The sequence below is a fragment of the Barbus barbus genome (genome assembly GCF_936440315.1).
Source record: "Barbus barbus genome assembly, chromosome: 5".
NCBI classification, from domain to species: Eukaryota; Metazoa; Chordata; class Actinopteri; order Cypriniformes; family Cyprinidae; genus Barbus; species Barbus barbus.
The window spans coordinates 28,215,196-28,285,803 of record NC_136733.1 but is presented as its reverse complement, the minus strand read 5'-3'; the positions used below and the strand labels follow the sequence as shown (position 1 = coordinate 28,285,803).

Below are 70,608 nucleotides of genomic sequence, written 5' to 3'. Positions count from 1 at the left end.
TTAAATAAAAATAAAACTGTTTAATCCGGACCACCTCATTTTTACTGATGACAATTTTATAGTTACAGTGTCACAGAAACTTGATTAAAACTATATATATATATTTTTTTTAAGATTTATTGCTCACACTTTCTGTGCTGCATTGCTTGAGTGGCTTCACATTTACAGTTGTTCAAAATAAATATTTATATATCTGACTGAAAACTCTTTTGTAAATTGCGGTCGCAAAGCAGACTGAATTTTTTTTTTGGATGATTTATCGTCTATGTTGGCAGTTGTTCTACTCGGTTTAAAGGATTGTGAAAGATACACTCCTCAGATTACAGGTTAGGACAGGAACAACCAGAGAAATATTTCACACCACACACACAAAGTTCTTCAGATTTAAGTTAAAGGTGTTTCCCATTTTTAATTACTGAGACTAGACTATGCTCCGGGGCTTTATGTGTGTGTGTGTGTGTGTGTGTGGTGGGGGGATGTGTGTTAGTTACAGAAGTAAAAGAAAATGTCCTCTGGGCTGAAATACTGATGAGAACTTAAGTTTTTTTTGTAAGCGCACAGAAGCAAACTTTTAATCCATACTTTGCTAATGAGCAGCTAAGCGTTACGCTCTTTAGATGTTTTGAAAAATCACCTCTGAATGTCCTACTGTATATTTAGTTCAGGACTGATGCTTTAAGCTGCTATGAGTTCAGAGTTTTTCCATTTGTATACAAGATGGTGACCTAAAACTGTACGTTTGAATTAATGTAATATCTGGGGGGCTCACATGAGGTTTTGTTAGTGTCTTTGTTATGCACGGAACCGCAGTCGAACTGTTTCAACTGGAAACTCACATTTCACAAGTGTGTCAGCTTAAAAATAACATCAATAATTCTGACACATGATTACTTAAAAAATTAACAGTTGTTTTTACACATTGTTTTTAATTATTTAGATCTTCATGAAATTTCTCTTGTTTGTTTGATTGATTTTCTTTTCTTTTTTTTTCAACTGAGCAGATCCTTCAGGCTCAGAACATTTTTGATGTTTAATGTTTTCATGTTTTGTCTTCGTGTCTTTTGTCTGTGTACAGTGTTGATGAACAGCTCTGTTTATCTTTAATTGTGTTTAGTCGAGTGTTAACAAGGTTTCTGGCATATGGTTTGTGAGTGTGTGTACGGCTGCATGCACATGGGCTGGATGAAATTGCATGTCCCCAGAAGAGTAGCAAAACCTGTGTGTTTATGTGTGCGCATGCACATGGGCAGGTTTTTTGTCCTTGGGGACCAAATTTCTGAAAATATATACCCAGAAGAACAGCCAAACCTGACCAAACCACCTTGTGAGGCTGGCCCTGAGAGGGAAAAGAGTAAATCATGTCTTAATTAATAATTAAAAATGCTAAAAATTACTGTTAGGGTTAGTCTGTAATGACTATAATTAGATTATGATTAACGACAGTAGATGTAATAGGAAGTCCACACAAGGATATACAGTAGAAGGGTGTGTTTGCTGGTATTTGTGTGTGCAAATATGTTTACGTATCCCAAATAATAATGATGTAATGAGTTATGTTTGCACTGTGATGTCCAACTTCCATCTGTTACAAATATAGTCCTTTAATTAAACATGCGTATGTACACAGGCATTCATACACATAAACAAACACATTGTGCACACACACAGTCAAGATTTCTGTTTCTGTTTCCTCCACATGTACTTGCAAACTATTCATTTGAATTGTAGGAAATCTTGAGTGAATTACACTGAAAATTGGATAGCATGAGTATCTTTCTGCATTGATTGGCTGGGAAAATCCCTGTACCATATTCCTCAGTGTGTGTGTGAGAGATATCTGTAGTGTCATGCCTGCTACTAATGTGAGTTCTGGTAAAGCCATCACTGCTGATACATGATATCACTTAATCTTAGCCACATGTGTGTGTGTGTGTGTGTGTGTCACCCTCCATAAACTCGAGTTTAACGTGTGTGTGTGTGTATGTGTGTTTGAATGGACCACAGAGATTTATGAAAGTGTTCTTCCTTCTGTCTGAGCCTTAGATGCTCTTCTCTGGCGTTTGTGCTTTAGATTGTCCTGCAGAGAGGAACTATATCTAATGAGGACACTCTGCCAGTGGGAGACAAATATGGGATGGACCTGTTGTGCACATCTGAGACGGTTCAAGGTTATGACTGAGGACTGAAAAAAAGAAAAAATTATATATATATATATATATATATATATATATATATATATATATATAAAATTCAAAACGACTTCACTGATCTGCTGCCATTGTAACAATTAGTGATTTCTTAAGTACTATAAATTAAAAAAAGATCTGTTAAATTTTGATTATTTTAAATGGTTTATTTTAAATAGTTCATCTCATATTTTATAATAGAGATTTCTATCTTATGGAAAGCCACATGCATAAAATCCCAAACTAATGACAACACCACACTTATCACGTGAACTCTCATGAGAAAAATATATGTAAAATACATTATAATGTCACACACACAACCTTGATACATGATAGCCTACTATCAGCTGATCATTTGACTTAGTCACACCACTGACTTTCATTGAATTGACAAAAGCAATTGAAATGTTCTTCAAATTATAATTTTTTAATGTTCCACTGCAGAAAGTAAGTCACAGATTTGGAATGACATGAGAGTGTTTAAATGACTACATAATTTTAATGTAAACGAAAAAGAAAATAGAGTTATCAGTTAAATCTTTGGTTATATTTTCAGTTTTAAAAAATTCCAGTGTATAGAAATATATTATTTTCTTTTAAAACTGAAAATTTACATTAATTTAAATGAATCAACTTTAATTGCAACAAGTCCTACCTCAGGGTCCTTTGCCAATCATGTGACCCTCTCTTTGCTCTGTGTTTTCCTTCATATTAGATTAGATTAGATTAGATTCAACTTTATTGTCATTGCACATGTAAGGTACAGGGCAACGAAATGCAGTTAGCATCTAACCAGAAGTGCAATAAGCAGAGGTACAGGATATACAGTGCCTACAATATGTTACATATGTACAGAAATATACAGATAAGGCAGTAGTACTATGGACATAATTTACAAGTTTTTAAATACTATCAGTATGATATACAGATGGGTGATATGAACATACTATACAGATGGGTTGTGCAGTAAATGTATGTACACTATGAGCAAAAACTATGAAAATAATTACAGATGGATATGAATAAGCTATAAATTAAGATATATAAACACTAGTGCAATGAACATTGAAAGTGCATAGAAATAAAAATTTACAGTACATAGTACTCAGTGTAGATTGGTTGTTTTTTTGTTTTGTTTTTTTAATCGATTTAATGATGGGGAGGGGTGAAGAGTTTGTAGTGGTGTGTGAGGGGGGTATCATTGGGCAGAGTTTAGTAGGGAAACAGCTGTAGGGAAAAAGCTGTTCCTGAGTCTGCTTGTCCTTGTTCGGAGGCTCCTGAAGCGCCTCCCAGAGGGCAGTAAGTTAAACAGTCTATGGTCAGGGTGAGAGGAGTCCTTAAGAATGCCGCGAGCTCGACGTAAACAGCGTTTTCTCTGGACGTCCTCAATGGCAGGGAGTGGTGTCCCTGTGATGCGTTGGGCGGTTTTCACCACCCTCTGTAGTGCCTTGCGGTCAGCAGCTGAGCAGTTCCCATACCAGACTGTGATGCAGTTGGTCAGGATGCTTTCAATTGCACACCGGTAGAAGTTCCGCTGGATGATTGGAGACAGGTGGTTCTTCTTCAGTGTCCTAAGGAAGAAGAGGCGTTGGTGAGCCTTCTTGACTAGGCTGGATGTGTTGGTGGTCCAGGTCAGGTCCTCCGAGATGTGGGTTCCCAGGAACTTGAAGCTGGAGACACGTTCAACAACCATCCCGTTAATGTGGATGGGGTCATGCGTTCCACTTTTCTTCTTCCTGAAGTCCACAATGAGTTCCTTTGTCTTGCTGGTGTTGAGGAACAGGCTATTGTCAGCACACCATGCAGCCAGGTGCTGTACCTCCTCCCTGTAGGCAGTCACTGTGGTGTCGTCAGCAAACTTGATGATGGAGTTGGATCCATGCACAGGCCTGCAGTCATGGGTGTAGAGGGAGTAGAGAAATGGGCTCAGCACACAGCCCTGTGGTACGCCGGTGTTGAGTGTGATGGTGGTGGAGCAGGTGAGGCCTGACCTAACATGCTGAGGTCTGTTGGTCAGAAAGTCCATAATCCAGCTGCAAAGGGAGGTGTTAACACCCAAGTCTCCAAGTTTAGTGGTCAGCTTGGAGGGAATGACGGTGTTGAATGCTGAGCTGAAATCAACAAATAATATCCGTGCATATGTGTTGTTGTTTTCCAGGTGTGTGAGTACCGAGTGCAGTACTGTGCCTACTGCATCCTCAGTGCTTCTATTGCTTCTATAGGCAAATTGGTGTGGGTCCAGTGTGGGTGGGAGGCAGTTCTTGAGGTGTGCCAGGACCAGTCGCTCAAAGCACTTCATAACAATGGGTGTGAGTGCTACGGGGCGGTAGTCATTCAGGCACGTTGGGGAGGAGTGTTTCGGCACTGGCACAATGGATGTCGACTTAAAGCATGTTGGCACCGTTGCTTGGGTGAGTGACAGGTTGAAAATGTCTGTGAAGACCCCTGCGAGCTGCTCTGCACATTTCCTGAGCGCACGTCCAGGAATGCCGTCGGGGCCAGCAGCCTTGTATGCGTTGATCCGGCTCAATGCTGTGCAGACATCTGTGGAGGTGAGTTTGAGGGTCTGATGGTCTCCTGAGAGTGTGATCTTGGTGGCTGTCTCCTTGTTGTTGTTGTCAAAGCGAGCATAAAAGTCATTTAGCTCGTTAAGGAAGGAGACGTCTGTGACCGTTGGAGTGGAGTTGCATGGCTTGTAGTCACTGATGACCTGGATGCCCTGCCACATGTGCCGGGGGTCAGAGTTGGAAAAATGCTCCTCTACCTTTAGCTTGTAGCAGTGCTTGGCCTTCTTGATGCCCCTCTTCAGGTTAGCCCTGGATATGCTGTAGGCCTGAGCGTCATCTGATCTGAAAGCAGTGTTGCGGGCTTTCAGCAAGAGCCGCACTTCCTTGTTCATCCATGGCTTCTGATTAGGGTACGTTGTGATCTGTTTCTGTGTTGTGACACTGTCAATGGAGGTATTGATGTAGTCCAGTACAGAGGTGGTATAGATGTCAATGTCCGTGTGAGAGCCACTGGCAACCTGAGAAGCAAACATACTCCAGTCTGTGTGTTGAAACTTGTCCTGAAGTACAGACTCTGCTCCCATTGGCCACACTTTGATGGGCTTCACTGATGGCTTCACACGGTTGATGAGGGATGAATACTTGGGGGTGAGAAACAAAGAAAGGTGATCAGACTGTCTGAGGTGGGGGAGGGGAGTCGCGATGTAAGCTCCTGCGATGTTTGTGTAAACATGATCCAAAGTTTTTTCTCCTCTAGTGTGGCAGGAGACATGCTGATGGAATTTGGGGAGCACTGTCTTTAAGTTGGAGTGATTAAAATCACCCGCAACAATAAATGCAGCTTCCGGGTGTACAGTCTGTTGTTTACTAATGGCCGCATGCAGTTCGTTCATAGCAAGCTTGGCATTAGCATCCGGGGGAATATAGGCTGCAGTTCTGATGGTGGAAGTGAACTCCCGCGGCAGATAGAAAGGTCTACACTTAACCATGAGAAACTCTAGGTTAGGTGAGCAGTGTTTTCCAACAATGTCAGAGTTCGTACACCAAGCTTTGTTTACATAAATGCACAATCCTCCGCCTCTGGTCTTGCCGGAGTCATCTGCCGTTCTATCTGCTCGGAGCGTGTAGGAAATATCTTTACTGTCCTATCCAATAAAGGCAAAAATTTTACTTTAAAATACATTAGAATGTACCTAAATGAACCCATTTAATAGATCGATAAGGTAGAAATGTCTCCTTGAGGTAATAATTGCAAATTATCACTTTCGGTATAGAAATATTGTGTGAGTTTGTAGCTACTGTAGCACAAAGTCAGCGCTAAACGAAGAATGTGATGAAGTCAGTAAAGATGAAAATGTGGCTGGAAAAACCTTTACATTTATGCATTTAGCAGACGCTTTTATCCAAAGCGACTTACATTCAAGTTACAGATTTTACATTTTATCAGGTCTTGCTTTCCCTGGGAATCGAACCCATGGTCTTGGCGTTGCTAGCACCGTGCTCTACTATTTGAGCTACAGGAAGGTCAAAAAGAGGAAAAAATGAAATGGGTTAAGCTAGGGGTGTGCGATATGACGATTTTTGATCGTGGACGATAAAAATGTCTCCACGATCTGCTTTTGAAGAAATATCGTAGTATCGTGCTACAGCACACATTATGTCACAGTTCTGGCCTCCGTCTCTATGTACTGTACAACACGACATATAGCAGTAGAGTTACTCTGACAGGACACTGCACTTATTCGCGATCGCAAAAGTACATTATTTGCACACTTTAACACTTTAACACTTGCTGGTTAAATGTTTCATTCGCGCGCTGGTCTGACGTGCGCTTTTTCTGAGCGCATACACCTGAAGCACGCGCACTAAAAAGCCTGTCTAACAGCGCCTGATTACTCAACTAACTTATTTTTTGCGCTAATACTGTCAAAACACACAAGGTTTACATACAGACTCAGTTGGTTACCTCTAAAATGAAAGTAAATAGTTAAGAGAGAAACGGATGGGTGCCTGTATATTAGATGCGTGCAGCTCTTAAAGGGACAGGACACTAAACGTGCTGTCGACTGTCATTAAAGGGATAGTTCACCCTAACATTTAATTTCTGTCATTATTTACTCACTCACATGTTGTCCCAAACTACTATTAATTTCTTGTGCTGAACCCAAAATAAGATATTTTGAAGAATGAGGGTAACCAAACAGTTGCTGGTCTACATTGACTTTGATAGCAGGAAAGAAAAATCCTATGGAAGTCGACCAGCAACTGTTTGGTTTTCCACCTTCTTCAAAATAGCATTTATGTTCAGCAGAAGAAAGAAACTCATTCAGGTTTAAAAACAACTTTTGAGTAAATGATGGTATAAAAATAAAACATTATGACAGAATTGACAGATGACAGAATATTTATTTTTGGGGGAACTATTCATTTAACGTTAACAAAACAACAAAACGCAAAGAGAAAAATCACTCACTATTCTTGACTGAAAAACTTTAATACAGTTGCTTTAGGAATCAGTCTATCTAGCGTTTTATTTTTATATTTGTTCATTCAATTTCATTGAATGCTCTGCTAAATACACCTATTGTACCTGAAAATAAAGCACTGTTTGTTTTATTTGTATATTATGTGTATTTGTAATGTGTATCTTTGTTCTTATTTTTTAATAAGAAAGATAGAATGATGACAAAGATTTTTATCTTCGCCCACTTTGGCCTAAATATCTGCCATGTCTTTTTTTTTGTTTTTTGTTACCTTGAAAGGCTTTGTCTTTCTAGTTTGGCTGTAATGCTCAGACAACGTGTAAAACCAACATGACAAAGAATCATGATAAAATCGTGAATTGTGATATTTCAAAAAAAAAAAATTGTGATATGATATTTTTCCCATATCTGTCAGGGTTCTGTCGTGTCTGTCATGTGTTCCCGCCTAATGTTTCCTTATTTGGTTTGTTTCCTGGCCTTGTCTGATGTAATCATTAGTTAATTCTTGTCTAGCCGTGTTTGTCTCGTTAGCTATGATTTACCTGTGTATTTATAGTCCTGTCTGTTCAGTTAGATTTGGTCTGGTCTACTCGTTACTCCCCGGTGTGCCTGTTGATGGCTGCCTTGCCTTGCCTTGCCTTGCCCTGCCCTGCCCTGCCCTGCCCTGCCCTGCCCTGCCCTGATGTCATGATTAAAGTATGTTATTTGAGTTTATATCCTCGTCTGCGTGTTCCTGGTGCCTCCCTCGTGTCTGCACCGTGACAATATCGCCCACCCCTAGGTTAAGCTATAAATCAGACCCTACGTTTCATATCTCCACGTCTCTCTGTCTTGCTTTCCATTCACAAACTTAATCTTGTTCTTTCTCTTTTGAAGCCTGTGAAGTTTGGACATCATCCATGCACCCATTCCCTCTCGCTGCCTACACATGTTCCCTTTTGGTTCTGATCTCTTGTATATGTGCGTGTTTGTGTGTGCATGTGTTTGTAATTCAAAAGGTCAGAGGGTAGCCCATAAATTCGCAGTGTGACTTTGAAAGTGGTTTAAGGCAGACTAGTTAAACCACTGTGAACTTTAAAACAGGACGACTGATTCATTTTAAAATTCCACACGTTCAGCTGCTGCAGATAAAAGATAAAGTCATAATGATCAACTTCTAACAATCCAAACTCTCGTAAAACTGTTGCTGTGTATAAATAACACCTGTTTATTACCAATTAGTTGTTGCATTGATGTGTTGATCTCGGCTACTCAGTTCTTCCTAATTTTATTATTACTATTCAAGTTCAAGTACAATTTATTTGTATAGCGCTTTTTACGATACAAATCGTTGCAAAGCAGCTCTACAGGAAATTAAGTTTCCACAATATATTTATATATTGCATAACCTTAATATATTTCACTTATGGCAAAATTTGGTAATTCTGTATGTTGTCTGAGCTTTGGCATCCTCTGAGGTCCTCTGAGGGGTTGGCATTATCTTTTCTCAGGTGTTCGGTCATCTCAGATCATTTAAGGGTTGGATCCAGACTGAAGCTTCTGTAATTCCTAGTTACATGGAAGAAACAGAGAAACAAATAGAGACATAATTAGCGTAGCTGCTGTTCCATCTAAGCAAAAATGATTTGTTCAACCCAAGCTAAAGAATAATAATAATGTACGTTTGATCAGATATAACTGCAGTACAAGATTATAAGATGCATTATGTGAATGCTTGGATAAAGAGATGTGTCTTTAATCTAGATTTAAACAGAGAAAGTGTATCTGAACACCGAACGTTATCAGGAAGGCTATTCCAGAGTTTGGGAGCCAAATGTGAAAAAGCTCTACCTCCTTTAGTGGACTTTGCTATCCTAGGTACTACCAAAAGTCCAGAGTTTTGCGACCTTTGGGAGCGCGTTGGATTGTAGCGTGGTAGAAGACAAGTTAGGTACGCAGGAGCTAAACCATTTAGGGCCTTATAGGCAAGTAATAATATTTTGTAAATGATACGGAACTTAATAGGTAGCCAGTGCAGAGACTGTAAAATTGGAGTAATATGATCATATTTTCTTGACCTGGTAAGAACTCTAGCCGCTGCATTTTGGACTATCTGTAGCATGTTTATTGAAGATGCAGGACAACCACCTAGCAGTGCATTACAATAGTCCAGTCTAGAGCTCATGAATGCATGAACTAGCTTTTTTGCATCAGAAACAGGTAGCATTTTTCGAAGCTTGGCAATGTTTCTAAGATGGAAGAATGCTGTTTTTGTAACATGGGAAATATGATTTTGAAAGGACAAGTTGCTGTCTAATATAACACCCAGATTTTTTTACTTTAGAGGACGTAACAGTACATCCGTCTAGTTGCAAATTGTAATCCAAGAGATTTTGTGTACTGTTTTTTGGTCCAATAAGTAATATCTCTGTCTTATCTGAATTTAATAGGAGGAATTTATTGGTCTTCCAATCTTTTATATTTTTTACACAATCTATTATCTTAGTTTAGAAGTTTCATTTGGTCGTGTTGAGATATAGAGTTGAGTATCATCAGCATAACAATGAAAACTAATCCCATATTTTCTAATAATATTACCAAGAGGCAACATGTATATTGAAAATAGCAGAGGACCTAGGACAGATCCTTGTGGTACGCCATACTTTACTGGTGATAATTGAGATGACTCCCCATTTAAATGAACAAAGCTTATTGTTCATTGAACAACATCAACGACTGGTTAAAAAAATTATTGATTGGTTCTTGCGTGTCATTTCATGTTTCCAGACATTTTACATTCTTTAATTTCAATTTATTAGTTCGCTTGAGCTTGGAGTTGAAGGTTTAGTTCATTTAAAATCAGACATGATTCAAATATATATACAGTATATTTGATTTAGTAAGTTAACTCAAGAACTGCTCTGGCAAAATCAGCCTGATACTCATTTAAAAGATCCTGGAAAGAACTGAAAAAGGAGCCATAGGGATGTTTTGATTTAATGAACTAATGCACCACACCAATGCTTAATGGGAAAGTTTGGTGGAAAGTATAGTCTGTGTAGCAGTGGTACTCATTCTTAGTTCAGGAATCAAGTTGACAAACTTCTTTTGTTTGCCATTTTCAAAATGCCCTCTGAACCTGATCTGAATGTTAAGTTCTTTGTTTCAAGGTGTTGCTTTGAATTTGATATTTTAAGTTGTGACATTACACCGCCACAAAGCAGACATAGATACCTTCCCACACAAGTTTCTAATCCTTTCTGAATGCTCGGCATTCATCCTCATATATTCACTTAATTTTCTTTTCTGCATTTTGACAAGCATTACATAAAGTTAGTGGACTGGTGTGTCAAATTGAAGTGATTTTCACTGAAAGGCGATATTAAAAACAAAAAAACAAACATTTCTTGTGGAAAAAATGAAACTCTGAGCTACTGTCACTGAACACTGTCATTAAACCGCCATTAGTGTTACTGTATATTGTCTAGTTCTTTTGACAGTTTCATATTTTATAGAGAAATAACTGAATTATTGAATGAAACTAATTAATCATAATATCCACTAAAGACACACACATACACACATAACTCAGTTTTAAGAGATAAAATCAAAGCTCAGGAACAGTTTATTCTAGTTTTAAAAACTGCAGCAGCAGTGGTTTTTCTCTCCCATGGTGTTTGTGGACAGTTTAATTAAAGATGTCATTGTGATAAAATGCTCTGATGTCACATTTTCATGCCTGTTTGTCAACAAAATATTTATGCCTCTCTGCTCTCGGCAGGATTTTGGTTCCTCAAAGAGCATTTATCTTACCAGTGTTCCAGTGTTTATATTCTGCAATACTTTTCCTCACTGACTCATTTTTGAAGTTTATACATCATTATTTCCAGATCATTTTTGTTGGCAAAATAAATATATAAGAGAGTTCAGACAAACCAGGCAGATGTTTATTTACACCAGCAGTAGTTTAGGGTCAGTGATTTTAGGACACGGATAAACCTCGACTGTCTCAGCTACAGGCAGAAAATAAACCCTGCTCTTTAGACAGCAGCTGCCCATAGGAAAGGACAGATGGAGGGGAAATAGAAGGTGTTTGTGATTGATGCAAAAGGATGAGACACAAGTGACATTTCAGTCTCACAGTCATTCATGTCCTAGCCTGCGTGTGTCTGAATACACAAGGGTAAGGTATAATATAAAGGACAAAGCATACTGTACTGTAGGGTTCAAAAGTCCACATAGAAAATATGGAATTTAAAATCGAATTAAAACTGTAAATAAATAAGGTTTTCGAATTATTTAGGAATGAGAAACATTCAAGCTTCTGCACTATTTCTAGGTCACTAATCAAACAAATATATTTGTGACATGAACCATGTGACTAGAGACCTTTGAAGCACTATATGCTCATTCTCAAAACATGCTGGAAAACATGGACTCAAGGTTTAAGTTCATGCATTAAAGCAAAGGAGAAACAAATAAAATATGAATTCATGAACATTTAAAAAAAAAATACTCTCAGAATTGTTATACTGACAGTATAATTTGTAATTAAATGAGACGAAATGCAAAATAAAATCATTTTCTTAAGTAGACTGTAGATGAAGAGTCTACTTAAGTCTACTTATGCACTTTTTGTCTTTTTCTGTATTTGTTTTGAGGGCCAATTTGTCCTTTGTCGGGGCTATTTGGTTCTCATCAATAGCTTTAGTAGTATCAGAACTGACAACTCCAAATTTAACACCATATTCATGAGCAGGATATTTATTTGTATGTGTGTGGGGTGAGAAAGAGTCGTCTCTAGCTGTCATTGATATTATGTGACTGAGAGTGCTTAACAGAATAGAAAACAGGCTTTATCAGACCTCTCTGTGACCGTTTCGCGTATAAGCAGCTAGCTCGCTAAAAGGCACGACATCCATTCCAGTTCATTGCATGTGTCCTGGAAAGAAAAGTGGCAGAAGCAAGCAAGTGTAAAGTCATCTACTATTTCCTGTTTCTAACACTAAAAAAACTATCTTCTTTCTTTCCAAATAACTATAAATTAAGGATGTCTATAATACGTTAGCATTCCCATTCATCTCAATGCTGAAATATGTCATGGACACAATTGTTGGACAATTACCTCAGCCATAAAAGCCATGTGACTGATCACCATAACTGCAGGAAAATGACGTCCCAGATCCATCACCAGAGCTTATTACAGAAATGTTCTCTCTTAATTCGTCTTAAGATTTGAAAAAGTTTTCCTCGATGAAATTACCATTCTGGGTTAGAATGTACAGCCCCAGATTACTATCCTGAGCTGTGGAAAAATGCAAGACCATTTATACGCTCTTAAGAGTCCTAAAAAAACAACTTTACTATAATGAAGTATTGGCAATAAACAAGTAAAAGACATTACTATAAGTCTCTCTGTCTCCTTTTGTTCCCAGCAATCTCTCGCTCAGGTTTTGCAGCCTTAAGGGCTATGGTTGTTCCTAGATGCTGCTTCATAATTAGATCTTCTGTGTTCCTTACAGTCAGACTATTTTATAGCTTTAAAGGCTTTATTTGTGATGCTCAGATTATTCCATGACATATAACAGACTTATACTACTCTTTTTCTCTTGCAGTCTTATGTGATTTTATCCCTGGAGTTCATCAGGTCACGGTACTGTTAGTCACTAGTAGGCGTTTCTGCTGCTTGATGCCCTAACGTTATTAGTGAGCCACACCACTGGCCATAGCATCTGAAATACTGATCATTAATGAGAAGTAATGCTGGGAAAAATAATATGTCATACTAATTAGACGAGTAAACAGTTTTCTTGCTGCTAAAAATGAACTGAGGACAGTAAAAAATTGCAGCAGTGCATAATACTTCATATCATGAACAACATGAATCAATGCATGACTCAAACTAACTCAGAATGCTGACAATTTATGACAGATTTCCAGGCGTAATTTTTTATATATTTATTTTTTCCTCAAAGAATTCTTTCTTTCTTTCTTTCTTTCTTTCTTTCTTTCTTTCTTTCTAAATGGCAAATCACTCTGTGATACACAAATAAGAATTCAGGGCAAATGTCCTCTCAGAAACCAGTTTTCTAATGTAAGTGATATTGATATACTATTATAGTTTTTGCTTATATTTTGACTTACATTTTATTTTTAAATGAACTTTTTTCATTTCAAAGTTTTGTTAATTTTGTTGTTTTTGTCATTTTCATAAATTTGTAAAGCTTATTTAGTATTTGTTTTACTAGTTTAACTTAGCAATTAGTGAAATACGTTTTTTATATTTTATTTTATTCCTGTTAATGTTTATTTTTATTTTATTTCACATAATTTGTATAGATTTAGTTAAGGATAACCCTAGATTATCTTTGTGTCTTGCGTGTTGATTGTATGTTGGGTTGAAATGCCACGTGTTTCCCGTAGCGTAACTGTAAGGTTGAGCAGCCATGAGTACTCTGTGCTGTCTGAGGACACGGTAAAGATTAAATGTTAACGGTCAGATCAAAGTGGGTGAGCTGTAGTGGAACATGTACCAAGCCTAAATTACATGAAACAAAAGGATAAAAGGATCAGTCCAGGGTTTCTAAATAAACGCTCATAATATGTGAACAGCATTACGAGAGAGAAAGCATCATCTTTCTCGTGAGCAGGGTTTGTTTAAATTGCAGCGCATCAGATCTCATGTTGTTTTCACAATAGAGATGATTATAATGAGCAGAACTGCTTCAGTGTAGCAGGTGACTATAGACTGAATTTCCGTCAAACCCATCAAGGAGACTATCATTACTTAAAGGTGACCTATTATGCCCCTTTTCACAAGATGTCAAATAAGTCTCTGATGTACCCAGAGCATATATGTGAAGTTTTAGCTCAGTAGACCCCACAAATAAATTTTTATAGATTGTTAAAATTGCCACTTGTAGGGTATGAGCTAAAACGCGCTGATTTTGAGTATGTTGCTTTAAATGCAAATGAGCTGTTGCTCCCGGCGAAGAGGGCAGAGCTTCAAGAGCTAAAGCTCTGGCATTAACAGTGCTAGCCTTTGCAAATAAACATTCCACTACACTGTAAAAAAAAAAAAAAAAAAAGTTGAGCCAACTTAAAATTTTAACGCAACCAGCTTCAGCAGATTTTTGAGTTTTCTCAACTTGTTATTTTAAGTTTATACAACAAAAAGTTGAGAATCTCCTACAAAAATAAGTTGAAAGAACTCAAAAATCTGCTGAAGCTGGTTGCTTTAAAATTTTAAATTGGCTCAACTTTTTTATTTTTATTTTACAATGTATTAGTACAAGCCTGTTATCTTTACAGAAAACATGCTCTGTTTCAAATTCTGTCATCTGATTGAAATACTGTTTGAAAGTTGAATACTGTTTATGAATTACATAGACGGGAAGCACGGCGGGATAAAAAAAACAACAAAAAAACATAGCTGGTCTCATGCTATCACAAACTTTATAAGTCCCACTTCTGATTATGAGCTCGACAACTTCAAACGATCGACTCACATTGCTTTCATGTGCTACTTTTAACTACCACATTCCTATTTAAGATCATTCTTATAGCACATGAAGGCAGCATCAGTGAAAACAGGCAGAGACAATGATAGCTTTAGCAATTAGCAATTAGTCTCCTCGTCCACTGGTGGTGGACGAGGAGACACCACCCCTCACAATGTAGAGCGCTTTGAGTGCTTAGAAAAGCAGAAAAGCGCTATATAAATGTAATGAATTATTATTATAATTATTATTACAGAGTGCCAAGCAGCTCTTTCAGAAAGGCAATTTGGAAAACAAACGCATGATACTTAGTTGGCCTGGAACTGACGTTCGTTAATGAAGCATTGGTATTGATTCCTAAACATTTAGTGAACGTTATTTTTTCCGGGATATTTCCTTCGAAAATGAAATTTAACCACAGTGTGCTCGGCTCAGATGGGGGAGATTATGGCGACTCCTGTGTTCATTAGTGCATCCCAAAACACAACACTTATAAAGCCTCTTTGGGTCTAACATTGTATATATCTCCAGTAATGGTGGACTGCAGCTTCTCACTCAGGGCTGTGTTCATGCTAATAGGGCAGAGAGCGTCACAAATGGGCAGGACTTTTTCCCCTCGGTGACGTGAACAGAGGGGGAATCTGAAACAGCTCGTTCATGATTTATTGGTTTTATAAAAAAATGAGTTGGTCTATTTTTAACATTATAGGCTGGTTGTTTTCAAACACTGCTGCCACACAACTGTGTTCAAACACCTTATAAAAGTGATTTTTGCATAATAGGTCCCCTTTAAAAAAATCCTCATTCATTTCCTCATTCAGTCTCAGATCAGACATCTCGAGTTAGGGATTATGTTTTCAAATAACATGTGACACATCATTAGATGACCTTTTCCAGCAACAAAGTAAACTGACACTGTACTTGTTAAATTTACACTGCAATATAGTTTTTTTTTTATTATTATTATAAATAACTTGTAACTTTTTCTTCTTTTTTTTTTAGAGAAAGTGTTTTTTTTGTTTTGTTTTTTTTTAATCCTCACTGAGATTTTTTTTTTATTTTTTTTTTTATTATTGTATTATGTCTTACAAGAGTATGCTGCATTAAAAATATTTGGTAACACTCCAGTATAGAGACCAATTCTCACTATTAACTAGTTGCTTATTAACATGCATATTAATATTAGCTGTTTATTTGTACTTATAAAGCACATATTCTGCATGGCCATATTCTATTATTCATATTCCTAATCCTACCCAATACCCAAATTTAACAAATACCTTACTAACTGTTAATAAGCAGCAAATTAGTAGTTTATTGATGCAAAAGTTGTATTAATGGTTTGTTAATAACGAGAATCGGGCCTTAAAATAAAGTGTGACCAAATATTTACACATTTAAAACGCCAAAAACCTGTGTTCGCATTGCTTGCTTGAAGATGGCATGAAATGAAAATTCACCTTATATTTTCTAAATGGATGTTACTGATGTTACTGCGGAGGATTCACCTATACAGACTGTTAGACATTTCTGTCATTTCCAGAGTTATTTACTGTATATCACCCAGTATAATACTGCAAATTCCCTTTACAGTAAATAACTGTAATAGCCTTTGCATCATGGGAATTTTCTGTGACGTCAGACCCCACATACAGAGACTTACTGTATTTTTTAAAGTTGCTGTATACTACTCTATTTGCTGTAACGGCCTCTTTGGCGTCATTCTATTGAGGACGTTTTATTTTCCTAATTTGTTCCATTTGTATTTACACGATTTGCCCTACACCGTGTCTACAAAGCTGCAACAGCTTGGGACTGACTACACTGGACGTGTTTCATCGCTTTAATGATTGGAAAATCTGCGTGTCCTTCATGTCAGAAACAGCGCGTGTGCTTGGGGTACATCTGTACGTCAGAAATATACCGCGTCCGAGGAAGAAACGGAAGCAACACGGCAGCGCCGCGGATTTTGCCTGGGGATGAACCCGCGAGAGTGGAAGAGATCCGGTGAACATCTGCACTGTGTGTCGATGCGCCTTACGAGAGAATAAGACCAGCAAGCAAGGGAAAAATATATGCACGTTTGTCTGTGTGTTTGTGTCAGATTTTTGCACACCAGTTTAACCTATAGTAGCTAACATTTACTCGTCAACATGGCGGTAACAGAACTTTACCACGGCAAACTGCGCTGTCGTTTCAAACGACTTTTGTCAGCTTACTGAATTAAGTTACCGATTTAAAATTATTTTTAATGAGCAATGCTTATCTTATATTAACATTAGGTTAACTAATGTGAAATTTTGTTCAAGTGTTAGTAGTTAATGTTGGCCAGTAGCCTATTGAGAAAATAAAATTGTATGTTAGCTAATTTAAACTAGTTTTATGACTAGCTGTCTTTCTAGTTTTAGAATTAGTTTGATGTAGTTTTTAATGGAGTTTAAGATTTACTGCATTTTTTGTATTTGTGTTTTAAAGGCAACTGCAATTAAGCATCAAGAAAGACATGAGCAGGCCAGCCACCCTGAGACTGATAATTCATGGTGTTCAACCTCACCCCTATTTTGAGGTTAATGTACTCTGCCTTTGCATTATCTGCAAAAAGTGAGATGTCACACCAAGGCAAAAGGCAGTAACTTCCACATTATCAATATTTGATTGCTCATTTACAAAATCGTTATAGTAACACCTGTATAAAATCTACTGATCATGGGCTATCTCATATTGGCTATTGCATATAGTAATGTGACTGTATTATTTATTTATTATTTTTTTGACCGTAACAAGCAGACTAAAAGTTAAACATGTGAGTGGATACCGTTTTGCAACCAATCTATTTGCTGTGCTCAGTAACGTAAAAGAATAGCATAGTTACTTATATTTACTTGAATGAAATAGTGTAACCTAAAAGAACGATTTGTGGATTTATGTGAACGCCAGCAAGCAGGCATGCTCAGAAATGCGTGTGGATTAAACATCTCCGACATTCAGCGCTATGGATTGATTTTATCGGGTTACAAGAAAAGGTAGGGTATGGATTTAATTGCGAACTGTTAGGCTACTGATTTTATGATTGATCATGCTACTACATGCAACGGCATTCAAGTACACACGCATCCAACTAGAAGTGACAGCCTGGTGAATAATCTGCATTACAAAAAGGGAAAAAATAATCTTTAAAAGTTATTCACGATTATGTATTGCTGCCAAGGTGTCTAGTCTTTACAGTGCTTTGTTATATGGAGATCGCGATCTAATTTGTTTGTCTACACAGTAATTAAAATGAGGCAGACTTTAATGGACAGTAAAAAAAAAGGCAGATCACCGTATAACTCCAAGCCGGCACCGTAACTTCATTTTGACACGCGGCTAAACAAAGGGAGAATGCCGTAACTAATTTTGAGCGTTCCAAACAAAGCGAAAGAGCGTTACTGGTGTTATACGTGTTCTGCCGTGGTTTCTCCGGGGCTTTTCGAAGTTACGGTTGAGATGACCCATTATTTTCTCGGAAAAACAACTAAATTGACTCAAGATACTTATGTACATGATAAAGGATGTCTTGAATGTCCCAAAAATATCAACAACTCAATTTCGACAAAAATCGAAGTTACGGTCTTACGAAATGACCATTTGTTTTATTCACGTTCACCACAATTCCGAAGAAAGTAATTTTTAATAGTTCCATTAAATTATAAATTTAATAACAGCATTATTTTTAATTTGCTTGTTTTTGTGATTTTATCGTAAATTAATTTCTAAAGCTGTGTCCTTTTTGTGTGATGGTTTCAGGCACATAACTCAAAAGGTAAAATAAAAGTGGAGTGGAGAAAAAAAAATGTGTATGCTCAAAAAAGTATCAGAACAGAAAAATTGGCAGCACTTTAGTAAACTTATCTCATTTGCTCCAGCAGTTTCCCTGGTTGTAAAGCATGTTTTAACGATATGAGGAACATAACATGTACCTCCTCACCCAATATAGTATGTTGGTGATACCTAAAAGTTACATGCCAGAAAGCCGGCCGAGTTAATGTCCTAGCGCCTTGACCTCTTATTACTGTTTTAAAGTTTACTGGCAGCCACTCCACCGCTATACAACCTCTTACGACCTCCCATGATGTTCATGAGCGTTCTGGATTGAGCTCAAACATCATCTGCAGGACAGATGATTTGTACCTGAGTCCGGTGCTACAGCAACACATCAGCCAAGTTAGCATTAGCAACACTCTGGCTAATTTGCCTTATCCTGAAACACAACTTTAATATGCTTGGCACATGCTAATGCTATTTATCTCCACAGATAGGACTAGCACAAATGTACCATTCATCATTTTAATTGTGATTAATATTCAAATATCCTGGAGTGCTAAATGAGCTCCTTGGTGCAGCGTTTTCTCTTTAAATAAATTTCACTAGTTTGCCAATTAATATAATGCATAGGACGAGAATAGGGATAGAAGAAATGGATGAGGTTTTTTGTCCGCAAGGAACTAAATTAGAACCTAGTCTGACACAGAAGCAAAAGTAGAATTCGTAAAATATACAGTACGGCAAACATCACCAAAGCCAAAATAGTTTGACATTTTGTATTTCATGCATTTGTTGAATTTTACTTAATGCATATTTTAATGTAGTAAACAGATGTGTGATGATTCAAACATATTGCTTTCCATGTTGTCTTGTATTTACAGGGGAAAATGTATTTATGGTGGTTGTTTGAGCAGAGTTAAAGGCAAATTTAATTTCATATATCACAATTAGTTGCGCATATTCTTGGCAGATGCTTTCTAGACAAAACAGCTTTCAAGAAAGGCCAAATGTTGTATTGCGATGATTTCATCAGCTGGTAGGAACAGATTAAATGGAAAGACTAAACCGTAATGTGCTGATGAAAACCAATATGATTACTGTGCTCTCAGTGCATTAAGTGTCCGTTTCTTCTTGGCCAACTAGTCTGTTGTGGACCAAATCCCTCATGTTTCCTATCCCTCAATGACTTTTGACTGCATTCAGACACATGCAAAAGGCCTTTGCTATCTGTCAAATTCAACAACGAAGGAATGACGTGCTTAACTGTATATTTTTTGTTTTATATATGAAGTAAATAATCAAACATTTGTTATTTGGGCCAATGAGTTGTGCTCTGACATCAGTTTGGTGTTTTCACTTTCTTTTTATCTTTTGACGGTTGCATGGAAAGAGAGAAGGAGAGTTTGTTTTAGTCAGAGCAGATCTGTGTGACAGTTTTAAGCTATTCCAGGAAAACAAGAAATGCGATCATCTCAAACACAAACACATAGAAATCAAGGAATAGCAAGAGATGCATATTTTAAGAATATAATATCAGGTTTTTATAAACAAGATCAGCCATTGTCCATATGAAATTGGCTGAAACAGTGATTCCACTCTGCTGGGTTCAGTTTTAAACGCCTAGCCTAGCAGTCTGACCGTATCCACAGATCTGTGTGTGTGTGTGTGTGTGTATGACACATGGACGTAACGTCGAGTTGGTTTATACAGTCATATAAATAATCTTATCTAACTTCATACACACACCTCATCAAAACTCTAAACACTTACGGTCTCCCAAGATGATACCAAGATGATCTTATAAGTCTGGCTGTCAGCAGTGCCGCCTGGGTCCCATATACAATGTATAACAGCATTAGCATAAATGGACTGATGATTGGTGAATTTTGCAGTGTTCTGCTGAGAATTTGGTCCTTGGGTGCAGATTTGTCAAAAGGTTTCCACAGAAAACAGGATGCAGTGGCGGTTCATGAACTCATCTGTTTAAGGGCACTATTTCAGAAATTAAATCTAAGTGACTACAGTTCATCGGCCTTTGCAAATTTGAAGAAGTCCACTTCACAACATGGCAATAACAATAAAAGACTTGACCCGTAGATCACCTCTCTGTGAGAGAGAGAGAGAGAGAGAGAGAAAAAAAAAGATTCATATGGGTCAGGGCTCATTTGGAACAGGGTTTGGTCGTGTTTCACATCCTGAATAAATCTTGGGTTTTCCCAATAAGTTACACAAATCTTGTTGATTTATAAGAACCTCTTTCTTGCTTATTTTCAGGCATCTTAAAGTTTTTCGGAACCTAAAAAATACACACCAACTCTATCTTTAGTCATAAAACCCTCATTTATATATTCTTAATGCAATGTGAATTCCTGCTGCAGTGCATTTGGAAAGTAATCCCTGAATTAGTTTCTAGTTTGTTCACCACCATTATGAAATGCAGTGAGCAGAACGGCAGAGTCCAGCCAAGACTTTAGCCAGCCAGGCTCCGAGAAAATTATAAGGCATTTTGTTTCGGTCTTTACTTTTGGATTATAAATTATAATATTTATGTGTATTTATGCATATGCGCTTTTTAAGTATAAATGCTCTAATTATCAGGCACACCTTATTTTAACCTCAACAAATCCTTTTTGGAAGACGCTCAAAATATGAATGCAGTGCATTCAGTTGCTGTTTGAATAAACACACACATAAACTCTCTCATTAGAGAGATGCACTGGACGGTTCATGACCTCTCATCTGTTTTATATGCTGTTGGATACGTTGTGTGTGCCGGCCGAGGGGCGAGCAGGCAGTATTTGCTGTGGATGGGTGTGTGTGTGTGTGTGTGTGTGAGAAGGACTTGGTGAGCATGTGGTGTGGTATTTAGGTCACATTTCCAGCAGGCTGGTTTTCCAGCGTCAGACAGAATTTAAGAGCGAGGTTCAGCGAGTTCTGGACGAGCGTTTCAAACTCTGAGTTAGGAAGTAAAGCAGGTTCCTGATCTTTGCTATCATGTCCATGCAGCTTCATCATAAATAAATTAAGATTTAATAGGCAGTGGAGCAGGCCGCTTCCAGATGAACCTCTGTGACTACAGCCCCACTTTTCATACAGTCACCCTCCTTTACAACTCACAGACACAAAAAATACGACTGCCTTGTGCTAGTTTGTGTCTGTTTCTGTGTAAGTGAATTACTGTTTTCTAAGACTCACACACCCTTTAGACAATTAATGATTTACAGTTTAGGATTTAATGTTGGCATGATACTAATAACATTTCAGAGACAGGTTTGTGCACTTGTGTAGATGTAAGAAAGATATATGATTTAATGCAGCTAAATAAATTTGTTTTAGTTTTTTTGCACTCATTTGTGTGTGTGTGTGTGTGTGTGTGTGCGTGTGTGTGTGTGTGTTTTCAGGTCTTATCTAAGGTAATATGTGACCCAGGACCACATAACCAGTCATAAGGGTCAATTTTTTTAAATTGAGATTGATACATAATCTGAAAGATGAATAAATAATATTTCCATTGATGTATGGTTTGTTAGGATAGGACAATATTTGGCTGAGATACAACTATTTGGAAATTTGGAATCTGAGGGTGCAAAAAAAAATCTAAATACTGAGAAAATCGCTTTTAAAGTTGTCCAAATGAAGTTCTTAGCAATGCATATTACTAATCAAAAATGATATATATGTTTTGATATATTTACAGTATTTATTGACTAAATATCTTCATGTAACATGATCTTTAGTTAATAGCCTAATGATTTTTTGCCATAAAAGAAAAATCAATCATTTTGACCCATACAATGTAATGTTGGCTATTGCTACAAATAATCTTGTGCTACTTATGACTGGTTTTGTGCTCCAGGGTCGTATATATTGGTATTAAAACAGAAAAACAGTATCTTGGTAACACTTTCAGATAAGGTCCCATTAGTTAATGTTATTTAATGTATTAACTAACAATGAGAAATATATTTGTTACCGTATTTATTAATGTCTGTTAATGTTATTAAAAAACAACTATTCATTGTTAGTTAACATTAGCTCAGGTCCATTACATTATAATAAAAGATGCAACTTTTGATTTTAATAATGTATAGGTAAATAAGTAAAAAATGTTAACAAATCGAACCTTATTGTTAAGTGTTAGAAGTATTTTACACAATTAGTGACTTAATTGAAATTACATATGCCTGGAAAAAAAAATATAAATATATTTATATATATATACATACACGTGTGTGTGTATTTGTGCACTGAGTTTCCAAAGTTTTCAGGTATTCAGGTTAAAAAACAAAAATAGAAAGTGAGAGAGTGGCTACTCTACTGACATAGACAAATGAGAGGACATGAATGAAACCACCCTGAAACTTCCCCCCTACAGATCACTGGGAATTAGAGTGAGTTAGGGGGCAGAAAGAGCAGAGAGACGGAGAGAGAAAGAGAGTTCTCCTGCTGGGATCCCTGTTAAAAGTGTCCACGCAGAGAAGGGAGAGAGGAGAGAGTGGAGGAAACAGTGATTTAGAGGAGGAAAGACTTGTTTCTACAGAGCTCGTTAAAAAATAATTAACAATTAAAGTAAAATAGAGGAAGAGAATGAAATAACTGTATAATCCCTGGACCTCCATCTCTGTCTGTCTCTCACTCTCCAGGCATTAATCTCTCCTTCACTGCTTTGCAAGGTAGCAGACATTATAGTTCAATATTTATGTTACTCCCCGACTGCAGCTCTCTGAGATCTTACAGCGCCACATATGAAGCGTTCTCCTTCGTCATGAGTCTACGCAAACACACCCAGAGAGACCAATGACAAAACACAACTCTGTATGTGTGAGTCTGTTTTCTTATGAGGATTTAAGCTATAGTTTGTTTTGAGACATTGAATACATCTGACAAAACCTCATTTTGGGGAGAGTGGGCAAAGTTGTCAAGTGGAATTATATTCTTAATAATCTATATAGGGGTAGTTGATGTATCAATGTGTCCTGGTGTGATGGAAAAATGTAAAGACTAAAAAAAAAAAAAAACTCTAACATTGAAGATAAACCTCTCTCATGCTATTTGTAACTCTAAGAATGAAGACAAATTTTTCTCATGGTATTTGTATGTTGTTTTTTTCTAGATTTTGGCTTTTTTCTAGATTTTTTTTTCTAGATTATGTCACACCATAGGACACAGTCCAAATTTTATTTGTCAACTACCCATATACTGTATATTATATTGATTTAAAAATTCTGTAAAAGCTATAATATTTTAAAACAAGATTGCAATTTATTTTAAAATGTGCAAATTTGTTTTAATATATTTTAAAATAATTTATTTATGTGAATTTTCAGCAGCCATTACTGCAGTCTTCAGTGTCACATGATCCATCAGAAATCATTATAATATGCTGATTTGGTGCTCAAGAAATGTTTCTTGTTATGTTAAAAACATTTGTGCTGCTTAATATTTTTTGTGGAAAGCATTTATTTGAAACCGGAATCTAGTCACTTTTGATCGATAGAATGATTCCTGATTCCAGAACTGATTGCAATCTTTCGAACAGTAGTTTATGTAATTTAATATATATGATAAATATATAATGAGTTCATGATAATGAGGCCTGTATATTACACGTTCACATTTTGTTGTTAGGCCTGCTCATTTACATTTTTCAAATGCAACTGAAGTAACCTCTTTTTAAAAAGCTGTTGAGCATTTTGAAATGTGAAATTGAGGATACAGGAAGTTTGCGTGCCTGGAAACAGGAGGACACCATTTCTTAGGATAATAATCAAGTGTGATCTGATGGCAGCTGCAGGGAGCAGTTCAGTGTTTGAGTCTGATTGGATTACTGACGAGACGAGAGATCTCAGGCTTGATTGTTCTCTTCCATCTAGCGCTGCATCATCAAACAGATGATAAAATAAAATCAATCTATCTCTTTCTTTCTGTTTTCAAGTCTTTGCGCTGATGTCTAACTTCACCCGTTGAATTCCCTCCTCCGGTTCTTTCTGTAGAATCTCTCTCTCCCTCCCTCTGGGGGCTGTAATAGTAGCAGATAGGAGCTTGCAGAGCCCACGGCATTTACCCAGAATGCACTAGGGGTGAGTGGGCAGTAAATCTAATATCAGTCTTGTGCAGATTGATCACCTGTCACATGACTTACCTAATACTCTAATAATAATACTAAGTCTCTCCTTGTGTCTCTGTCTCGCACACACTAAACTTGAGTAATATATTGGTGAATATAGTAAATTGTATATCATTCCTAAATATAATTATATCTCTGTTGTTGAACTACTTTGTCATGATCATCATTACATCTGTAAGAACTTCTCAACCGCACCCTAACGGTCAAAATAGCAGTATGGCACATTTTGCATCATAGTTCAAAAGGCTTATTGGAAATACAAGTGTCTACCTACATTTTTGCAGGACTCCAATACTGCGGTTTCTAGCTTGAGATCATTGATTAATAAAGACTTATTTTTACTACAATACTATGTTATGACCTTAAAAAGCTTTTACCATAGTGCATGATTGGTAAACAAATACATTTTGATGTCTGCATCACATATTCCACCCCATATATGGCTTTTCTGAATTTAGTAAACTTGCTCTGTAGCTCACCTGATACAGCAGTGCACTTGTGAAAGAGTGTTTGAACAGCAAAAGACTTGTAGAAGCGTGATAAAATGCCATGGTTGCTTCAGAAAATGTGTTTTTATCTTATGTTTGCTTTTGTTAAAACTATCAGTTTGGTTCAGACAAAAATTCAAATGCATTATAAATTATAAATATGGTTCAAATTCTTTATATATATATAATGCTAACCCAGATCAAAATCGCAGACAACAGAAGACATTTTCCACAAATGCCAACAGACATGAGACAGAATGCTTTCCGTACTCCAGCCACTGACTGACTATAGACTCACTGAAAGTTTAATGCGCTGAAGTCAAACAAGAGTGTTTGTGTGCGAGTCTTGGAGTGGACGGGGACAGATACCCAGAGGCATTATGAAATATTTGTGACACAGCGTCACTCACTGAGACAGCTTGTTGTGTTTGAAACAGCAGCATAGTTTGTGTGTATTCGAGATAGAAAAACTGACATATAGCGTGAGTACACTGAACAGAAAACGACTGCTGCAAACACACATGAACACTCAAATTTCATTCATTCTCTCTTACTGTGTCTATCACACAGACAAGCAGTCAGAAACACAAGAGACGAGTGGCTTCCATAGGAAAAAACTTTATTTATCCTTTTAAAACGCTTTCTGAGGGCTGAGACTTGGCTTTAGTGTCATATATCGGGGAACTCTGAGGACACTGTGTGAATTCTACCAAAACAAAAGCCGCTGTCGCCACAGGGGCATCAGCACTGCCAACACATACATCAAAACTTAAATCAATAATACTGAAATCTGCAACAAAATCTTAGTAAAAGAAAATTATAACAATAATAATGTAGTTCACTGAATAATAATAATAAAAAAAAATCAGCAACAGCAGGAGGAAACATTGTGCAGCACAAGCTTTTTTTGTGGGAGTCGTGGTTGGCCTAAGGCCTCAGCACTGCACTGACCCGCTCTATGAACAAGTCAATTTTGTGAAAGAGTGGATGAACTGTGTGTGATGGGATAGATCTAGGCCAGAGAAAAGGTTTTCTCATTAGATTTGTCTCTCTCATAATATTGTGATAATCCTTAAAGGGTCAAAAGTCACCACCAATCTGTCTCTTTGCCTGAGGGGGAGTGTGTGTGTGTGTGTGTGCGTCTGTTTGCGTGAATGCTTGGGTTTTAGTAAGTTCTCCTTAAATAAGTCAACCTCACTGGGAGAAATGTTATTAACAGAAGTAAGTAAGATCCACACAATGTCACAGGTGTCTGACCGCAGCATTAGAGGAAAGCCTCAAGTCAAATCTGATAAACAAGACGGCTGACTGCTTTTTTTTTTTTTTTCACCTTATTGTTTTGGTACAGACAATCGTCAAAGGAAGTGTATGCCTTACAGCTGTTAAGAGTTCCGCAAATCAAATGTGTAAGGTAAGCTGCAAAAAGCCTGCAGCAAAAGAAGTCACTGAATAAGATCCCACAACAGCAGTGCTCATCCATAAAACTACACAAACTATTCACAGATTTAGCTGTTAAACATGTACAGAGAAAGCCACTGTTTATGGTCAAATTGGGGTCAACATTTATTAATGCACTGCAATATATATATATATATATATATATATATATATATTCCAGTAAAATATCTAAATATTTAGGACTGTATTTATTTATTTAAGCATAAATCTCACCAAAATCTTTTGGATTTCTCTGAAACTAAGATTACATATATGTATTGTCATTTTGCGTTCAGATCAGTCTTTTTTAAGAGGTGCTTAGATATTTGTACTGGAAAACAAGACAAAATTACTGTACAAGAAAATGATTTTGTTGCAGTGTGATACCGCGACTGATCCACTTTAATAAGCTGACTGGTCAGTGCACCCATGTGCATTTCTATGGGTAAAAAAAACAAAGCCATCAATTTCAAAAAGTGCTCTTCTAAGGTCAAACCTAAAGACCTGAACTGCCTTAAACAGCTCAGACAAACACATAAATAATTAGTTTAGTTGCACAAGCTGTTGCTGGTTTAGTTTTGTTAAAGTAGTTTGCTGGTGCTTGCCCTGTATCTGATGGTGTTTATATATATATGTATGTATATTGTGTGCTATAAGAATGACTGGTGGGTCAGTCAGTAAGAGTGTGTGTGTGTGTGTGTGTGTATTTAGGCATTTCTTGAGTAATAACTCTCTCTCTCCTCTTTTCCTCCTTTATGAACTATGTCATGGAATATTTGATCTGGTTCCATCACAGCATTTGTAAAAATGGAACAAAACAAAACAAAAATACCACCATCATCCCCTTGTGAAACAGGGAGGATAAAGTGTGTGTCAGCGTGTGTGTATGTGAAGGGACTTATATGTCTTTTTGCTGCTTTAGGCTGACCTTTAAAAACCCGTTGTACAGGGACCTCCAAGTCTCCTTAATCAAAAATCAACCGAAACGGGCAAAAAAGTCAAATAAAAAGAGAAAACCAAGAGACAGGAAACATTTTACTTACAAATGTCTTTTTCCAAAAAAGAATATTTACAAAAGCTTTTGCATTTTCAAAAATCCTAATTATATTTTCATTAACAGGGTCTCTAATAAAATGGAACTTTATATCAACATTTTTTCCCAACATACATTATTTACATAATCTCGGCCCTTAGAAACTAAATTAAGAAGAAACGACAACAAAAAACAACAGCAATAAACCCTAATCGAAATGTCATTTAAAAAATCTATTTTACGAGAAAGCTACAGAGAAATATTGGGCTTCCTCTGATTGGCTGCGCTGGAGGCCAGATGCAAATGCTGCTAATTTTAAATTAGCATAGGCGTAAACACACCTGCCGCCACTGTTTGCTGTTTATCATTTCACGTGCAGTCCATATAAAAATAGATCTAGCACTAGATTTTCCAGGATGATATGGTGAGCTTGTTTTGATTCTCTGATTCGTGGATGTTTTTGTGTGTGTGTGTGTGTGTGTATGCAAACAAAGATAATGTATGTGCATATCTGAGAGGAGGGAGAGGTGAAGGCATAATTTCACATGTTCAGTATGTCGATGGATTTTTGGCTTCTGCATGGGACTCAACATACACACGGTCATACTGGTAGAGTCCATATCTACACCCAAACAGACAAAAACAACAAAAAACATGTTAGTGGACTAAATTATGCAAAGATACGCGTTGGCATGTCTGTGACTGAAAAGAGGTCATAGGCTCATGGTGTAGAGGCAAATCCCTCAAGATGTTTTTGACCTACAAACCTTTGGGAGATAGAATAAGAAAAAAAAAACTGACAAGATACAAATATTATTCAGCACTTCACGCATCATTGACAACAGATAGCAAATAACTACTTGTGTTCGGCTGAGAGGAGAGAGAATTTCAACTGAAACAATTCTCAAATGAACAAAAAGCAGACCTATTTCACTCACTCGCTTTTCCACAGAGAAGCTGTTTGTTACTGACCCGTGAACACCAAAGTATGTACGAGCGCGTGTGTGTTTTTGTTCAATTGCCTCTACAGCATGTAAAATGAATGAGTGTCTGGAGACGCAAGGAAATGAGAGGACATAATGAGTGTGTGAGGAAGAGAGCGGCATTCGTAACAGTGTTTAAGACATTTTCTTTGAACGAGACACTGTGAAAGCTGCAAGAATTGAGTTGATACTGATAAAAACAAAACACTGTGATGGATTGAGAGATGAAAAACAGACAACAAAACTAAGCGAAGAGTCGTAACGGTACAAAAAAAACACAAATGAGAGCTTCCTGCTTTGTGATGTCACTCTAGCGTCCCTCTGTGATTGGTTGTCGGCTGTTCTTCAGCAGTGAAGTCCGTGCCTGAGTGCCACGCAATTTGGGGAAGTTTTTCTGCTGTTTCACACACATCGAGAGCGACCGGCACGCACACGTACACACAGTGTAGTGTTCGGAAAAGGGACAGAGGGAAGGAAATCTGAGAAGAATATCATCCGCATAGTCTTTTTCATTCCTCTTTTCCACTTCTCCCTCTCCATCCTCTTGCACACGGAGCAGACGGGGTTAGGTAATGAAAAAAAGATTCAGGATACCTTACAAAAACAAGTTCTTATTGCGGTTGCTTCGCTCGCGTTCTCTCAGACTTTGTAGTAGATATTGGCAGGGCTCTGGGGTGGCATTTCCTGCACTATGTAGACGGGGTGCCCATAGTCTCCGCTCACTTTTTCATAGTGTGGACAGTAGTTATTCTCTGTTGTCCGCAGTGGGATGATGATGTCACTCGGTTCTGAGCCGGCCTGAGCGGCTCCTTTGGGCGTGGCCAGAGTGCTGAGTGACAGGGCAGTCCCGCCCCTGGGCTGTGAGTGCTTGCGGGTTCTCTTGCGAAGCTTGAGGAGCAAGACGATGAGGATGATGATGATGAGGAGGAAGATGACACAGCCAGCTCCGATGGCAGCGAAGAGGGCCAGTTTGGAGCCGAAAATTCCCTCCACTGACCCGGGACTGTTATCCTGGTTTCTTGTGTCTGAAAGGAAAAAAAAGAACAACATTATGAGTGACACACGCTCGTTTTCTCTTTCATTGTTAACTATCGGTAAGAAGGATGTCAGCAACACACACTCTCATTATCAGTGTTTAGAGTCACTCTCTGTTGTCTGAGGCAAAGATAACCGAAGATGGCTGTAGAAACAAACTTCTGAGTTTGTTAGCATTGGCACTGAGCTACTTTTAAAGTAAATAAAACCGTTGCTGCGTTTATTGTTGCGCTGCCAGCTGAAACAGCTACCGATGACTCCTGCAGCTAAATAGGCATTACGAATGCACATTTTTCCTTGACAATAAAATCCATGTTGTCAGGTATATTTAACGGCAGTACTAAGATAAACAACACACACCCAGATTGGAATAATCCTTTCAAATGGTAGTCCAGCAATGAACAATACAAAGTTGTGACTGTGTATTTCAATGGCATACATAAAATTTAAGCAGCATAGCATTTGTAGTTTAATAGAAGGAATGGGTCACAATGGTCAACTAATCATCATCAAATAGTTGATTAGTCAGGTTTGCTATCTACACTACCATTCAAATGTTTAGGGGTTGCTAATATTTTTTTTTATTTGTTTTGTTTTTTAAAGAGGTCTCTTATGCTCATCAAAACTACATTTAAATGTTATTTACTCCTGATGGCAAGTTGATTTTTCAGCAGCTTTTATCCAGTCGTAAGTGTCACATGATCCTTCAGAAATCATGCTGATACTGATTTGGTTCTCAAGAAACATTTCTTGCAATTATAAATGTTGAAAACAGTTGTTCTGCTTAATATTTTTGTGAAAACTATTTTAAAAGAAAAATTACTGACCCCAAACTTTGGAACAGTAGTGTAGTTTGTATTTCAACATTTCACTTTTGATGCATGTATTTCAATGGTAGTGCTTCAGCTTCACAGCTTGCATGGTAAATCACTAGTTTAACTTTAAATTCATTGTCTTAAACCAGCACCAAACACTTTTTTGTATTGTGTTCCATCATGAGTGTTTTTTTATAACAAGTCTGTATTGAATTAAAATAAAGTCGTAATAAAGAGAAGTAGCAACAGATATTCTTCCATATTGCAACGTACATCCAAGTAAAAACATTTTTATCAAAAAAGAAAAAATTACAGAGTGAGGACTTGGTTCTATCCACCAACTGTTGATTGGATTGAGGCAGATCTGAATGCAAGCTTGAGGTTGATTGTAAGAAAGTGGCGGGGTATAAGCGGACTAAATAATTAAAGAATGTCCAAATGGAATCATGCGATCCTGAACCAAGCTTAATTAAACCAATTAGTCGATGAGTCACTCATATAACCCACCACCAAACCGATTTTGAGAAGATGTCAGAGTGTAATGTGTCCTCTCATAGCAGAAGAATCTAACCTCAAGAATCTGTGTGGTGTGATCACTGCAGCACGAGTCGCTCTGTTCTTTCCTAATGATTCTGTCTCTCTGTTTCTCTCTTTCTTTCTCTCCTAATGAAGTTTAGACCTCCCGTAGGTTAATGGCTGCTGGGACGTGATAAAGACATGCTACATTAACTCCTGTCTCTCCCTTGCACACAAGCAGCTGCCTGAGGGAGGCAGTAGCTCTGCATTGCTGCATTTCATATGCTGGCTTTCTTAGTGAATTTTACTGTGGTAGATCTTCACTGCTGAACTCCAATCAGTTTGTCCTCTGAATATCCAATGTCATGTATAGGAAAACACCATCATCATCCCAAACCAGCTGGTGTAAACACAGATGATTTGCGTTTCCTCACCTCTGCCGGGCATTATAGATCCGTTCCCATCTGCGTCTCTGCCTCGGTCTATCTTGCGGGAAGGGCTGGTTGTGGGGTCCTTGATCTCATTTTCCCGGTCCTGGTCTGGGAGGTCTGTTAAATCTGGATCTGGTGCATTTGGATCTGAAACATACAATCACATACACTACTAATTAGGAACAAAAAACTTTGAAGGAAATGAATTTCAGTACGGCATATGTTTAAATGTATTCGTTTAAATTTTGGTGTCAGGATCCTTTTATGTCTAACTTCCTGTTTCTGCTTATGAGTCAGAGTACAGAATCTAAGGGCAGAAACTGTTTATTCTGTGTGAATGAATATGAAGTGTGGATCGTATGAAGTCATGCTAACTTGGATAATGTTTAACTGCAATCTAACTGGTGGTTAATGAGTCAGCTGACTTAATCATCCACAAAATGGGGCTTAAATTACTTTACCTTTGGACATGCTGAAGATAAAGAAGGTATGTGTGTATGTAACTCACCTTGGCCCACTTTCATGATGATCTTCATGGATCTCGTGCTACAAACCCCACCTTCTCTGGTTTCCAACCCTTCCTGTGTTCCGTTAGAAGTTGCTGGAGAGAGAGAGAGAAAGAGAGGGGCTTGGTGACTGTCGTGGCGAATTAGGTTTAGATTTATAGGACTTTTGATTGGAGTTCTTGCTGCAAACCAAAGCATGAAAAGGAAACCCTGATTTACCTCTATAAATCACACGCAAAACACAAGCACATGCAAACACACGTATACGCACAGTCTCTGGCTAAGGAAATGCTCGTTAGCCCCTAAATCAGACATTGCAACCTAATATTACCTTAGAAACATCCAAAAACAAACTAACGTTTGTGTGTGCGTCTCAGAATATGGACAAGATGAAAAAAACTCCTGTGTATTCTCCTGTTACTAGTCCTTATGATAGTAATCTGATCCTATGGGAATGCCCAAACACACACACACACCGCCATCCAGTAAGAAAAGTCATGTGTATGAATTTTCTTGCGTAGGCCCAGAAGCCTCAATGTTTCCTACAGAATGATCCCTGTGAGTTTGAGAGATTGGAGACACAAACAGACCTAAAAATATGCCACAATGTACCATGTTGCATCTCTGCTATGTGTCTGTGAAAGACATAAGTGTGAGAAAGTGAGCTTGCTCTGAATAGGTGACATTTATATACAAAACACACAAACACACACTCCCATTATGTAGTTTAATAAACCGATATTGTCACAGCGGGTGATCCACCTTCATTCAATTTAACTTCCAATTACACTCGCACAAGTTCACACGCACACACATACATATTATTAGTTTCCATTAGTTCGTGCTCATTAAGAGGTGTGATTGAGAAGTGCTGAGAGTGTGTGTATGTGTAAGCACTAATGAGGAACTATAGAACAGGTAAGATGAGAAAATATGCTTGTTCACAAAAACACACGTTTACAGCCATCACAGACTACGATGAGTCCTCACTTGATATGACACTTTAATTTGACATTTTCTTAGTGTCAGACGAACATAAGATCATTTTCACTTTTTTCCTGTTTTCTGGCTAAATTTAATCAAAGACAAAAGGTGTGTCCTATTTTGCACACTAATGCATTTTGTAGCATTAGTGTATTTTCACACATTGGCGCACCGCGAGTACTTGTTTACTTGTTCAAATAACATGATAAAGCTACTAACATTTGATACAGTTTAATTTCAACGAAAAACAGCATATAAGCTCTCTAGAGACTGCAACTCAAACTGCCAAAATGTTTTTCTTTTTTTGTATTTTCGACTATTTTATAATAGTTTGTATCAGTCAAAAATCACATTTTGTGTCAGTTAAAAAAAAAAAAAACATACACCTGAGCAACGTGATATCCATTCTGAAAACAAATGACTAATAAACTGGTTTGTTTTAATGACTAAGCCTGTGTTTATACTTTCTGCGTGTGTAATCTGGACGCGTTCACGGACAGCGCGGACGCAAACTACTTGTATTTATACTACCGAAAGTGTATGCTGGTGGTCCGCTCCGCTGACTTGTTCCATACATGCACAGTAGATTGGCTTGAACAGTAAACAAACATGTGAACAAACAATTGCCCAGAGTTATTGCACATCTGGCTGTCTTTATATTGTTTTATTAACGGATTGTACAGGTTCGGGTAGCAACGAGCTTCTTCACACAGCCTGCGCATGCGCAGTTGGTGGTTTTGTAGCCTACTGACCATGCATACTTGTGCAAAAAATGGGAGGCACGCGGATGTCCGCGCACACCCTCCGATGACGATTTTTACATCACGCATACCATAGCGGACCCTAGCGGACTCGCGCAAGTGATAACAAATCTTGCATGTGAGTAAGCAGACTGAATCAGAATCACTGATTCTGAGTGAATCGTTCAGAGCCATTACAGAAATTGCAACTGACTCCCACACTAAACTATTAAAGGGATAGTTCACCCAAAAACTAAAATTCTGTCATTAATTACTCACCCTCATGTTGTTCCAAACCTGTAAGACTTTTATTCATCTTGGGAACACAAATTAAGATATTTTTGCTGAAATCCGAGAGCTTTCTGACACTGCATAGACATAACCCAACTTAAATGGTTTTATGGCTCGTGTGACATCAGTAGCTTCAGTTTCTTCTCTTCTAGGTCAGTCTTCATCGCATGCACAAAGCCTTGTTTACAAGCAGAGGAATGCACACGCATGCGTCGTGGTACTCTCGTGAATGGTGGCAGAGACTGACCCGGAAGAAAATAAATCACTGAATAAAGTATTTTTCTTGCACACAAAAAGTATTCGTGTAGCTTCATAACATTATGGTTGAAGCCCTGATGTCACATGGACAATTTTAATGATGTCCTTACCATCTTTCTAGGCCATAAAACGTTTCAGTTGCGTTGCTGTCTATGCAGGGTCAGAAATAGTGGCCGGCCGATATTTGGCATTTTTCAAATATCGGCATCACCCGATAAGTTTTTCTGTTTGGCCAATGCGTTCGAGGCGACTTTTATTTTGACGGCGCTGCCGCGCACACAGTGCTCACATTCTCCCTCTACTAATGTGCTGTCGTTGTTAACAGTTCTGTCTAATACGGATAGAAGTCTGTCTAATAATTAAATTAAATGTATACAAAAAGTATTATAATGATTGCTTTTATATTATTAGTAACAGAAAGGCAAACATTATAATACTTTCTCGTTTGCCATCAGCATTCAGCAAATACGCATTTATATCATTTAAACAAATTTTTGAATGACTAATGAACATTTAATTTCACAACCGTTGCAAACTTAGTCGAATCCAGTAGTGAGATCTTGTGAAATGTGCTTTTGTATCCTGCATGATTGCGTGTGGTCTGCGTGACGGTCGGTCAGGAGGAAACGCGTGATCAACAAACTTTAAACTCGTGATTTCAAATTATGCTGTGCTTTATGCATTTGCCCACTGTCATATTCATGTCATGTCATTTTCACTGTGTGCTGTATGTAAAATGACTGTTACCTTGGCTTTATTTGAACAATATGATTCCCAATGCACACAAACTTCCCAGAATACTGAGTGCCCTGTTAGTTACAGTGTGTACTTCCTTTTTAATTATATTTTTATTAAATATTTATTTATTTGTGAAAAATACTTTGTCATCTAAAGAATAAGTATGTTTACTTTACACATTTATTTTTTAATCCATTTTCAAATTATGTAAAATTTCCTAAATATTAATTGAAATAAATAAAATTATATTGGCCATCGGCCACCCTGCTTTCCAAGGTCAAAGAGCTCTCGATTTAAAAATAACTTAATTTGTGTTCCAAAGAAGAACAAAGGTCTTACGGGTTTGGAACGACATGGGGGTGAGTAATTAATGACAGAATTTTTATTTTTTGGTGAACAATCCCTTTAATCATTAGTTATGTCTGATTTGAAACGAACCATTAACCATTAATTCAAGATTTTTCATAACAGAGTTTTGTAGATGTTAGAATCATTATCGACAATATTTGACAAAAATGTTTTATATAGGCAGGACTACTCCTAAGAAACAGTGTGACATTTATATGGAGCAATCACAATAAAGATCACTTCAATGACAGCATCAATATGACAGATTCTGTAATTTGGCAGCTAAAAAAGTCATTTGGCTCTTAAATATTTCAGTATTCCCCAAAAATACTTGGCTCCCTTGTTATTTCTTTTTGTCTGGAGCCCAGCAAAAATACAACACTGGTTTTCCCTTCCATTTCAATATTACCATAACTTCTTATGGTAGGAGGGTCTTTTCTTTCTTCTAGTTATCACTGCTTTGACCAGTATCGGATACTTTATAGCGGCAGTATGGATCTGTGCTCAGAAAGAGACTCCAGTGAGGGAGAAAGGCCAGGGCACCGTGCTTGTGAATGGCCCTTTTTGGGCGTGTATGGGGGAGGGGTGATGTGTGTGGTTGCTAGGAGCTGCTATGATGTCATGCAGATTGAGATGTATGGCAGTAGGCAGAGTGCCAGTCTCCTTACGGTAGCACCATGCCAACCTGTCACCGTTCCAACCACGGAATAGCATCACACGGTGCTGCTCTACACACGCACACACAAGCCCCATCCTGACTCCAGCACACACTCACTCCAGGCTAAAACACAACACACATTCCAGACAGGCAGGGTAATCCCACCCTGTGTACTGTTAGCAATAGGATGGATTTACTATGAAGCATTTTTGTGGCCACATTCTGTTGTCACTACATCACTGCTAGATTTTAGCTGGTCAGAACATTTTGGTCTTAATAGTTTCCTGCCCCTGTGCAAAAAAATTAATAAAAAAGGAAATTTGCTACATGGATGGAATTAGACTATTCATTTCTAGTCAGACTTATGTAGAACTGAATTCCAAGAAAAGTAAAATCATTACAGAGAACAAAGCAGTTATTTAAAAAAAAGAGTATAGCGTCAACACACAAATCCCCAAAGACCACGCAGGGAGATGAACATGATTTAGATTTAAAACAAGGTGTAAACACACATTAGAAAAATGTGAAGGGGCTGGGGATTTACCATCTGCCTCTATGTAAGTGTGTGTGTGTGTGTGTGTGTGCGAGTAAGAGAGACAAAGAATGAAATATTCAGTCTTGTTACAATAAATATAGTGTTGCCCCAGTTAGCATCTCTTATTGACTGACATATAGTGTGGGTGTGCTTTGTGTGTGTGTGTGTATCAGCGTTTGTTTGTAGCTGTACTCTCATTCTTTTGCCACCATGGAGCCATCTCATGCCGGCCTCATATTTTATCAAACACACTCACACACATATCTAGACTTGTACACAAATACACATGCACACAATCCTTGAAGTAGAAAAACAACCAAAACACAGTATTATTACAGTATTTTGGGGGCAGTATTTTCACAAATAAAGATAGGCAAATATATAGTGATAGATAAACTATATAGTCTGGTTAAATGGCCATTTCAAGTGAATTTCTTTGTAAATAATGCAATTTAATGACAGCACATAATATAGGTTAGCTGAAAGCCATTACATATTTTATTATTTTATAAGTAATAAAATATGTAATGGCTTTTAGCTACCCTGTTCTGTGGATCATGACTACTAGTACCAAGTATTAATCATTTTAATAATAAATAATAATTGTAATAACTAATAACACTTTGTTTAGCACTTTTCATAGCTAAAATGCAAAAGTGATTCAAAGGAATTACAATTAAAATAGAAATATATATATTAATTAAACATTAAGCGTTCAAATAATAATAAAATAAGACAGAAAAATCCAGTAACAAGCACCAACTGCAAAAATGTAATGAAATTGAATATGCTAAAGTAAAACATAAAAAAATATATATTGGTAATTAATACTAGTCTCTTAAGTCATTGTTAGGAATGTTACAATTGTTGTTAACAAAAATAATATGATACTATTACTACTACTACTACTAATAATAATAATAATAATTGGAAAATTATAGTCATACTTTGAAAATTCCTTATTTTAGTCTCAAGTCAGTGTATGAAATTATATCTTTATTATTATTAATAATAATAATTCAATACAGTAACTTAAGAGACTTGGGAAATTATAGTCATACTATGAACATTCTTTTTTTCCAAATATTAAAGATTCTAATATCAAGGACGGAAGAATAGCTCGGTTTCGAAGCAAGCATTGAATATTCAGTTGCACGGCTCAGGTTTTGTGCCATATTTTCAAGTATAATCATGCAGCTGTTAAATCAACATGACAGGACCTGATTGAGCTGAAGTTCTCCCATCACATCTCACAGACTGAGAGAATCCAAACCTCAATGAACGCACATCAAATGTTCACAACCACAGCTGAGTCAGACTTTCGAAACGAATATTTTTGACAACTGTAACATTTACGTTTCAGTCGGCAGAGCCCAGTGCTTTTTCCCTCGAGTCTCTGACTGATGAGTAACTGAAACAAAGAGTGGAAGAAAAAGACGCTTCGCTGAGCGAGTTAGCCACAGTAGCCAACAGCTCCGCTCTGAGCCTTCAGGGAAAAGACAACTGTAGTCGCAGAAAGATCTGAAAAACAGCTTTGTGGGAGACGAATAATGTAGCTGCTAAAGGTTTTCAGTCTTTTGGTGGGTGAGCATGTGTGTTTGTCTGTGAGATTTGGGTCAGTGTTCATTCTAATGCAGTCAACATAACACAGAGAGCCAGTGGCAGGTCACTCCAACACACACACACACACACACACATGTACACAACTCATCAGATCAGACACAGCTAGATTAGATCTTCTTTTGCTTCCAGAAGCTCATCCAATCAGATCGCTGCACTGGTCCAACAGTCGCATAATGGCCGACCTTTAAATCCGCAGGAGGAGCAGCTCAATGGGAGTGCGTGCGTGTTGTGAAAGAAAATTAAAATGCAATAACCATCCAGCCTCACCGACTCCCCTGTAATTCTACATCCAAGTACAGACATAACTTAACATGAATACCAAAAATGTAAATTTGTCTTCTTTGCCAACAGGTTCAGAGCAAGTATGTTTGTCATAATGGTGTGTGTGTGTGTGTGTGTGTGTGTGTGTGTTTTAGGGGTGATGGTTTGTTATCTTCAACAAAGCTTATATTGTTCCAGTAGAAAATCCTTTAAAATGAAGCAACACTCATGAGGTCTGACGAAGGGAGGAATGAAACAAGAGGAGGCCCGGCCTGCTGTTGCTCTCTCTCTCTCTCTCTCTCTCTCTCTCTCTCTCTCTCTACATGGATCACTGGACTGATGGAATTCAACACTTCTATCATGTAACCACTCACTCCTTTCTTGCAGTTTGATTGTTTTTTTCCCTTTCTTCCTGTTTGTTTTTTGTTTGTTTGATTCCTTCTTTCTGTTTATTTATTCCTTTTTTTTCTTTTCTTTGCATTTCTTGGTTTTCTTCCTTTTTGTTCCTTTGTTTTTCCTGCCCTTCCTTCATTCTTGCAGTGTTTTGTTTTCTTACAGTCTCTTTCTTTTCCAGTTCCTTCCTTTTCTTTCTTTCTTTCCCTGTTCCTTACTTTTCTTTCTTTCTTTCCCTGTTCCTTCCTTCCTGTTCTCTCTTTCTTTACTTCCTTCTCTTTTTTGGCTATATTTCTTTGTTGCTTTCCTCTTCGTATTATCTCTCTTTCTTTCTTGCTAGCTTGAGTTTCCTTCCATCCTTCCTGCTTCTTTCTTTCTTTCATCCTTCATTCATTGTTCTTTTCTTAACCTTTCTTTGTTTCCTTCTTTTCTCTTTCTTTCTTTACTTCTGTCTTCCTTTAGTAAACACTACCACCCATTCTCTCAAATTACCTGTAAGTGAAGAAAATGACCAGCATATTCTGTTACTGATCATAGATGGTTATCTGTGTTCTTGCAAATTAGACCATTTTAAAACAACAGCACAGACCATTATGCCTATTATATTCGGACCATATTAACAGCATTTCTGGGTAAAGCGTTTTGTGATTAATGAAGCAGAGGGGAAAGTGGAGTGTGTGTGTGTTCTTAAAGGCAGTAATCCAGATCTCCCAGAATTCAACATGTTTTATTCAGATCCTAACTTTGAAGACCTGCTTGCCCTTGCCATATTTTTAACCTATGCGTGTTAGAGAGAGAACAGAGACGGCGCACAATGGGAATGTAATTAAACGTCACTTAGTCTCTGTTCTGATGTCTCTCTAACACACACACAGACAAACACTCATTACGTGCATTAGCTCCATGGGTAGTGTGACCCATCATGCATCACTGACCTTCATCGCCTACTGGGACATCCGCATGGGCATCACTACAGCAACTGTGACCATTACTACAGCAACCACATCCATACACACAGTGATCGTAAGGTGAAATGACACACACACGCACACAGCAGAAATCTTGCTTGGTTTGGTGCACCTGGTGCTCAACGTCCCATAAGACAAAGAAAGATGAACTCCCTGTTTCATATTGCTTTCTTTCTCTGTCTCTTTCCTTCTCTCTCTTATTCGCTTGTGCCCCAAAGGGGAGAAAAAGTTGTTTAGCTGACTATGTCTTTTTGTGCTAGTACTTGCCAAAGAGGTATACCACAAACACAGAACTGAAATATTCAGCCAATGTTTGTCTGCAAAGCACAACAGATTCGCAGTGTGTGTTTGTGTCTCGCTCTTGTATATGAAGTATTCAGAATGAATGTTTACAATAAGTGCTCACTGTAATTTAAAAACACAGTTTAGTATTCAGTTGACCTCACATTTGCACGTCAACAGTGCCTATTCAGAGTTCAGAAACTTGGCTCACTCAGTCACAGTGAGGTAACGGAGGAAGCAAGATAGATACTATTATTCCAAACACCAGAATAATTAATGATAAGAGTAAAATGTTGGAAAGTCTGCCAAACCCTGTGCTATTCCTGGCTGCGCGTAACACCCGCCACTCTGCATATCCTTTTGATTTCAACGTTAGAAACTGGCACCTAAAGTTCTGAAAAAAAGAAATTAAGTAAATATATAAATAAACTTGAAAAACGTATACCTCAATTGGCTTGTTTGCAGTTGCTTTAAGGCAACATTGCAACAATGGAAAGAAAGTAATCAAAGATTTTTTTAAAGATTATAATCGTTAAATGATATTTGCCAATTAAATGTTCATATTTGATTTGTTAATATAATTTGTTACTATCACATTTGTTCATGTCAGAAGACTAAAAATACTCAAATAACTAAAAACACAGCAAAGAACAACACTATAAAACAATTTTACAGTGACAAACATTACTGTCTGTGACCTTGTAAAATAACTTAATATCAACAAAATGTTCTTTACAGCCTACTTTTGCTTGCAGTAGTGAGTTAAACGTTTCAGAAAGCTGAAGATATCAGGCTGACTGGATATTGGATTGCAATTCAATAGCCATTTGCAATAGGAGCCAAATTCTTCTTACATTACAAAGCGGCTAAAACCAACTGTTTGCTCTTCGTTTTTGTGCATGTTAAAGGGGTAGTTTAAATTCGGCATCTAACACACACAGTTCGATGTGATTTTTGACCTCTCTCACCCCAGAGCGACCACAGTGAAATGAAGCCACTCATTTTCATACTTCAGCTGTGGCCTGGGAGACAGTTATGGTGAGAGGTTACACAAAGACCCACAAACACACAATACACACACACACACACTCATCATTCTGGTACAGTGGTTTGGTCAGAATTACTTCAAAGCTGGACTGTCTGAAATCAGAATCATATGTTGCTGACACAGCCTTAACACAAAAATACACACAGAACCGAACACACACACACACACTCAACACAGTCACACGGAAGAGAAGCTGACCCTAAGCAACCCTTAATTTAGCCCTTTTTTAACTCCCTTAATCCTGAAAACATTGCATGAACCATTAGAGCCTTTCTAGCAGCCGCACACTCCTCCTCATCTGGTCATTACGTGCATTTCATGCAGTGATAATCGCAAAATCTTGTGACTGCTCAATATATATATTTTTTTTTACTTTCCATCCCTGGCTTTTTTCTCTTTCCATCATTTTTAGCACTCCCTTGACTGTATGACGGCACTGTTTCCATTGTCATGCTTTTCAAATCAACTTCACACACACGCATCTTTTTTGACAATTTGATATCTTTCAGCAAGATTCGTTTATGGAGCTAAAATTTTGATGAATGAGTAAATGGCTGGTGGTTTGGTTTCCAAATCAATTTTTTATTTTTTTTAATGGCAGGGTTAGAGCTGATCTCTGTCAAAGTAAATTTCACAATCAGGTCACTAAAATGCAGATATGCTTTAGAAATGCTTCTAAAGGGAGTCACGTGACGTGCTCATGAACCTAGTCGCACTTGAGTAGAGCTCTGTACGTTTAGCCTCTTTTTACTGATTTTTTTTGTCTCCACCGGCTTCTCCGATTAAGAAGAAATCCAAGCCACCACTGCGAGCGATATGATGGACAAGATGGCGAACACTGTTACACACTTTGAGGACATTCTAAGAACTGAGTTGACGGCGATGCGGAACGAGTTCGCTTCTCACATGTCAATTGTTCAGTCGCTATGCTGTAAACTGGATCTTCTTACAGGGGAGATGAGAGAACAAAAAGTCGTAGCAGATCACGATAGGCGAGTAGCCGCGCTCGAGTAACAGGTTGTGGACTTGAAGGATCGCAATAGGCGCAGCAATCTGCATCTGGTCGGATTGCCTGAAGGTTCCGAAAAGGACGACCCTATGGACTTTTTGAAAAGATCGCTACCAACGTGGCTCCCGTCTCTGGCGGGCAAAGAGATTGAAGTGGAGTGAGTACACAAGGCTCTCCTCAGATCGCGCTAAACCACGGGTTTTCATCTTTAAACTGCTGCGGTACACGGACAGGGAGCTCATTTCGACGGAGCAATGCTGTCTTTCTTTCCAGATTTTTCTCCGGTCACCGCAAAAAGAAGTAGTGCATTTGCGCCAATTAGGAAAGAGATGAGAGACGCTGGCATCCAGAATTTTCTCCTTTATCCTGCAACGCTGAAGGTCATTCTCAATAAAGGTGAACCTAAAATGCTACACTCCCCAGAAGAAGCAAGAGTTTTTCTCAGATCCCATTCATTTGCTATCTAATCAGAGAAGAGATGCTCTAAATGGTTAGGTTACTGTGTCTTTCATTGTTCACTTTAATGTTCACTTCTTAAGTCACAGTTCATTGTGCATACAGTATCGTTTACTGATTATGATATTTTATTTGTTTTAGTTGTATTCTATATCTTGTCGTCTTATGCAGTAATTCTGTTTGACACCTATGATTGACCTTAATATTCTGAGTTGTAATATTAATAGGCTAAATGGCCCTCACAAACATACAGGTTTTCTGGATTTTTTGCAAAGAAGAAAGATTGATATAGTGTTAGTTCAAGAATCCCATTTGAAAGAGGAGGATATATGCAGGTGTAATAATAAGTTTTATTCCTGATCCAAAGATCCAGGCAGAATTACTGTTTTCAAGGGAGTAGACCATGCCACCTTTTAGCCCTAATATTACGCAACAATGAAAAGTTTGCTAATATTTGAGCAGGGAAATCCCAATCTGGGCTCATTATGACAGACCCAGAAGACATTAATATCGCCTTTCACTCTTTTTACTCTAACCTCTATACTACTTCTGCTGATGGTGACCCTGACTCTTTTGCATCTTTTCTGTCCAACCTTGATTTACCTAGGCTGTCAGATTTGGATTCGGAATACCTGGCTGAACCGATCACTCTTCAGGAGCTGGAGTCAGCAATTTGATCTATGAACAAGGGGAAATCCCCAGGCATAGATGGCATTCCAATCGAATTGTATACTACTTTTTGGTTGGATTTAGGCCCCCTCATGTTAGATATGATAAATGTTTCAGTTACTCAAGGCTCATTTCACCCATCTATTAATATAGCTGTTATTTCTCTCTTGTTAAAAAAAGATAAAGATCCAACTTCCTGTTCTAGTTACCGGCCACTTTCTTTGATAGGGACTGATGTTAAATTATATGCTAAAGTACTATCTCATTGTCTAGAGAAATTTATGAATAGGCTAGTTCATCATGACCAAACAGGATTCATTAAATCTCGCTCAGCTTCGGATAACTTACGCAGGTTATATCATATTATTAATTCAAATAATAGTTTGTCCTCCCCTTGTGCAGTATTATCTCTAGATGCGATGAAAGCTTTTGACCAGCTAGAATGGAACTATTTATGGGCGGTTCCACAGCATCTGTGTCTAGGATCGAGTTTCATAAATATGATAAAAGTTCTGTATGCCAATCCAGCAACCACTGTTCTCACAGGTGCTGTTCGCTCTAACCCATTCTTTATACATCGAGGTACTCATCAGGGTTGCCCACTTTCTCCTCTGTTATTTGCCCTATCTTTGGAACCCTTAGCTCAAGCGGTCTGACAATCTGAAACTATTTCTCCCATAAATATGCGGAAAAATCATTATCATATTTCTTTGTTTGCTGATGATATCTTATTGTTTTTGGAGAAGCCGTCACATTCTATTCCTCATGTGCTGAATTTATTTGACAATTTTGGATGTCTCTCAGGGTTTAAAATTAATTGGAGTAAGTCATGTTTACTTCCCCTCAATTCTAAAATTGATTCCATGTCGCTTTCTATTCTATTCCACTGGTTCAAAACTTTAAGTGCTTGGGGATAGATGTTTTTCCTACCGTGCAGGAAATCGTCTCAAAAAACTATAATGGTATTCTAGCCAAAGTATCCTCAGATTTGGAAAATTGGTCTCGTCTTCCTACTTCTTTTCAGGCCCGTATATCGGTGATTAAAATGAATGTTTTCCCACGTATCAATTTATTTTCTTCCATGATTCCTCTCACTCCACCGGTTGGCTACTGGAACAAACTAGATGCATGTGCTTCATGGTATATTTGGGATGGGAAACGTCCTCGTATTAAACTGACTACCTTACAACGATGTAGATTAAAAAAAAAAAAAAGTTGTGAAAGGAAAGTCGTGGCCTAATGGTTAGAGAGTCGGACTTGTAATCCGAAGGTTGCGGGTTCGAGTCTCCGGCCGGCAGGAATTGTAGGTGGGGGGAGTGAATGTCCAGCGCTCTCTCCACCCTCAATACCACGACTGAGGTGCCCTTGAGCAAGGCACCGAACCCCCAACTGCTCCCCGGGCGCTGCAGCATAAAATGGCTGCCCACTGCTCCGGGTGTATGTTCACGGTGTGTGTGTGTTCACTGCTGTGTGTGTGCACGTTGGATGGGTTAAATGCAGAGCACGAATTCCGAGTATGGGTCACCATACTTGGCTGAATGTCACTTCGCTTCACTTCATTACATGGAGGTCTTTCTTTCCCTAATTTTAGACTATATGCTCAAGCCTTTTCCCTCTGCCCTTTAGCAGTTTGGTTTGATCCTGACGCTTCTGTGTCTTGGAGAGCAATTGAGGAATCTATCGTTTATCCGAATAAATTGATGCATCTTGTTTTTTCAAGAGTTCCGCTTAGGCAGTGTGAATCTCGGTTTGGTCCCATTGTAACCCACCTCCTCTCCACATGGAGGGTTGTTGAAAGACGTTCACAACTAGCTACAAAATGGCATAGGCATTCGCCTATTTTCCACAATAATAACCTTTTGTCAAGCAGTACTCCATTTCATTGTCCTCAATGGACTCATAGTAGTAAACACTCTGGGAGATATCTATGATGATAGTGGTTTAAAATCCTTCCAGAATCTTAAAACTCAATATAATCTGCCAGGCACCTCCTTTTTTATGTATTTGCATATTAGATCGGCCCTACGGGCCTATTGGGTGCCTTGGAACTCTCAACTGCCTGTTCACCCTTTGCGCAAACTAATCCTTCCTTCTGAAGAATCTCCCTCCTCTGCTTCAGTCATCTGTCTTTTTCTTTTTGAGCATTTTTTTTTGGGAGTGCCCCTCTCTCTCACCTTTTTGGACTCAGCTCTCACAGGACCTATCATATTTGATGGGTACTGAGATATGTTTGACTCCGCGCCATTTTTTTGTGAATGACTTTTGGGACTTCACCTTGTCCGTCCAACAAAGATCTTTACTGTTAGATGCTCTCACAGCAGCAAAAAAAATGCTTGTCAACCGTTGGAATCCTCCTCACACAATGGACAGACGAACCTGGACTGTGTATTTGTTGGACATTATCTCGATGGAACTCTCTAGTTCTCGTATACATGGATCTAACGTGAAAACTGTAAATTCATGGCATTCAGCTTTTAATGTTGTGTCTTCTTTTCTAAAATCTTTGTAAAAAAATTATTTTATTGTTATTTGTTTATCTATGAATATTAATTCATATATTTTTATTATTATTATTTATTTTATTTTATATATTTAAGTCTACTAGGGGGTGAGATGGGTTGGGGTGGGTTCTAAATTTCTACAGCTGCTTTTTGCTTTGTACAACTGTTCCACAGAATAAAATTCAATAAATAGTTGTTAACTAAAAAAGAAAGAAATGCTTCTAAAGACGATGTCTCAATTATAAGAGCTCAAATCACTCTCATCCAACAGGTTCTGAATTAAACCCACACTCACACAATAACCCAGGATTCATTTCAAACCTGTACTGCTTCATGACTCCACACAAGAGTGACATGATCAGCCCAATGTCTTGCTGGAACAAATACTGGAATTAAATCAGGCCATAAAAGAATTCTCAGAATCTCTCTTCACAATTAGAAACAGACACAGAATCTGACCAAGCACATACTTGCTGACCCCAGTCCAGACAGAAAAATACCCAAACAATAAAAACACACATAGCTTAACGCATGAATGACAGCGATGTCAAAAGGACTGCTTGTTTTTGTATTTATGCCTAAATTAATTTGATTACAATAGAACCTATAAAATAAGAAACTCTTTTTTATTTGATGGGATTGTTTGTTTTTTTTGTCAGTATTTTTTATTTTGTTTTTCAAAAGAATTCTAAGTAAAAATGCCCTGTAAACAAAAATACTTAAATAATACAGGTTTGGTAATATTTGTTGTGAAATAGAAATTGTGAATCTAATTTGTGTATGTCAACACTAAGAATTTTAAAGTAATATAAAAAAAAAAACTGCAAAGAAGTATACTAATAAACAATTTTACTGTGGTAAACATTAGTATAACAGACATTAGATGACAGAATCTGAAAACAAAAATATTTCAGAATACTAGAGATTGGAGAAACGTTCTTTGAAGGTTTTAAAGAATTTAATCCTTTCAACTATAAGCATAAACAATTTTGTTAGATTTATGTTAATGTGAGATTTATTTAAAAATTCCAATGGGGTAAGGGAATTAAAATGAATGCAAGATATATTCTTTGAAAACAAGGATTAAACTTTACATACGTTTTGTTAATGTTGTTAAAATGATGGTTAGATACTTCTACTGGAAAACGACAAAAAGACCAATTGAAAATAATTATTTTAGTGCACAGCACAACGTTTGCTGTTGTGGCACAGCTCAACAGGAGAAAGTTAACATGTATGACTTGGCGGCTGAGACAGAGAGACGGGAGAGCAGACTCGGCCTGGTTCAAAGAACTTCTGCAGACAGACTGGAGACAATTTGACAAATAGTTGCATGGATAAAGGAAAAGAGCAAGGAGATTTCAGTCGCTGGATTGGCCTTTGGAGCCAGCGCGCTGAACCTTGGTTGGGACTTCATTGTCTACATATTGACTTGAGTATCCTGGGATGTGTGCAGCCTTCTAGATGAAGCAATTGTTCTAATTAATTAAATCTCAGAGTTTAGATTTAAACTTAAACGTTCTAAAAAGAAAACTGATACTGATATAGAATCAAAGACCAAAAGGGCCATTTGATATGATATGGTGAGTGTTGAGCTCTGCAAAAACAGGAAACGTTGTCAGCATCACAGAAATCAACATACTGAGGGTACAGGAAAGGCACAGAGGCTGAGAGAAAGAAACTCGACACCAAGCCAAAAGAGGCAAATATAGTGACAGGAGAAACAGCAGATTCTCGTGGATGGATAAAAAGCACCTGGAGTGACACTGTAGCAACTGAAAAAGCCTGACAGACACGCTCAAGGCGGGTGGGCAGAGCGACGCGTGATGATTTGTCAGTGTTAGTGAGGTCTGCAGCAGCATGTATCTGCTCAGACACAATCAGAACAAGCTAAATGGTAGCTATTCATTATCAAACCACAAGACAACATTTCATTAATGCGGAGTGCTAACAAAAATATCATAAATGTGATAATTAAACCACGCTATAATCTTTAACCACAAGAAATGGCAAGACACACAATCCGGGTTACAGTGTACACAGTAAAATGCTTTTTTACTTGGGCATTATTTTGAGAGTGTAATTAGTTCAGTATGCTTCCTTGAGATTGTGTGCGTTTCAAAAAAGTTCTAGTTAGTGGTCAGTTTAGACGTCTGGAAACATCTTGCTTACATTTAACACACACATGGGGAGATTTATATTAAAAAGCATCTATACTGATGCCAAACTACAATCAGTTCAGGGACTCACTGTATGTAAACAATGTAAATGTGACATACCAATAGCGCACACTGTAGAAACGCTACTCAAGAGGCTTTTTCTGAGAAGCGAACGGATGCGTGTGAAACTGTCACGCTCTAAAGTCTCTCGCTGAGTTATTAACTCGGTTGACCAGTGAAAACAAGATGACCAGACAGCAAAAACCACTGAACCCATAACACAAACACATTTCAGCAAAATTATTTTAACCAGACTCATCCTGTTTACCAGAGCAAGATAAAGGAAACTGGTTGCTAGGGAGTCTGTATGTGTGTGTGTGTGTGTGTGTGTGTGTGTGTGAGAGAGAGAGTGTTTTACTGGATCTAATAGCAGTCCTGCTGCTTGCTGGGGGTGTAGTTGTGGTGATGGGTCAGTAGAGGTGAAGTGGATTATGGGACATGTCTGGGCATCATGGCCAAAAGACCAAAAACTCAGTGAGGCACGACAACCAATGAGACATGCCTGACTGAAAGTGTCTCTCCCTCCCACCCACCATCCTTGGGGAAAGAGTTAAAAAAAGACAGTGGGGTACACTGAGCCATAGAGAAAAGGGGACAGAAAGAGTATGTTACATTTACCATGCTATTCCCTGCTGTTTTTATCTTGTATGCATGCATTTATGCTGAACGTGTTGGAAATCTTTAATTCTGAATTAATGATTAATCAGCGCTTCAGTACAACTGTTGCATGCTGTTTGTGGCTGGAAAATCCTCCCTTCACTGAAAACCTCTTTCACAAAAGCTTAACTGTGCCATTTACAGATTTACACAAATATATTACCATTACTATGGAAGCCTCTTCCTGATTTTTGGACTTTATTTGTCGTAACTGTGGCTTTATTTCTCGTAATTGCAACTTTATTTCCCACAATTGCGACTTTATGTGTCACACTGTGACTTTGCTTCTTTTTCCTAAATGGTATCTCTAATTTTAGGCGTTATTTCAAATACACATTTTTTTTACTCTAAGGCAGAAACTGGCTTCCATATATTACACAAACACACACTTTCTATTGACTTCTGTTGTTTTTCTACAGCGCTAATGATATTTTCTATACTTCACCATGCTCCAAACCATCGCATAATCCGTGGTTTAAATTAAATTAAGAATTGTGATTTCTGGTTTTACTAATCTTTTGGGGGACATTTGGACCCCATACTAAAGGCAAAACCTGACCTAAACACACATCTAAAATTGGACTTCTCATTAACTTCTACTTTATTTAAAATAACTTTTTAGATACAGTAGATACTACAATAGATTAACGCTAATTTGTGAAATACAATTTAAGGGATTTTTAGTCAATCAACACTCTCAGAATTTTTTTTTTAAAAAAGATTGTCAGTGGGGCAGTAGCTTTAAAAGGAACTCTTTGTACCTTATTAACCCCTAAAAGTAGTACCTTACAGGTACATATGATGCCCTTCCCCCGGGAGGGATTGTAGGTGGGGGGAGTGAATGTACAGCGCTCTCTCCACCCTCAATACCACGACTGAGGTGCCCTTGAGCAAGGCACCGAACCCCCAACTGCTCCCCGGGCGCTGCAGCATGGCTGCCCACTGCTCCGGGTGTGTGTTCACGGTGTGTGTGTGTGCGTGTGCGCATTTGTTCACTACTCACTGCTGTGTGTGTGCACTTGGATGGGTTAAACGCAGAGCACCAATTTCGAGTATGGGTCACCATACTTGACAATACGTCACGACTTTTAAGGGTACCACAGTTTCACAATTTTACAGTGCTACAACTTTTGCAAATATCTTCTGATAGTGAAAAATGAGTTCCCAAAAGTAAAACTAGGGTTACTTACAGGTGATGTAATAGTTTGTCAAGCGTTTGAATTCAAGTCCCATGTAGTTTGGACTGAACTCCTGGAACTTGATGGTGAATTTGATGTCTTTCTCTGGTTTGTTGCAGGTCACCAGAACATTGGGGTCCAGTATGGTGCTGCAGGACTCGGCCTGTTCTTTCTTCACCAGGTAGAGTTTATAAAACTCATACGGTCTCCCCATTTCCCCTTTGGGGCAGATAATGTCCAGTTTGTCACCGATTTCTGGGTAGATCACCAAGCCCTTCCCAGACACAAACCTGCAACACAAAAGCATACAAAGTTACAATAAATCACAAACACATTTATACAGTCTTCTGACTCTCAGTAGAATCTGCATCTCTGCGGACTTCATGATCATGAGAGGAAAATCTTGGGTTCAAATAGCCCTCCAGACTGCCAAGATCCTCCACAAAATGCTCCAGAGGGACTATCGCCGTTCCTTTTTTCCTTTAATAACATATTTCAAAATATAAAACAATTCCAAATATTAAAGAAAGAGAGCAACAGAAGAGCAGAGTCAGAAATGAGCTGGATGGAGAGAGCTGTATCTGCTGACTGTGATTTATTAGACAGGGAAAGTGAAGCATCTGACTTAATTTATTAGAGTTTCTAATTTATTGTTCATGTGCTGATCAACACTGCTTGCACATTCAAGGAATACATGATTCATTCTCAGCCTTGAGTGTGTGTGTGTGTGTGTGTGTGGGTGTGTGTGTGTGTGTAAGGGGAGATGATTGCAACACAATCCTTTACACATTTTACTGCTAACCACACACAAACACAGAGACACACAGACAGAGGTGGAAAGAGTAGATAAATATTTTACTCAAGTAAAAGTACCATTACCTTAATTAAATTTTACTTAAGTACAAGTAAAAGTACCAGTCTAAAAATCTACTCAAGTAAAAAGTAGCTCATTTAAAATTTACTCAGAGTAAAAATGACTTTTTAACAGTGGGTGGGACGCAACAATGAGATGTCAGGGTGTCAAACTCAGTTCCTGCAGGGCCACAGCCCTACAACAGTATAGATATAACCCTAATTAAACACATCTGATCTAGCTATCTAGTTTAATTAGGGTTATATCTATACTAATCATTTAGGTCTAATCAATTAGGGTTATATCTATACTAATCTAATCATTTAGGCTTATTTGAAAACTACATGGTATGTGTGTTGGAGCAGGGTTGGAACTAAACTCGGCAGGGCTGCAGCTCTCCAGGAGTTGACACCACTGTCTAAAACGCAAGTCTCTAAATTAATTTCTTGTTTATTGAACTGTTGTAAAAGAAATTATGTAATCATGCTGATTTTTGGAGAAAAACGGCACTCTTCGTGTAATATTGATTTACTGTATGAAATTATATAAATATAAATTTTCTGCCCCTATATCTTCAATTTTGCACTCATGCACACACTCATGCTGCAGGCTGTTTGCTGGTTTAACACACATAAGAGCGTACGAAACATCTTCACAGACGGATTAACAACAAAAACGTGTTCACGTACATGCGTCTGTGTCTGAGGTGTGTACAGGATTGTGAAATCCAATTATGAGTGATTACAGCCATTGAGAAGCACAATTATGTTCTCAATGAGAAGAAGGGAAACAATGGAAAACAGATAGACCCATATAAACAAGAATACAAACACACACACTGCAGTTAAGATCGCTCTTTTTTTCCACTTAAAAGAGCAGAGAGGAAACACATCAGTAATTCAAAAATTTAAATGAAAAAAGCAAACAGTAAGTGGCAGGTAATTTCAGAATAGCGAGTCAGTGGGGATGCATAATATATCTGTCACATGTCGGTTTTCCTTTCAGTTCTGTTTTGACCTTATTTGGTAGTTCCTGTTCTGATTTAGTTAATTAGTAATCATCATTTAGCCTTGTCACCTGTGTTTGATTAATTATCTAGTTTGCTCCTTTGTTTCCTGTTTCTTTATAAGCATTCAGTTTTGTCCCAATCCTTGTCGGATCTTAAGTTTACAATGGTTTACGTGTGTTGATGCAAATAAAATTACCTTTTGTTATTTGTCGTTGTGGGCACCTTCTCTACAACCACCAACCGTTACAGAAGATCCGACCGCTTACCGAAGACGAGATCTGCTCAGGATGCTTGAGCTTGTGCCCGTCGTTTGCGGGGGTTCACGCCGCCGTTCGCGGCTCGCCCCTGCCCGTGCTGCGTGGGATGTCGGGCTGCCTGTCGCGGCTTACCCAGGCCACCCGTTTTGGGGAGAACGGGTCGCCATTCGCCGCACGCCCTTACCCACCGCCCAAGAGAAATTCGCTCCGCCTGAGACGGCGAGGAATGTTCCGCCCGTGGCGAGGAGGATTCCGCCGCAAGGGGCGATGAACGTTGCGCCGTCGGCGACGAAGAGGATCCCGCCGTACACGGCGACGAATGTTCCGCCCGCGGCGAGGAGGATTCCGCCGCAAGGGGCGATGAACGTTGCGCCGTCCGCGACGAGAAGGATTCCGCCGCCTATGACGGATCACCCCGAGCCGCCGAGGGAAGAAGTTCAGGTACCAGTGGGGATTTTAATTGAGTTTGAGGGCATGTCATTCTCTCCAGTGCCTGCTCCTCGCCAGCTCCTCGCCAGTGCCTTCCAGTGCCTGCTCCTCGTCTGAGCCCACCAATTCCGGCACCTCGCAAGTGCCCACCTGAGTTCCCGCTGGTCCCGTCCAGCCCACCTGAGTTCCCGCTGGTCCCGTCCAGCCCACCTGAGTTCCCGCTGGTCCCGTCCAGCCCACCTGAATTCCCGTCCAGCCCCGCGCCTCCCGTGCGCCCTCCAGTGTCCGCGCTGCAAGAGCACCCTCCAGTGTCCGCGCTGCAAGAGCGCCCTCCAGTGTCCGCGCTGCAAGAGCGCCCTCAACTGTCTGCGCTGCAAGAGCGCCCTCAAGTGTCCGTGCTGCAAGAGCGCCCTCCTGCATCTACGCTGGTCCCGTCCAGCTCTCCTTCGTCTCCGCTGGTTCTATCCAGCTTCACGCCTCCCGTGCGCCCTCAAGAGTCCGCGCTGCAAGAGCGCCCTCCTGCATCTACGCTGGTCCCGTCCAGCTCTCCTTCGTCTCCGCTGGTTCCGTCCAGCTCCGCGCCTCCCGTGCGCCCCCAAGAGTCCGCTCCTCCAGAGCGCCCCCTAGAGTCCACTCCTCCAGAGCGCCCCCAAGAGTCCGCTCCTCCAGAGCGCCCTCCGGCGCCCGCTCCTCCAGAGCGCCCTCCAGCGCCCGCTCCCCCAGAGCGCCCTCCAGCACCCGCTCCTCCAGAGCGCCCCCAAGAGCCCTCTCCTCCAATATATAGCTCCGCCATATATATAGCTCCTCTCCTCCGCCATATAGCCGCAGTTTGTGTGGCCAGGCCAAAGGCCAAGGCCACAACGGACCCCGATCCGCCAAGGCCGCCCGAGGACCCCGATCCACCATGGTCGTCCAAGGACCCAGATCCATCATGGCCTCCCGAGGACCCCGATCCGCCATGGCTGCCCGAGGACCCCGATCCGCCATGCGCCATGGCCGTCCGAGGACCCAGATACGCCATGGCCGTCCAAGGACCCAGATCCACCATGGCGTCCCGAATCTCCAGTCCCGCCATGGCCTCCCGAATCCCCAGTCCCGCCATGGCCTCCCGAATCTCCAGTCCCGCCTTGGCCTCCCAAATCTCCAGTCCCGCCTTGGCCTCCCAAGACCCCTGATCCGCCCTGGAGGCTTCCCTGTTCTCCTCCCTGTCCTGATCCTATGCCAGCCTCCAGGACGCCCGCCCCCCCTCCCCGATGTTACTGTTACGGTGCGGGACACACCTACCGGGAGGGGGGCGATATCTGTCACATGTCAGTTTTCCTTTCAGTTCTGTTTTGACCTTATTTGGTAGTTCCTGTTCTGATTTAGTTAATTAGTAATCATCATTTAGCCTTGTCACCTGTGTTTGATTAATTATCTAGTTTGCTCCTTTGTTTCCTGTTTCTTTATAAGCATTCAGTTTTGTCCCAATCCTTGTCGGATCTTAAGTTTACAATGGTTTACGTGTGTTGATGCAAATAAAATGACCTTTTGTTATTTGTCGTTGTGGGCACCTTCTCTACAACCACCAACCGTTACAATATCAGTACCACATCAGTTATCGATTAGGGCTGTGTGATATGACGATATATATCGGATGGATGAAATAAAAAGTCTATCGTTTCATATTATGTTCTATCGTTTATTTCGTGGTGTCGCAAAATACATTGTTTACGGTAATACTTTTTCATCATTTGGATGACTGCGATCTTTACACGCCACCACGGGGCGTGAAGGGGAGACAGAACCAGGTGGAGAACGACCAAAACAAAACAAGGAGTTCGTTCCTAAACGAGGGACTACATCTGTAGCATAGGCACGCGTTTTTAAGCACTGCAGTTTTAAAACAACCGATTTTAAGCCGTTGAAACACAAACGACAGGGCTATATGCGTGCACCGTCTCTGTTTCTGTGTGAGAGGACCGCACTTTTTTTTTTTTTTGGTCGCTTTATTGGCGTTGAACGATTACATAAACACATATGCATCAGAATCCCCGTCTTTGCAAGTATCCTCATAAACACAGTGATTTAGGTCTTAAGCGAGAGTAAACAGCTGAAAGAGAAAACGCATATGTAACTGTATATTGGATCCGGACTTAGGTCTTTAAGGGGTCCAATATCTGTTCTGTCTGCCATTCAAATTAATCATAGCACATTGCTAGAAAATCTCTCACTGCTCTTGACTAAATCACTTTTGTAACTTTAATGAGAAGAAATAAAAATAATAATAATAATAATGATATATTTATATTTATACTACGGGGCCGTTGAATGCTTGAATCTGATTGGCTGACGAACGTTCTGAGGTGTGCAATTATTTTCAGGGAAACGCACGGCGAACGTAGTTCCAGGCAGCTTTCTTGACCGCATTACAGTTCCATATCACTTCGCATCGTTGTCAGCGCTGCCCTGACGATTTTATCAGTTAGCCTAGTATAGCAACTTAAAGGCTACACATGACATTTCTCACTAGCGAGGTAATAACAGCGCTGCATCTTAAAGCAGACTTACAGTTTAGAGACGGTGCTTCAGAACACTGTTGAGGGACACACAGAGGTAGCCTAATTCATACAAGCTCTCTCTCTCTCTCTCTCTCTCTCTCTCTCTCTCTGTTTCTCTTTCTCTGTGTCTCTGTCTCTCTCGCTCTCTTTCTAATAACTTCATTATTAACTGCATTAGTCTGCTATCAACGGCTCAAGCCTCCATTGCCAGCTTTAAAATGACGTTTTGGAACTAGCAAAAGAGTCGTTGGATGAGATGCGGAAGAAATAATCCTACTCACAATAGCGATTTAAGTAGAAAAACCGGACGAATCCCTTGAAATATATAATCTGATCGATGTCTTGAGGTGTGGCAACCGTAGTATAAGCCCGTCGTCAATTATTCCTTACGTATAGAATCTATCATATAATTAACACAGTGAAGACTAATTAATTTACACAATGTATGTAGTGTTTCTTATTTATTGTAGTTTTTTTGTCCTATTGCTTGCAATTAGTTTCTCATCCTAATTTCATCACTGACTAATTATTTATCTTCAGCGAGCTTGAGGGTTTTTTTTTTTTTTTTTTCACTTTTTAGGCTTGTTTTAGTTTGATGTTGACATTGGTGACAAGGATTATAAAACTTCTATGGTATCAAACATTTTAATATCATAATTAAAAACCTTTTTAAAAGAAAAAAATTACTATATCGTTATCGTGATATAAAATTTGTCAGATAATGATAAGATTTTGGTCATATCGCCCACCCCAAGTATCGATAAAGGTTTTATATTATATTTATTTAGTTTTTTGGTTAAGATTTTTAATGAAAAAAAAAATAAATTAATGTTTATTCAACAAAGATGCATTAAGTAGCTCAACAGTGACAGACATTTACAGTGTTACAAAAGATTTAAATTTCAAATTAATTCTGTTCTTTTGAACTTTCTATTCATCGAAGAACCCTAACTTTAAAAATACATTTTAAAAATATAAAAAATAGAAAGGTATTATTTTAAATTTGTATTAATATTTTTGTATTTGTGGTGAGCATAAACATTAATTTTACCCAAACCTTTGAACTGTAGAGTATTTTGAAAATAACATGGAAAAAAAATATATTTTGTATATATTGTTATTATTATTAAAGACATAGTGAACTTTGCCGGAGGGACTGACACTGACACCAAAATGAGTTTGGCAAGACCCAATAATAATAATCTGGCGTATTAAATTGTGACATGCATACGCATTATTTATCTTATTATGAGGTAGGCAGCCCAGAGATTAATGTTTAATGTTGTAACACTTCATAAAAGCATATATCTGAGGCGGTGATACGCAGAACTAGAGAATATCTGTGTGCACGTGAGAGAATAAGAGATTTGCATGACTGAAGGAGTTTTGCAGGGTTAAACTCTTTGTGTGACATTTGCCTCCTCTGTCTGTGGCCTCTTCTCTGTTCCTGTCTATCCCTTTCTTTTATCCCTCTGTTTCTAGATCTCTTTTCATCCCTCTCTTTTTTCCCCATCAATGAAGATGTCAAACTCGTGCCCTTCCTCTGACGGCCGGCTATGACTGAACAAATCAGAAACAGAAAGAGAAAGCGAGCGAGGAGGAGGAGGAATCTGACCTCCTCAACTCTGAAGAAAAGACTTCATCACTTCCTGTCAAATCAGCAGCTGCTGCAGACTGAGAATTTCAGAAGCAGGACCTGAGAGGGATTGTTTGCAAATGTGTGTGTGTTGGAAGCTCAAAGAGGTTTCATAATAGGCAGTGCATTCCCTAAACACACAGCGGTGAATCTGAGATCTCACCAGCAAATTTAGAATCATTTAGGTAACCCTTCCTTGTTCCTACAGGAAGTTAAGGAGTTTGTGTGCCTGTGTGTGAATGTGCCATGCATTTGTGTTGTTTGTGTCAGATAGCCAAACAAACAGGGTTTTTTTGTTTCTTTTATTAACGCTTGTTTACTTTGTGGTAACACCATGAAACTTTATTAGCGCTGTCAAATTGATTAATCGTGATTAATCACATCCAAAAGTCTGTGTTTACATGATATATGTTTGTACTGTGTATAAATACACACACATACATTTACATATTTAAGAAATATTTACGTGTGTGTGTGTGTTCATATGATTATATATATATAAACATAAATATCAACTGCTGCCAAATGATTAATCGCGATTAATCGCATCCAAAAAAAGTTTTTGTTTTCATAATATGTGTGTGTATTGTGTATATTTAATATGTAAATATAAATACACACACATACAGCATATATTTTAAAAACATTTACAGGTATATTTATATTCATATAATTTATATCATATATAAATATATTTAATATATAAACGTAACATTTTTTTCTTAAATATATACATGCATGTGTATTTATATATACATAATAAATATACACAGTACACACACATACATACATTATGTAAACAAAAACTATTTTGGATGCGAATAATCGTTTGACAGCACTAATAAATATATATTACATATGTTTTTTAAATATATACATTGTACATACATGTACATATAAATATACACAGTACGCACACATATATTATGTAAACAAATTAATTTTGGATGTGATTAATCATGAAAGCACTAAAGTTAAAGTAAAAGATATCTTACTTTTAGAATGTACATGAATTAATAATCTGTTCAGAATTATAAAACAATTATGAGATGTAATAATTTTTAGTAATATTATTGATAAAAGTTACACATTAATTTTTTGTGTAATGTAAATATAAACAATAAAATATATTAAAAATAAATATTTAAGGAACAAAGTCAGAATAACAAAATTCTTGAAAGACAGATAATAAACAAATGCCATTTCTTGCTTAAAATTGAATTAAATCAGTAGCACATTAGAGAGTGGGAGAGATGTCTTAATTCAAATTGTAAATGTAATTATCCACACATACACTTCAGTTTCTGTTCACTGTGTGAAACAGAGTTAGACCCACAAGCTTGCACACACACATACACACACACTCTCTCTCTCTCTCTCTCTCACACACACACACACACACACACACTCAATAAGAGGCCTCCTCACTTTTTAAACAAGTGAACACGGGATTAGACCAGGACTGAATGGCACCAATTAAATACTGAATACAGCAGCCATGCAAATCAGCCTCATTCAAGAGGGAGGTGGAGAGAGAGAGAGAGAGAGACATAGACACAGACACCTCTTAACACACAAGTGACTACATTCTGAGAAGGGGCTGTAATCACATGTCTTGGCATTAAGTCTAAACTCCACAATGGACCAATATCGGCAACTTGTATACACAACACACACACCTCATTTTAAAATTTAAAGACTGGACAGTTCTCTTTTATTTTTGGTAACATATCCAATTGGAAAATGTAGTCACCTATCTCTCATTAAACAGACACACACTCAGCATGGCGAGACGCCGGGTGTATGTATAGAGTGTGGTGGTCATGTGATTGTCCACTCTCAAGGCAGAGCTCCTACAAGTGGCTCTTTGTCTGCGAGAGAGAGAAAGAGAGAGAGAGAGAGAGAGAGAGAGCGACAGCTTACACATATCCCACTCACAATAACAACTACACACAAACTCACACACTCAAAAAACACACAGAGCCTTGGGCATCTTGTTAAGAATGGGAGAAATGAGTGAATGGAGTCTAAGAGAGATGGAATCTCCATAGCAGAACCCCCCATCCTCATTAATTCTCTCTCTCTCCCTCTCACACACACTCACTTTGGATAAACTTTTAGCATTTTTAGAATTAAAAAAAGGTGACACATGAGGTTATGTCACATTTATATTACTTCTGGGGACAAATTAGCCCTCAAAGTATAGCTAAATCAAAACCTACCACCAAAAAAAAAAAGTTTAATTTTACTTTCTGATTTAATTAAAAACAGTATTTACTTAAATTTATGAACCAGTTTCTTACTTTTACACAGCTAAACGTTATATTGAAGGTTCATATCCTGCATGAAATCCTAATCTAAATATATAGGCTAATCCTTTCATATCCTATATGATAGAAACACTGAATGCAAGCAAATGGGATTTCTGGGATTTTTAGTCAAAGGGCAATAGTGCACCAAGTCGGCCCTGGAGCGATATGATAACTCTCCATCACACAAACAGACAAAAGTATATTCTTCACTTGATTTGTTTCCTGCTGTCCTCCTCTGTCTTTAGCTGCAGGTTTTCCACTCATATTACCTTCACCAGTTCAAAGAGGCTAGAGGTTAGAGGTCAAGCTAAAGTTCCCAATACTGAACTAAGTTCTGCAAATACAACAGAATTCACAAGAACTCTTCCACTTTATTGTTCGCCAGTGTCATAATTCCATTCACCCTGATCCCCATGTAGAACTGCTGCTGGAGGTATGGGTGGAAATCACCTGGGATCCCACAAAAGAATAACAAAACTATTTTTAGTTTGCAATGTAGTGCATTCTGCAATTTTAGTTGTGATGACAATACCCTTGAAATAGTGGGACAAGTTCATATTTTTTTATTGGACTGCTGTACAAGTTTCTTGTGACATTTGATAGTTTCACATCAAGCTTACAGGAAGACATCTGTATGACAGGTCTTCCCGTAGTGCAAGAAGATATCTTACATCTGTTCAGCTCTGAAACAATGACTTGAGCCACTGTAGAATTTTCTTACCTCAAACTCACACGAGAAAAAATAAGCCATTGCACAATTTTACCAACTTTACAGAACCTGTTCATTTTGCTACAAATACATAAAAATAATAAATACGTAGCTGTTAAATATTGTGACAAACAAATATTGCAGCACTACACTAAATTACTCAACTACTTGGTGTATAAAATGTGTTACAATTTTTGTGTGGATGGCAACGCCTCGGTTTCACTAAATAACAACTGAATACTAATAACACTGTTATTTATAACAGCAAAAGAGCATTCATAAAATTAATAACAGCATTCATAACCAACTTTACGAGTCTCCAAATGCAACAACACAATGGTTGCAGTTGCTATGGCAGACAGTATATATATATATATTTAGGGTGCAAAGGAAAAAAGAAATGCTCATATTTACTCTGTCTCTCCTCTCTCTGTCAAAGTCTGTCTCTCTCGTCTTCTCTCTCTTTCTCACACACACACACACATATTTGCTCTCCCACTCACTGTCAGGAGTATTGTGTTTGTCTGAGTGTGAGATGAAAGGTATGAATTCCTCTAGAACTCATACCACCGTTAAGCACAGACACACACTGAGTATAATATCTATGCTCTTAATGTGTGTATGGGTGTGTGTGCAAGTCACAGTGATGCAGAAAGAACTTCAGTGTCTATGTGTGTGTTTCTTTCTCACAGGATCTCGCATTACAGAGCAATTAAAACAACTCCAAACACACACACATACACAAACAGGTTATACTTGGCTGACAGCTCACTCTGAAATGCCTGGGAGAAAACAGCAGAATAAATCAAACACACACACACAGGGAAGAAATTGTCATTTTACTAATAGCAACACACGTGTAGTTATCTGTGACCGCATCACTGATTGATATTTACACCTCTGAGAAATATAGTAGGAGTGATAGAGAGACTCTTGGGAACCAAAACCAACAAGAGAAAATTGACAAGTTGTCATTACACACTAAATAACTCCATCATCACACTTTATGTGTGTGTTTCAGCATGCCTGTCATGGTAATGTGGACTAGAATAAGTGTGCATGGCTTTTCCCCTCATCTTGCACAGAAACTAAACATGTTGGTTTCACCACATTAGCGACAACATTTCAGACTCCAATGGGTTTTTAACAGAGGTGATGATATTGGTACTTGTTTAACGATATTTTTACAATGTTTAATTGTGAAAGCGAATTTCCTCTGTTTTTACACTGAGATTATTAAACACTCGCCTAAAGTTAAATCTTTAAGAATAAAATTATTTAATAATAGTGTTGTTTAATATTTGGCTTTTTTCTTCTTCTTTTTTTCCCATTAGTTTTTAGTGTTATATTTTCATTCAATTCAAACTCTTTTAATGTTTTTGAACAATGACTCACCAAGGCTGTATTATTTTATCAGCAATACAGTAATATTGTGAAATATTATTACAATATAAAATTACTGTTCTCTATTTTAACACATATTAAAATATAATTTATTCCTGTGATGGCAAAGCTGAATTTTCATCAGCCATTAGTTCAGTCTTCAGTATCCTTCAGAAATCATTCTGATTTAATACTACTGTGAATGTTAAAAACAGTTCATATTCTGTGGAATCTTGATATTTGAGATATCTTGAGGGATTCTATGATGAAAACAAAGTTTAAAAGAAAAGCAATTATGAAATAGCTTTTTTTTTTGTAACAATGTAAATGTTTTACTGTCACATCTTACAAAAATATTACAATACAAACTTTTAAACAGTATAGAATTGTGCATTTATCAGTTATTGGTCATAACATGAAAATACATATTAATTTATCAGTATCTGCCAGAATTATTAAAACAAACGTCTCATTCTTTGTGGTGATATTTTCCAAACTCGATATATTGTCGATATCAGCAGATTTGAAGTAAAACATGATTTATGAGCCTTTCGTATAGTCAGGTCCACTTTTCAACAGGTTTCACCGCTTTTGTGAGGGCATTTCCAAAATGTAGGCCTCACAAGCACAGCCAAATGTGTAAACACCCACAGATGAACAAACTCTCTTTTTTGTTCATGTTTTATGAATTAGCCGTGTGGATGTGTGTGCATCGAGTGTGTTTTCGGCATTGTTTTATAATTAGATTTTCCATTTGTTCTGTCCAGCTGCAGGCAGAGATCACTGTCTCACCAATAATGGCTCTAAACTCCTTCTCCCCTCCATTTTAAATAATAATGAGCCTTTAAAATGGCTGATTCAGACGTATCCCTAAAAGCTGCTTTCCACAGCTCCCAGACCAGTAAACAGCTTTCAGCCTGATCTATCTGTGGGCGTCCTGAGCCTGATATTTGTGTGTTTTCAACCAAACCTAAGATCAGTGAATAGAGTTTGATCTCCTGGTGTGCGTTCAGGAGTAAGTCTTCTAATGGCAGGTAACCCTAAGCAGCTTAGAACCGCCGCGTGAGAGATCTGTTCTCAGGTCAGCCGGAGCTAATAAAGGTTATTGTGATTTGAAACTGCATGCAGAGGGCGCTGAGCTCAGATCAGTTGGAGATGAAAGCAGGCTGGAGACTTCAGCTTCTCTGATGCTTTATAGCAGCATTTAGCTGACTGAAAGCGTGACCATTTCTCCGGACACACACGCCGGCGAGGAATGATGGGTTTAGTGAGTGTGATGGTCTGAGCTGTCTACTGGAAAGTGGATAAAAAGGATGGAGGAGCTTTGAACTCTAAAAGGGTGTGACTGATGGCCTGCTGTGTGTGTGTGTGTGTGTGTGTGTGTGTGTGTGTGTGTGTGTGTGTGTTTGTGTGTGTGTGTGTGAGTATACGTAGCAGAATTTAAGCAGGTTTGGAGTTGCTAGATTTGCGTTGACTCTCTTTGTTTACATGCGAGCATAAATGTGTTAAGGGTAGATATATATATGCCCGTAATCCACCAGTGTGTACTGTCTCACAAAGTCAAAAGAGAAAGCAAACATGAGTGTGAATGTGCACACGGAGAAGGGAAGGAACCAACAGATCGCAAACCTCTTCTTACAGAGCGCTAATCATTTCCCACCTCACGCCCTTATGTTTGTTGTGTGTGTGTGTGTATGACATGCTCTCTGAATTTCCAAAGTCACTTTGCAGGGTAGGTTGCAGCTGTTGTACAAAAGGAAGCGTATGTGTACTGTTAAGGGGAGACACATTATGGTCAGATCTTTCATGAGATGGTTTAAACGTGATGATACAGTGCTCTATTCCCTCTTTAAAAAGAAAGACAGAGAAACTGGTGTTTAACGTCTCGGGTTTGTTTGACGTTTATGAGTCTAGATATTTGCATAATGGCTGATCAGAAGAAGGAGAGAGGAAAAAGTTTGCTACAGAGACAGAACTCCGGCCCAACTATAATGATACATACGAGCATCCACCCTAAACCACAGCACTGTAGTGATTTTATCCTGCAACCTAAATGTGACTTGTCACATTCTAAGCAAACTTTAGGTATTATCATGTGTTTGAATGAGGTAAACCATAGAGTTTAATATAATATAAAATCTATTTAAATTAAAAACATTTACTATATTATATAAACTTGAAATGTACATCTGCAATCATTTTATCCAAAAAAAAAAACATTGTAAAAGTGCATTTGACTCATGCGCTACATTCCACGCGACAGGGAGAAAAGGGACAAAGACAAATGATTGGTTCTCAAATCACATTTAAAAGATGAGTTCAAAAAACTTGGTTTGTCTTCAGGCAGGAAATTTTGAATGGTTAATTGTGTAAAATATATTTAAGTGCTATGATGGAGGGGAGAATCTTCAGCAAAAACGGACTTAAATTTCAGTCTGTTCCTCACACAAAGCTATCATATAGCTTCAGAAGATTCAGTATATAGCGTATGCGTATTACATTTATTAAAATGAAAAATAAATACACTAAAAACACTTTAGTAAAAATAAGTGTTTGCTTTCATTCTGGGAAACAAAAACATTTTGCGTACCACAGAAGACGGAAAATCTAACAAGTTTGGAAGGACATGAAGTGAGTAAATGATGTCTAAATTCTTGTTGTAACTCTAGAAGTTAAGGCCTTGGGTAAAGTAAAGTAATGATATCCTCTGAAGCAAGTTGAAATGGCACAATAGTGTCATTTTGGTGGTACAGGATGAATACAGGACAAAGGAGAAAGTATAGTGGGACTGTTTACAATAAGTTTTGGCTGTTTACAAAACCGTACTGTGGCGGTATCATGATATAGCAATCTTATCAGATGCGATTACTATGATACTCTGATTTATATCCGCGCGCTGAATGTTTAGCATATTCATGAACCCACGGAAACCACCTTAAAGGGATAGTTCAACCAAAACTAAAAATTCTGTCATCATTTACTCAGCCTCATGTTGTTACAGTTTTGGTTACTGTTTAGTTAAATGAGAGGAAAATAAAATTGAGACATTTCTCAAAATATATTTTAAGTTGCACAGAAGAAAGAAAGTCAGGTTGGGAACGACATAAGTGTGAGTAAATAACACATTTTTATTTTTGGGTCAGTTGTCCCTTGAAATAATTAGCAGACGTCACTGAATTCCCCTAAAAAGCCTGTATTTACATGTCTACCTATTTATCTAAACGCGGACATTCTGCCACAGACTTCTACTGTTTATAAATAAAGCTAATTATAATTACAACAGACTAACCCAAAACCCTAATAGAAACATTTTAGTCTTTTTACATTGTCTAAAAAACATAATTGACTTGATTTATGAATGATTTTGACCTCTGAGGATATCCGGGGCCTCCCCAATGGGAGGTTTTGTCAAAATATAACTAACTTCTGGGGACAATTTTGTCCCCAAAGTATAGCTAAGTAAACCCACCCCCCAGCAGCTGCCACTGCTCCTCTTCCGTCGTGTGCTCCGAAAGACCCTACAACTACAAACATTACAGTCCTTAAAACAACACGGGCGCTGGGCTCGGAGCGCGTCTGTGCGTGTGAGAGCCGTTTGAGGAGGCTGTGAGAGCCCAGCGGTCATGCTTGGTCAGGGACAGACAATGTGCATTTGTTACTTAAGCACTGTTGTTAATGAAGCCCTCGCCACACACACACACACATGGATGTACAATAAAATTAGGTTTCATGCCAACCCCTCTCGCTTTCTCTCTCCTTGTTATATAACGACTACAGAAATACGGGTTTAAGTTGCAAACTGAATCCCCGTTAAAATGTACATGCTTTATAGATGTCACATAGTTAGACTTGGAATATAACATTTATAGAACGCAACTCTCACACACACACGCTGACAAACATCCACAACGCCGTGAAATGCTATCAACGCTGGAACAAATGCCACTTCACACACACTTCAGAGAGGAACAGGTCTGTTGTGGAAATGCCGGCTGAGACAGGGAAGTGTGTGTGTGTGTGTGAGTCTGCGTGAGTCCTCTCTTGCTGTTCAACGTATTGAAACTCTGACAGAGTTAATCTCCTCACTGTCAACTCCTATTATAACACCACTGATCATGACACACACACACTAACTCAGGCATACATAAACGCATACACACACATTCATGCGTGCACACTCGTAAATGCACACGGACACATGATTGAAAGTAACACAACTCAGAGAATAATTATTACTGCTGTGGATGACCGAATATATATCCAAACATGTCCTAAATGCTCACGAACAGTCACACAGGCATCTGTAGAAATCCGTAACTTTGATCGCAGTTGAGACCAACATGATCCCCTAGCAGGTCAAAGGTCGTTATGTCTTTTCATGTCGTCATAATCAGAATTTTCAGACCCAAAAAAATGTTTTTGGAAACTTCTACATTCACAAGACGCGGAAAATCAGAGCATGTTTTTGCAACAGGTTGGAGCCTCTCAGAGGGGTGCAGGTTTAAGTCTGGCCTACATAAATAGGCCTATTTTATACTTTCTTGGAATTCTCTTTTACTTCTTAGTTATTTCTTGAAAATCCAATGCCAATTGCTTGAACATTCTTTCATTATTTACTACAACTCATTTCCAAGCTGTATGAATTTCTTTAATCTGTGGAACATTAATGATCTTTCAAAAAGTTTTGTCAGTGGGACGGGATCCAAAACAACACAGAATATCTTTGGCAGAAAAAAAAAAATATATAGTAATTTTCAGGCAGTTTTTTTTTTCTTTCATTTTTAAACTGCTGCTTTAGACGGTTATATATGCACATAGAAGTTGCTGATTAAGACTAATTGTGCACCACAGAGTGTTGGGTAAATGAACAAACTTGTACGCTTGAATACACACTCACACACACATAAGTAAAGTACTTCAGTAGCATTTTTGAGCTAATGAGAGACAGATTTCCAATTAGCTCCTCATCTCCTCCCTTAGCACTGGAATATGGCCAAAACAAACAGGCACATTCATACATATATCATGGATTCCCTTTTACTTTGTTCTTAAAAAGCCAAAAGCCAAAAGAAATGTAGTTAATTTGCAGTCATTTGTCAGAAAATTGTTTCTAAACAGCTAGAGTGTTTTCTTGATAAGCGAGTGGCTGCCAAGAACTTGAATGTTGTAAAATTATATTAATTTGTAACTAGAAGAATTTGATAACATATGTGGGAAGTAAAGCGAGTCCTCATTTCGTTGTTTGTGTGTGTTTGATTGGGTGCGCATAGTGTGTGACACATTAAGGGAATAAGATTTAACCTGAAATCTCTGCCTCAATGTGATAATTGCCCCAATGATTAGGTACTTTATTCTCTCTGTCTGTCGCTCTCTCTCCATTCCCAGCAGACTTTACTTCTCTTTTCTTCCCTCAAGGCAGAGGAAGGGAGGGGAGTGGTGTCGCTTTTACATTTTTCTCAGTCCAAATTATAGCTGTGAACCATGCAGATAGGAACAGAATTATACATCTGAAACCAGCGGTAAGTCTGTGCGTGAGCGCGTATGTGTAGAAGTAATTAAATTTACATAATTGTGTCAACAGAATAAATCAGCGAAGCTCTTGTTCCACCAAATGTTTCTTCTAGAGAAAACGCAGCGGTAGCTTTAGCGTTCAGTAAACTTTGCGTTTTGCTGATATAAATATCAGAGTGCTGAGGGGTGGAGAACGCAGCCAGAGTTTTTCTAATTTTACAGTCCTTCAATTATATTTTGCATTCAGTCTGAAAGAAGTCTGACCTAAAACACAAATGGCACATTATTATGGGTGAGAGAGTTGTGTGTGTGTGTGTGTGTGTGTGTGTGTGTGATGGTCTCAATGCTGAGAGTCTGGTAAGAGGTTTAAAGGGTGGCTTGGACTTAATGGTGGTGGATGCTCCCATATGTCCGTTGCAGAGCTAGAGCGCAAAGAGCGTGTTTGCCCGAGGCCCATATGTCTTTATGAGAGTGCTTAGTATAATCTTTGCGTTCAACGACCAATTCATCCTTGTGGATCGAGTTGTTGCACTGTTTTAATGATATTGAGATATGCGGCCGTGCCTCTCGTTAAACTCAAAAACATTCACTAACAAATGATTCCGATATTATTTTCTCGACTTTACACGCCATTTCAAAATTCTCTTCCTCTCAATCTTCAATCAGGGTCCCTGAACCTGTGACTAAGCAACACACACACACACACACACACACGCGCTCATGCACAGGTGCATACACACACACATACACAGTCTGTAAGTAAATAAACATTAAGTACTTAAAACAACATGCAGCAACTGTGGTAAAACAGACCAGGCCAGTTTGCGCATCTGCTGTGCCGTGGAGCTCAATGCTGTTTCAACGAGTAAAACAATCCACACACAGAGGGGCTCCAGCGACTGATATGATTTTTTTCTCGCAGGACGAGAAGCTCAAATGTTGCTGATTTCGAAGATGTCTCTAATGGGTTTAACTCCTACACACAATTTAAAAAATATTAATTAAAATAATAATAAAAACCCTCAAAACATTAATTTTCCATTATTTGAACCTTGAGGGCCCATGTGCTTTGCATGTAGGAAAATGGGTTATTTTTCAACATGTACAAAAAAAAATTAATTAGCAAAAATGTTAAGTTATAAATGGAAAAAAAAAATATATATATATATATATATATATATATGGATTTGAAAAGTCTGAATTAAGGGGCTGCATTAAATTAATTTTAGTAAAACTTTAATAAAGTAAAGTAACTTTAAAAAGTAATTTAAAACTTTGTACAGTGCTTACAAGATATCAATATATTTGATATATAAATCTTTCATAACATTTCTAACAGTGAAAATTAACTAAATATCTGTTAAGCATTATATAATGTAATAATGTTTAACTATATTTAACTGTAGGAACTATATACTTTAAAGTTGTTATAAAGTGTTTCACAATTTCTAAACAGCTAACTAATTATTTTCCTCTTTGTTTCCTTCCTTACTGAGTTTAAGCATGAGAACAGTACAAATTAAAAACACTAAACAAAAATAAAACAAAAATAAACGTATGTTCAATAGTAATTTACGATGCGGTTTTAGTTTTAAAAGCACAATTTTATGTTTTGCCCCTCGGGGTCTCAAATGCTAAGTTTTCAAGTATTTTGCTCATCTTTTACAAGGCCAACCAAGAGACTCCTTAATTAAAATATTCCCCCGAGATGAAAAACACATGTGCACTATTCCTGTCCCCCTGTTTACGCTCATAACTCAGCGGCTGTGACTCAAAACCTTTTGAGCTGCCTACCAAGACGAGCCTATGATGCCCAAAATGCTGTCAAGATGCCCCCAAAAAATTGCTGTCAGGGTAGGCAGCTCATTAGGTTTTGAGACCCAGCCAGTTTTCCACACAAAGTGCAAAACGAGACACATCATCATATTAGTCAACTAACAAGACAATCTAAAATCAACTTTTGGTTACGATATACATTGAGTTAAAAAAAAAAATAAGTACATTATGACTTCTTTTGCGAATGCAAAATTAAACAATAAGCTTTCTTTATTATTCTGTTGAGTCAAGCTTCAGTGGCGTCTCGAGCCATTATTCAGGTTAAGTAAACATCTTGGACGCTCCCTTGAACGTTTTATGAGCAGCAATCAGGGAGATTTTATGAGCGTCTAGGAAACCCCCGGTTAAAAACCTATTAACTCTCGACACAATTCTGATTTGATCAATATGACAGGCGCAAAGAGCCACCGGGCCGCCGGGATTTTGGGCAGGCCGGTGGCGGACACTCAGTTCGCCTCTCATGGGGAAAAAAAAGAAAAGATGGACACACCGAGAGAGAGAGAGAGAGAGAGAGAGAGAGAGCTAAAAACATCGAGTAACAGTAGCAGTTCTACCTATTTCTAATTTTTTTAAGTATGTAACGGAGAATTAGGCCCGCGTCAAGGCCACACGTTAAATTCGTATCCGAATTCGTAGTTAAGAAAGCCAAGATATTCTTAAAAATTACTATCTTTCGCATAAACATTTAACGAAGTTGAACTAGCATAAAAGTGTTGTCAAGTCCCCCCTCAACAAGGGATTTTGTGAGTTGATGAGAAGCGGCGGCGGAGTATGACAGCTGTGTGTTATATCCCCGGGAGAGCGCGCGCTTGCACGGTCACTTCAGGCTCGAGCGCAACGAGCGCTTCACGTCATTATCACCGGAGAGCGAGCCGTGATACGAGTAGCGGAGATTTGCTCTTTTATGAACAATACAAGTCCAGCTAGTAATATCACTAATCTGAGACCGTAGGCTACATTTCATGCTCTTTCTAGGGGATTTTAAACACGCGCTCGTGCACTTACTTGAGATTTTGTGAATTCCACACGACAGACTCCAGTGATTTGGCTGCGGGTAACGCGTGTCTGCACATGGCTGTCAGAATCCAGAGGTAATATTTCCACGAGCCGTCACTTCCAGCCATCTTACACTGTTCTCGGAGAGACACAAGCCAGCAAGAAGATAAGATCCTTTCGATCGACTGTACTCCGGGTTACCAAACCACATGCAACAGAGGAGGTTAGGCGTCCAGGCGGAGGGGCTCCATGGCTCAACTTCCAAATCCAAATTTTCTAGCGTTGCCTGGAGGAAAAAAGGTGTCGCACAACGTTGCACAGGCGGCTTCTGGGCCAACGTTTCTCTGTTACCAAAATCGCTGCTACCTCGCACTTAGGTAGACGGCAGCGCCTGACTCTTTTATTGTACTCATCTATTAGCTGAGCTAGTAGCCTCACAAAGGGTCAGATCACGCTAGATAGGGGGTTAGTGACATGCACTCAGGTAACTATAAGGACCATCAATCCCGTGTTGGGGTTCGGGTTGGTGAACAAATCCGGTCCTGGTCGTGTGTCAGATTTAAAATTAGACTCCTTTCGCTTTTGATCCCAGATCATAGAGATGCGCTTTAGATATGCAACAGTTCTTGTCCGAAATTTATCGCCCTATATCCATGTTCAAATGGTCCAACTGTCAGTCACAGGACTGCCAAAAATGTCTGTCTAATTCCATTTGGATTCTCTTTCAAAAAGAACCATGAAAAGTAAACTCCCGAGTCTTGCTGCTTCTGATTTTGTATGATCTGGCGTTTTAGTGCGTGCTGATAGACGGGATATCAGCTACTGTCCGCTCCTGGCTCGCGTGCAGAAAGGTGCACGCACTTTCGTCTCAAGGATATAAACAGATGGGGAAACTCCAGCTGTTCGGTGCTTCCTCTGCGAGTTAATGGCGCGTCGTTTAGCCTTGGATCTTGTTTGGAGTTGTTCGGCGCTCAACCGTGGATCCGGTGCGTCCGCAGTCAGTCCCGCACACCGATCACAGCGCAGTGGCTCGCGATCCATCACCTCCACTCCCACCGAGCTGCTAAACCCCGCCCTATTCCGAAACGGACCAATCGGAGCGCACGTTCAGGGCAACGTCGCAACATGGTGTCCCTCTCTGTACAGCGAGTTTCAAAAAAGTTCAGCTGCGAGACTGATGCATTAACAAAAACGGATAGTGAGTCTAGTCTTTCTCCTTAAAGATAAGACGTTCCAAAAGTGTTTGAGTTTAAGAAAGTGACTGTCTTAAGTTTTTTTGCAGACAAATATGCCGCAAATTAATATTTCCCTAAACAACGTGTAGCAAAGCTGACTACTTGTTACTATGGTTACTCCTTACGTTTATCTCTAATGTTGTATTTTCGTTTCTCCTCTCGGTTAGTTTATAATTTCCTGGAGTCATTTGAATACGTAAGTCTGTTTTATATTCACAGCGCATCACGGCTTACAGCTGAAAACATGTTCTTCA

At 38.5% G+C, this 70,608-nt stretch overlaps 1 protein-coding gene across 1 annotated transcript; it reads right to left on the bottom strand.

The window, feature by feature from the left end:
• Positions 1-27,534: 27,534 nt before the first annotated feature.
• Positions 27,535-70,171, bottom strand: LOC306870034 (ephrin-B1-like). The gene is made up of 5 exons (XM_079417066.1): positions 69,129-70,171; positions 49,661-49,938; positions 31,835-31,927; positions 31,330-31,473; positions 27,535-29,554 (listed from the first exon to the last, which is right to left on the bottom strand). The coding sequence occupies exons 1-5, from the start codon at positions 69,245-69,247 to the stop codon at positions 29,169-29,171; spliced, it is 1,020 nt and encodes a 339-aa protein (XP_079273192.1). The 5' UTR covers positions 69,248-70,171; the 3' UTR covers positions 27,535-29,168.
• Positions 70,172-70,608: the final 437 nt, after the last annotated feature.

Excerpts from the sequence above, each read along its gene's own strand:
- LOC306870034 (XM_079417066.1), bottom strand. The coding sequence starts at position 69,247 with ATGGCTGGAAGTGACGGCTCGTGGAAATATTACCTCTGGATTCTGACA. Across the intron at positions 31,928-49,660 it reads GACAAACTATTACATCACCT|CAACTTCTAACGGAACACAG; the intron begins GTAAGTAACCCT and ends CTCTCTCTCCAG. Across the intron at positions 31,474-31,834 it reads CATCATGAAAGTGGGCCAAG|ATCCAAATGCACCAGATCCA; the intron begins GTGAGTTACATA and ends TGTATGTTTCAG.